The sequence below is a fragment of the Chenopodium album genome, chromosome 25, assembly GCF_948465745.1.
Source record: "Chenopodium album chromosome 25, dcCheAlbu1.1, whole genome shotgun sequence".
In the NCBI taxonomy this organism is placed as follows: domain Eukaryota; kingdom Viridiplantae; phylum Streptophyta; class Magnoliopsida; order Caryophyllales; family Amaranthaceae; genus Chenopodium; species Chenopodium album.
In genome coordinates, this window is record NC_137858.1 from 4,576,816 (window position 1) to 4,637,763 (window position 60,948).

Genomic DNA, 60,948 nt, shown 5'->3' on the forward strand with positions numbered 1-60,948 from the left:
GATGAAGAAATTAAATCAAAAACAAAATAATGAATGAATTTAAGAGAGAGAAAAATAGAGGAGAAAGAAGATAGAGGAAAGAGAAATCAGAAATTTAGAAAGTGTGAGGTAGGAGAAGAGAGGAGAGAGAAAATACCGAGAGATAATAATTTTGGTAGTAAATGTGATGACAAATTGTAATACATGTGGCATCTTATTATTAGTGGTGCACACAGTTTAACATGCACCATGATGCATGTTAAAATTTGCGAAAAAAGACTAACCCAGGCCCATGAAGAAATGAACACTAGGGTATACTAGCGCGTGTGCAATAAGCTCTTGGTCCTTTGCTAGTTTACTGGGTCTTTCTCTTCTGAGCGAGAAGTTTCAGCCATTTTTGTTTTCGATTCTCTCTCCTCATTTCTCTTTCTTTCTCTCTCTAAAGCTATGGCGTTGAACAATGGATTGCGATCCTGTGCATCAAAGCTCATGAATTCTTCTGGGTCAATCTTATCTAAGCCAGGTTAGTCGGCCTTACAAATCTAGGGTTCTTGTAATTTCCCCAATTTGAACCGAATAAATTATGAAATTATACGATTTTATTTAGATCTGTTTGATGTGTATTGCTCATTTTTTATGTGTTTCATACCCCTCTTCGTATTTTATCACTTAACTTTTGTTTCATCTGGAAATTTGATAACTTTTGTTTATATGAATGGATGGTTTTGATTTTTTTAGGATATTGAATTGTATCTGTTTGTGATGTATGGTAATTAGATGTTGGATTTCTGTGATTTTCTCTTGAAATTTTCAATTTTTAGAACTTGTAATTGAATGCAGCTTCATTTTGATCATGGCTTTATGCAGCTATATGATTTTTTTATTGATCATTAGAATGCAATCCTTTTTTTTTGTTATGATGGCGCATTCGTATTGAGAATCGGTATTACTGTATTACAGTACAATTTACAATGGAGATTATATAGGTTTATGGATAGGTGAACCAAGTGTTAATTAAGGGATTTGTTTATCTGATTTCTGGCTGGTGAGGGAGTTTAGGAATCAGATATGTGCATAACTTGGAGGTAGGTGAATGAGTTTTGAAGTGTGAATTGGAGTCTCTATTTACTGAGATTATCAGAGCTGAAAGCAAATGCGCTTTTATGGATGGTTAGACAAAGAATGGGAATGTAAAGTTGGTTGTATACTTGTATTTATCACGGAATAGGTTGTGGTAAAATATAGGGATTGTTCCGCCAAGGAATGATTTCGTAACACATATGTTTAGTAAATAAGCACTAGTTGATGGCTTACTTCTTGCAAGAGCGCAGTGCCTTTTTGTGTGGATTAGAATGATTGATTAAGTCTTAATTTCTTGATGTAGTGTATTATGTTGCTAATTAGGTTAGAACTATATCTGAGATACTACGTATTATAATAGGGTAAAGAAGTCTGAAGCTATTAATCTATGATTGTTTTTAAAGACGGCTAAACAAGGCTTAGGCAGTTTACGTGGCTGTTCCAATGTCCCATATATGGGGTTTAATGCAGTATTGTCTGTTTTAAAGGCTCTCTAGGTGCCACCAATAAGTCATACACTCATACCTAATGTTGGCTGAAACATGGTTGGAGCTGCTGTTAGGTTATTTGATGTTAAAACTGTTGGGGATGATTGTATGCCTTTAGATCTTGGATCAATTGGATGCAGTTGGAAGGAGGAAGTTTAGTGTCACTCATTTTTATCTTCTTGGGGTATTTCCCACTAGATCATTTTTATATGCAATACGCCTTAGTACGTGAATTATTCTGAATGCTGCAAAAGCGGATTTGTACTTATGAAGCCTGAAGCTGATGTTTTATGGGTTGGAGCTGTCTGGCTATCAGCTAAAGGCAGAAAGAGGTTTGGGTTTTGGGAGGGTAATTTCAAAGATCATTGCTTCCATGGGGTACATGGTGGTGGAGGGTTGTTCCCATGAACCTCGGTCTCTCTAGTATTATGTTATCAAGTGCAAGTATGGATTATGTCAAAAGGGTGGGATTGTGGAATTAAATTCGATGGAGTTGCTTTTTCTGAAGATAAACATTGTCAGTACTGTTTTGGGTTAATTCAGTTGGTTCTTTTTGGCTACATCCAGTTGTAGAGATACAAGGGTCTGTGTAAATATGGATTTTGTGTCTCTTTATGAGGATATCTTGTCCTCCGCTGTATCCTTCTGTTTGAGTTTTAATACGGAGTACAAAGTATGTTATATTTTTTCTTAATATTAAACAAAAAGCTTTGTACATGTGAACTACTGCTTCCCAAATGTGGAAGTGTACACCTCCTTCATTGGAGGATTGACCTGAAGTACTGAATGGTTATTAGTGGTGTTCCTTTGGTGGTTATGATATCAACATGTTTTCAAACTTATTTTCAATATTTCGTAACTTTTTTTCCTTATAAAACATAGGATTTGTGAGATTGTGTGAGATGGAGCTATCTTGCCTTTATGCAATAATTTTGGTACTTGAATTTTTTTTTTTTTTTTTTTTTTTTTTTTGTGGACTGTGATCAAGCTGGGTTGGCAAAAAAGCTACTAAACGCCACAAAGAGAGAGGGGAGGGGGTTATTAATTCCAGACACTCCTGATTTGCCTCCAATTGTGCAACCCTTGAACCGACATAGATGTCTGAGGATTTACTTTTTTTGTGTGCTAAATGAACAATAATGAAACCATGGGATATAATGGCATGAAAGTTGGATATTGTCTTATTTTTAGTCTTCCTATTGTAAATTTATTGTCTATTAGTTTCTTTTGTTCTCCTAATATTGTAATGTATGATGGTACAAGAAAGATCCAGTCTAAGTTAAGTGATTTTTGTGCTCACAGCAAGCAGAGAATTTCACTCGAGTGGGATGAAAATGATGGGAGGACATGGTCATGATGAGCCATTCTATCTTCATGCAAAACACATGTACAACTTGGACAGGATGAAGCACCAGAAGTTGAAGATGTCCCTTAGTGTATTGGCTGCCTTTAGCATCGGAGTCTTTGTCCCTGTTTATGCAGTTGTTTTCCAGCAAAAGAAGACTGCATCTTAACTTCATTTTAGTTCCTTTTTTTCCTATATTGTTGGAAGTTATACAGACTACCTGAGTTGGCCTTGTATTGTAAGATCATGATGGCTTTTTTCATATCACTTTCAGTTTTCTGCTTGGAATCCTACCTTTGCTAGAACTTGGAAAGGTACATTTGACAATAAATTTTTTGTAATGATTTCTGCCGAATCAGCTACTATATATCAGTGATTGTTATGGTTGTGGTTCAATGAAGTTCTGGTTGTAGCATTTGTAAGATGTCACGTTAGCCTTCTATATGCGTTTTGGCAAGTTTTTTTCAGTGTTGATGGCACATCAAAAAGATTGTAATGGATTTCAAGATGAGACGTAAATTGAGACAAATGAACCAACTTCCCAACACCTCGTTAGGGGTGTCTAATAACATGAAATATGGTGAGATAAATGTTCTGACTACTGTGAAACAGATTATAATGATATGTAATGGTTGACTATAATGGTATCTCGAAACAAATCCATTTTAAAGCAATCTATAATCATAACTGAATTTCTGCTTGGATTGAAAAGCGAATGCCAAGAACTGAATATTAAAGTTCAAGTTTGTATCAATACCATTCTGGTTACATTTTATGACGGGCGCATTTGTCTTCATATTCTAAGATTATGATGTGTAGACTGTTACTTTGTTAGGGGAAAAAAAAATAAAAAATCACAAAACAGAGTTTGGAAATTGATTTCAACATGGGGGAGTAACCATTTCATTATGAAATTTGGAGGAAGAGAAGTTATTTGTGAAACAAGAAGCCAGCAGACACTATTGTACACAACCAGACCTTGCAATCAGTCCTGAGAACGGCAAGAAAATTGCCAAAGAATGAACATCGCCAGAATTACGATAACAATTACTTAGCATCTCTAAGCCTTGTATTTTTTTTTCCCAACACTACCTCCTACTATTTGCTTAGGCTCAGCACGTCCAAGAGGATGATCGCTTAATCAATGGTTTCATTAGCTTGTCTTCTTCCAAGGAGATCATACCCAAGTGTGATGGATCTTCTAGCATCATTTTTGCCACGAGGTATCCGGCAATTGACCAAGTTTGGAATTTCCGAGCTTGTTTTCCAATATATCTTCCTTGTTTGCCATCATAGTATTCTGGCCAGCCGTCTTTGAGCAAACGGGACTCTGCCAGATCAATGGCTCGTCTTGCAATCTGTGGTCTACCAGTCTTGATGCATGCAGCCGTTAACAACCATAAAAGAACTGCAAGCAGCACAGAAGAAGAGATGGGAAAACAAAAGGAAAGAACACAAATTTTCAAACACAAGGTAGATATAAATGTGATGCAGGGTTGCTAATAATATACGGAGTACTTCGTACCAACTATACATAGAAATGACAAATAACAATATCAGTGAGAAACTTGAGCGATTACTAATTTACTACTGATAAGAAATTCTGAGCCTCAAAGAGGAGTCCTGAATCCCTTGCAGAGGCAGCAATGCAGTCAGGGACTGCTAGCCTGCTACTGAAGTACTACTTCAGATAGAATAGAAATTCAGCACACCCTAACTGAAAATGGACTGGTATTTTGACAACACTATAGAATAAAATCCCAAGCATTAGGCATAAATTCGAGTTTATGAAATCCCATTCAACAAGTCACGACTCACGACAGAGTGCTGGTTATTAGCAAATCACTAAAAGGTACAAAACAGAAATATTGAATATGTAGGCATGCCACACAGGCATAATTAAATTGCCAACCTATTCTTTTTTTTTTTCTTTTTTTTTTTTTTTGAAACCTCAAATCTAATCATTTGGTATGCCCTAGTTTATTCTTGTAAAGCAACCTCATGTAGTAGACTAGCAGGTCTTAAGGGATAATGCAATTCATCAATATATGAAGATTTTTTTTCTACATAACCATCAAGAAAAAAGCTAAAATAAACAAGTTAAAGGGCAAACCTGGCCAAGATCCTCCATTGTGGTAGCTCCATCTGGTGTTCTTGGGATCACATCCTGTGACAATCCGCCATTCATGACTTTCTATGGCAGGATAAGAGATTTTTAGAGGCATTTCTCCCACCAACTCTTCCCAGCGCTCTTCAATGAGATCCATAATAGCCATAGATTGCTCTGGAGTTGCAAGAGAACAAAGGATGGCTACACAATTGCCCAACGCAAACCATCGGAAATCCATCCTTGCTGGACTGACATTTCCAATAAAGTAACCACCACGTGTAGGCATGAAATCAAAAACCCAATCTGGAATTGAATCAGGAATGACATTAAACTTATTCACAGCTGTATGAGAATATTCTTCTGTTTTGTAGCGGTAGACATCATTTAGTTGACGGAAATCAAGCCAAAAATAGTTTCTCATGTGGAAACTCAATGCATGCAACCGCTTCACTATTCTTTCGATAAATTCCTTCCCTTCTCCATCATGTTTAAGCATAGCCAAAGCACATCTCAGTGACATGAAGAAGAGCGATTGAATTTCAATAGGATAGCCATAAATTCCCTGAAAGATGATCATGTCTCAGAATACGAATGTGGATATTAAGTCAAACAGCACAATTTCAAAAGATTGTTATATGGTGAACCAAAGATACAATGCTCAAGTCATATTAGCATGTAATTTGACGAGTAGCAACAACCCTTGTCATCGGTTTTCATATAAAACAGATGTATTGAAAACTACGTGTGATAAAAGGTCAAGTTCATGCACAGTCATTAAAGAAATGATGAATTTAGGTTTGGTCATGAAAAAGTTGATCATTGTGTTGGTAAACTTAGCTTGGATTACCTACCTCTGTTTGAATCAAATGAATGGGCAACCTTAGTGGCGATTTGATCAATAGATTTTATCAGGCAACAATCGTATATGGTGATGGAGCAGGTTAAACTATGACAGTAGGAATGAAATCAAGATGATACTTATGGTGGAGTTGTACATGTCAATATTATTAGCAGATCAAATTATACCAATTAAGAAATCAGCATAACTATAAAGATTCAACGACAAAAAAGAAATACGATTTTTTTGGGAGGATGATATTAAATACTGAAACTGGAATTTCCTGCATGCATATTACACATTTTATATGACAGTAGAACAGCCAAAGTCAATGCTCTTTTGAAGGACTTATATGATATCCACTTAGAGACCTTTTATGATGAATACCATATGAAAGAACCAGAAATTTACAGCAGTAAAGAGTTACAGTGATCATCTTACCATTCTCCGATCAATCATAGAGCAACCATCCGCGCAAAGTAGGGTAGGAAATGTGTCGAACCCCTCTGACAAACACAGAGTCATTATAAGCCTCATCCCCTTCTGACATTCCGGCGACTCTGCCAAAGACATATCTCCAGTAGACTTTGTATATGCACGCAACAGAATTATCCACCAGAAACCTGAGTCAACAGGAGCTACCCTTCCGATGGCACTCTCACCAAAGTCCGCAACAACAGTATCTGATTTCCGAACAGGATCATGGAGCACCTTGAAACTGGCTGGCATTGCCCCTTCCCCGAGCTTAAACCGGTCAACTCTCTTTTCCCAAGCCTGAAGTTGCAGGGTCTTTAACAGGAAATTCTTAACTATATCTGGCTCACCATTCATTAGAAAAGCTAGTGCACTAGGCACAAAATCCCTTACAAACACCTGCAAAACAAATCATTATCTCAGATCGATGGAATCAAAACAGTAACAGGTAATACGATAATAATTACAGCGATGTGAAATGAAGATACCTGATCATAATTCAAAACTTCCTCTGAAGCATGATCATAAGCAGCAATGGTTCCCACGGGCTGACCTCTAAAGTACACCAAAGATCGTCGAAGAGCTTCCCAAGCTTCAGCAACCATAGGATGTGGCTCAAAAGAGTTCCTAGTCGATGAAGCAGGGGTATCGAAACCAGACCTTGCTCCAGGAGAGTACATGTGATCAAAGTTCTCTACACTGCCTTTTTGTAAACCAACAGACAACTCACTCAACGATCTCTCATCGAATGATCTCTGCCTTTCAATATTGAGCCTCGGCTTATCAAGAAGCTTAGAGAGGTCAAAATCATCCATCTCGGAAATTGAGCAATGAGAGCTCACTTTCCTAAGCCCAACTCCCTCCATTTCTTCCGGTACCGATAATTCAAACAAACACACACCCCTTTAATAACAACCAAAAGTCCTACAAAAATCCAATTACTTGAAAATCAGAAAATAAGGCAATATATAGGGAAATCAAAGAAAAATCTTCAATAATAAAGACCTAAAATAAACCCTCCAAATTGGAAATACAAGATCTTCAAAGATTCCTTTATGTTAGCCCCCACTACCCCACATAAATATTATCCACAACCATGAGTCTATCAACACATGTATCATGTCTCTTCACATATATCTTTATTTTTTATAAAAATCAACCTAATCCATAAACATACCCCTAGCATTCACTATATATATAAGAACAACAAAATCCGAGGATGTCAACTAGCTTAGTTAGTACAGTAGTCCTCGAGACCTCAGATCAAATCCCGTCTACAACACTACCCTTTTAACTTCATAAACACCAACAAAAATAACCAAAACAATCAACATAACATAAACAATTGCCGGAAATTATATCGAGTATAACCTATATTTAACTCACAAATATCACATTATTACAATATAAAGCTCCTATAACACAGATTTTAAATAATACAATCAAATAAATTAGCTCATAAAAGCAGATCCATCACAAAATAAAATTAAATAAAAAAAAAAGCTGAAAATATGCACATTAAATCTAGCAGTAAAAAGTACACTAATAAAAGCCTTAAAATCAAAGCAATAATAATAAAAAAATAGTGAAGAAATAAGTGTTGGGAAGAGAAAAACATCAGATCTGAAAAGAAAAATGAGAGATCAGAGGAGAGAGAAAGTACCTGAGAATCGAAAAACTGAAATTTTCCGACGAAATCAACGGTGGACGGCCGCCGGAAAATGGAAATGGACGGCGGAGATGAGAGGGGGAAAAAAGGAGAAGGAAAGGAAAAAAAGAGCATTGTTAGGTGAAGCAGGGATATATAGTGATAATGGAACAGAAAACTAGGAGAGAGAAAATTTATTTTTAATTATTTTTTTTTTATTTTTTACAGTATTTTTTATTTTTTTATAATTGGGGGCAAAAAAATAAATGGGGACAAAAATATTTGTGAGTGAGTTAAAAAAAAGTGAAGGGAGTGACTGGGAAGAGGGGATAGCCGGTGAGAAATGTGAGAAATGGCGCACGAGGGAAATAAGGGGGGGAACTGGAAGAGTAGGTTGAGGAGACAAAACGACACAGTTTCAGAAGGGTTAATCCACTTGGTTTGGTTTTTGTTTCGGGTGGTTGGGTCCGTTGACAGCCTGACACCCTTAGCTGTTTTTGAGATTGTTTTTTTTAACCTGTAAATAATGATACTCCGTAGCTTGGACTTCTTTGTAATTTTGCATACTTTTTTTTTTTTTTTTTTTTTATGAATAAAAGTATGTTCAAATTTACTAAACTGAACTGATTAGAACTGAACTAAACTGAACTAAACTAATTGGAGTTGAATTAAACTGAACTGAACTGAACTGATTGGAGCTGAATTAAACTGTTTATGAGATAAGGAAAGTGTAACTAAATATACAGTAGATACATTGAATATAAAGTACACAGTATATGTTTTATTATTACTCCGTATTTTGTTGATTGTGTTTAATATTACTCCGTACTTTACAGGAGTTTAACTGAGTACTCCCTCCGTTTTTAAATACTTGCTCCATTTCTCCATACGCGGAGTTTTAGGAGAAATTGGAGAAAGTAATAAAATATGGAGGTAGTGGGGTAGTTGAGATATTAAAAAATTGTAAAAGCAAAAGTAGTGGAAAATAGGAGGAGAGAGGGTATTCTGTTGGATCCACCAAGTGTGAGAAATGAATTAAATATTGTAAAAGCTTTCCAAAAAAAGAAATGGAGCAAGTATTTAAAAACGACCAGAAAAGGAAAGTGGAGCAAGTATTTAAAGACGGATGGAGTATATTCTAAGAAGTACTTTCCTATATGTTATAAAGTATAATTCATATATGCAAGGTTGAATCTTTGATCTAGAAGTAGCTCATTTTGTTTATAGCATAAAAGAAATCTTGTTACATACATTTTCATGTTTAGCTTAAAAAAGATGCATAATACTCCATACTATAAAATATTTTAAAGATTCAAATATGTTGTTATCAACATATCATCAATCTTGAAAATAAAATCAATAAATTTATATAGGGATTGAAATGTACGGAATACTAACTTCAAGCAAGTAATGCGTGGGCTCGTTTGAAAATTTGATATCTCAAGTGAGTACCCACGCAAACAAATAGACAATAAAAGAAAAAAATGTTGTTAAATTGAACTCTACTAGCAATCAATGTCTATTTTATGTGAAGTATAATAATGCACGCCATGCAAATAAAGATTTTTTAAAATTGTTTACCTTTCCATATTATTTTGATTACTATATACGGAGTAGAGATATTAGAAAACCTATTTTTAGTATTACATGCATCACACACTTATTTGAGTTATTAGCCCTGAGCTGAGGTTCGAATCCAGACAAATGATAGTGTTTGAGGTTGTGCCCGTTGCAGTTATCAGATCAATTCTCTTTCCTCCCATTATCTAGTGTTAAGCAGGCTGGTTATAATCTAGCACATAATGTAACAAGATGAGATTTTAGGGGATGTGATGAATTTGTATCTCTTGGTCCTTTCCCTCAAAGTTTATTAATTTTGGCGGAAATCAATTTTCTTTAATCTAATAGATCCGCTGCTTGACTTAAAAAAAAAAAAAAAAAAAAAAAAAAAAAAAAAAAAAAAAAAAAAAAAAAAAATAGTGTTTAACTAGAACACTAAATTAAATACTAGCTAGATCAAGAAATCGCGAGTGAGTTGATATGTAGTAGAACCAGATAAAAGTGTATGGAGTGATAAAGAATAACAGTAATAAAATATCTATTTTTGGACTATGCACATAAAGTATGTGTTAGAACTTAGAAGATGTACAACAGTCCAAGTAAATGAGTAATACTCCTATTATGTGTGGCATTTATTTTTCATGATGGAATATAAGTAGCTAGTTTCGTTTTCAGAACGTAACCACAAATTGAACTATTGAAGAATCCCACTAAATATGAAGATTATGAATTTATGATCAACTTGGCTTGCAGACAAAATATATAGAATTTTGATGTGAACATTTTTTTTTATATATATATCCTTTTGACGAAGATGTGAGTATCTAAAATAGAAGATTATGCATGCTAAATGATGAATTAATATGCTTTAAAAATTAATAAGCTCAATAAGTTTATCAATGTGTCTTTTAGCATAATATTATATTGCATGTATGGTAGACATACAGGACTACATAAAATTGTTAATGGATAACATCGAACGATTTGACTTTTTATATTGATTAGTAAAAATCATTGTTGTTTTATATTTTGAGAAAATTATTTTAAAATTAATCAACCACTTTTCACATAATGATATTTATTTCTAACTAATAATAATAATAATAATAATAATAATAAACATCGGCATAATGCTGGAGATATTTTCGGTGATCACGCGGTGTCTTGTGCTGGTATTGTGGGTATTAAATATCGGCATAATGTTGTTCGGGATACCCTTGTTGATGTTTGCTATCGTTCTGGGATTTCAGCGAGAAAAGAGGTTGACATTGGGTTGGATGGAGGGAATGACGAGGCCCTCAGACCTGCGGATGTGTTACTTTATTCATGGGATCGTGGTCGCGATGTCTGTGTTGATTTGACAGGGTCTTCTCCTTTGACACAATCAGGGCTATCTGACTTTATTCCTGGACGGGTTGTGGCTGATGCTACTCATCGGAAGCGGGTTAAGTATGAAGCTCGATGTTGGGCGATTGGATATGGTTTCATTCCCTTCTCCTTTTCTTCGCTTGGAGAATTAGAGAAGGAGGTTGTTGCGTTACTGAAGCGGATTCAGAGGTTTTCGACGACGCAAGACATTGGGGCTCGTGCTGCAGCTCATATCTTCACTAGGGTAGGATTTGCTATAGCTAGAGGAGTGGGGGCCCAGATTGTATCTCGGCTTCCCACTAATTTATTGTAGGTTGTATGATTTTTGTTTTTGAGATATAATAATAATAATAATAATAATAACAATAATAATAGTAATATGACTAAACAAAGTACAATTAATTAATTAAATATATAGGAGTCAAAACATCACAACTTAAAAATAACGACCATTTTCATTAATTTAATTTGTTCTTAAGATGTACACATCTTTTTCAAGGTTGAAAGTAAAGGAAATAAAAATGGACGAAAAAGACCTATGAAAGATTGAAAGGTAATACCACTACAAGTATTAAGTTTAGATGAAATTTCAACGTATACATCAAAGGGAAATGCATGAAATCCTCGTTGAAGCAAGAGAATCAAACATTTGGTTTCCAATTAAGAATCCTTCCTTATTCCTTGGCCCCGCTAAACACCCTCCGTTTATAGTTGGATTGTTGGAGTCAATATTCTCACTCTTATCAAAACTTGACCTTGACTTATTAATACAAAATGTTTTAGACTTCTGCGTATATAATTTTGTAGCCACAAGGTTTGCATTTAGGTCTTTAGTACTTTTCCTCACACCAATAGGTATCATGAATACATGGAAAAAAATCGGTCATAATTTGTTATCGTTATAGTTAACGATTAATTTAACATATTATTCTCAACGTTATGTATAAAATATTAATATAGTGTTTGCTTAACCTGAATTTCACTTATTTTAGTATAATATTATCTTACTAATTACGAACTTATATTATCTTAAATATATAGTGTAATTTTGTTATAAATTTTTACCAAATATATCGTGTATTTTTTTTTTTTTATATATATATAAAATATGTTTACACCATGTAATTAATACCTTGAAATAGGGGAACAATTATTCCTTGAATTGTCATCTACCATAAAAGATAAACTGCATGAATATTTGGTTTTTGTTTGATTATTATAGAAAAAGACAATAAATGAAAAGTCTGTAAATGAGAGGTCCAAATGCAAGATTCCGTGCCAAAAATCAGCAGAAAAAGTCAGGATTATTGATAAATTAGATGTGAAAAGGGTCAACATTGGATTATTCATAATTTAATTTAAAGGCATAATGCGCCATGCATCGTGCGTTAACATTACATATTGTTGCACGGATCACTTCTCACGAGACCACCCCACTTGCTCGTAGACGTTAACATCTGAAAGGGATTTTTAATTCTGCTTCCTATTTTTGATGTTTTAAATTAAATTAAACTTGTAATTTAAAAGTACAATTGTTGCATAGTGTACGTTAATGGTACAATAATCCGTAGTTATTACTAGTTTACTACCTCCGTTTCATGTTTTTTGCAACTTTGGGCATTATTTGTGAGATATAAAATATTGCAAAGTTGCAAAAAACATGAAACGGAGGTAGTAAAAAAAAATGAACTTATAACTTTCACATAAATTAAGTACTCAATCCGTCTCATATTGTATTTATATCTTGATTTTATTTATTAAGATATTTATAATGTATTAGTAAAAATAATACAAATTAAATTTAATATTTGAATAATATAATACTCCACAATAAAATAGATGGTCAAAGTTATGAAAAAAAAATCGTGAATTGTTATGAATAAAGAGAGTGTATTAAATATAGTATGGTAGATTATTATAAAATACTCCGTAACAAAAGGCAAGCATGAGAGTTTTTTTTGTTTATTTTATCATACAGTTACATATACAGTCATAGTTACATTGTTGTTGCTGCAAATGTATTTTTAAATTTTAGTGGCGTACTATAATAATTTTAATAGCTAGCTTTGATAACGTAAAGCTTGTTCTTATAATTCCCACTACAAACAAAAGGTACTAGCTCTTTGTGATACTCCAAATCCAATTAATTATTTTAAATTTATTGTTTTTGTTTTTTCACAAACATACATCATTGAGTTAAGTTGAGTGTTATTAGATAGAAGATAGAGGTACTAAATTAAAACGACCGAGAGGTGGAGGTCTTATCCGGAGTATTGAAAATTTCGAACTCATGCTGTCATGCATGCTGAATTGCTGATTGCTTATTGCGATGTTGTTGTCTTCTCAACTATATAATTAATTATTCTAAACAAATCAGAAAATGTGAATGTATTATACATTAATTATTTAATTATCATACATAGTTAGATTCGAATTTCATTATTGCAGCTCATGCTATGCTAAAAATGCCAGATAATTATTTGTAACACTATTACTCCGATCCGTATTACTACACTATGGGCTTGTTTGGTAAATGGCTTTTCATTGGCTTTTTGATTGGCTTTTTCATTTGGTCAAACATCTAAAAATTGTGTTTGGTAAATGGCTTTTTTAGCCAGCTGAAAAGCTGGCTTTTAAGCCATAATGAAAAATCTACTTGGAGTAGCTTTTGGCTATCTAAGTTATAAATAACATACAACAGCCAATTTTACCAAACACGTTTTTAAACTAATAAAAAGTCAAACAGCCAATAAAAAAGCCAATACAAACAGCTAGTCAAACCAGCCAATCAAACCAGCCGACAGCCAACAGCCAGCAGCCAATTGCCAAACAAGGCCTATAACTTAGATAATGTACGAACAAGTATGTGAAATATTCCCTCCGTTTCAAATTGATGTTCCTGTTTACGAAAACGATACAAGTTTTGAACCATCTTTGAACGCAAATATCTTTAATATTACACTAATTATAAAGGTTAGATATTAATAATCTACTCATCAAGATGAATCAAACTAGATCCCACGTGACTATGTTTATTCTTATAGATTTTAAAAGATTCTCTCTTATTTTTAAAAAGTCAAAGATTCTAAGCAGAAACATCATTCTCGAACAGGGAGTATTTAAACTATGCCAAATGGTTGAAATCCGAATCCACGATTATCGAAGGGAATAATTTGTTATTTGTTTGTTACTCCATGCTACTCCGTATGTATCGAGATTCTCTGCAGTGTACTTCATTGTCCTAATTAAAAGTATTTAAAATCATATCGATGATATTTATTCAATTACTCTGTTAACTTACCTCATCGATCTCCACGTTTAGTTATATATGTAATAATTTACATATTTACATGTGTTAACCTTTGTCATCACAATTCACAAACTAATAAACTTTCTATTACACAGTAGGAAATTTGTTTGATTGCCTGGAAATAATTTAAAGTCAAACACAAGTTTGGAATTTAGTGCTAAATAGTTGGGCCATGGCCCATGGAGGCAATTATCAGTACACCATAGCCATACGGTCATACGTACGGTTCACGTGACACGTCAATTATTTTACAAAATATATATTATTAAAATATTTTTTCACAAAATGAATTCAAATGACATACGTAGTAAAATTTTCGGACAAAAGGAAATAGGTCCATTAATTATTTTGATACTTCCAGTCAAAAAAAAAATGTATCTTTTTTGGTTTGTAAAGAGTCGTAAATTCGAATGATGAGAATAGATTTCAGGATTTCATTGGATCGGGAGAAAAACTCTAACCACTTGAGCTGTCCTTCACTCTCAATTATTTTCATATTTAATTGCAATAAGTTGACAATTGGTGTATAATAGTATAATTTAATTTGTAGATAACGGTATTCCGGGAAATTAGTTGCGCAATTGATAACAAAAGTATCATGTGAATCACAATAACAAATAAAGATAGCTTTATAGCTTAGCTTGATTGATAAATTTAAATAGGTGACCTTGATTAAATTGTGGTAGGTCGGCTTAATTGAATAAGCTAAAAGAGCATGATTGTCGAAATAATTATGTTAATTATGTAATGAAAATGAAATCTCGACTGTAGCTGTTTAATCAAGCATGATTTTTGCTGTTAACTTACGCCAAAGTAAAGTCAATCTATTTTTGAATAAAAATATATTGTTTGTAAGGCATTGGAGCGTGTTCCGCACTTAAAGTTTTCGTGCTTCACCCTTCACTATCCTTTTTATAAACTGTCTGATTTTTACGTAAATTAGAATATATAATGGGATAATAAAATTATATTGTTTGTAAAGTGTGGGAAAATAATTATCAAGATCAGATGTTAATATCTGACTTCAAGTTCAAAATGCATGCCCGCACTAATCATGATCATGCAACTACTTGTGATCAATAATGTATGATAAGCTTAATTTTGATAATACTTTATAAGTATAGTGGAAGCTATGTTACTCAGATTATGGGAATACGCTTCCAAAACTCGACTATATATGGCATAGTTTTGGCACATCGTCCATTCCTATATATGAAATAATAAAGTCCGGAGTCTATTGTCCATTCCTATACACTTCGTATAAGATATTAGAATACTAAAGATCTAGCATGGTTTTTGAGGCACGAAAATGGAAATGAATGAAGTAATAACAATTATGAAGTACTTCGTTTTAAATAGATTGTGGAGGCACATGCCCCAACTTGCATGCTTAGGTTAAGACTTAAGAGTGGATCCACCAAAGAAACCACATTTGATATACTAGAGTTAAATTTAACTATTACTATTACCTTTATTATTTAAAGTAAGTTCTATTTTCATATACCTTTTCGGCTTTTTATAAAATTTTAAAGCATATACTTTTATCATAATCTAATAGTTTATATAGAAGTATATATTATTGCATTATGACTTTTGTATGGAAAAAACCATGCATGCAAAGTAATTAACAAATAAAGAGATGTCATTACTTAATTTAATATTTTGTTGATTGGATGAATTTCAATATAATGCACATTTTAACAGAATCAAAATAACGAAGTTGTTCGGAACATAAACTTGATAACTGAAATGGATGCCTTGGCTTACAATACATGTATGTATGTGTAGGTCTTTTAAGTTATTGTGCACTCATCACTTGAGCAATGTTATTGTTACCATTGCATATGATTATTGATTACATTAAAGGTAAAAAGAGAATTATGATCACATTCTATGTGACAAAATAAAATGAGCATATATGAGACATGCATACAATAGGACCATCTCATATTTCATACACAAGCTGCATATCATACAAGAAGTGTATGATGAGTACACGTTCAACAATATGTTCCGATATTTTTTACGTGCCATAGCCGGCCCATACACAATGGACTAATATAAATATGATCAACTAAAGATACATGCATGCTATATGGAATGTGATTATGTAAATTAGCTAGTTAGTTATTAATTAGATAGCATGCAGTACAAGATTTGATCAGTTCTCTAGCTAATTTAACGTAACGATATGATATACGAGTACGATGGATATTATGACCTTTTATTCAAGGCAGCTACGATACGGTTGAAGGTATACTCATCACAAGGAAGCACAATCTTCTCTTGGCTACCATATCCATACTCATCGGCGGAATTCTCTAACAACTGTTGAAAAATCGCGTTTCTTAAGAAGTATGTAGGCACGACATATCTTGTCATCTTGTTTCCTACGTACACCACAAAGTGGCCCTTTGGTGCCCTTAAACTAAATTCTGCCTCTACTCTTTTTGGCATAGTAAATAAATTTTGGATTTCTTAAACAAACTATATAAGAGAAACAAGACGGCTATATATTGTTTTGAGGAGTGTGCCTATATGATAAAACGTTGTCACGTATTATATATTTATATATACGTAGTATATGGCTAGTTAGATATATAGTGGTAAATTATATGAAAGATAAAAAGGCCGGTGCAGAAGGCAGGAGATGGAAGTAACGTGGAGATGTTCATGGCCATGCAAAAGTGCAGTGCATGAAGATTATTGAAGAGTGGTATATAAGTAATTAAGGAACTAGCTAGCTCAGATTTATTTAGAGATATAGATAGAGGATGTGGGTGATTCAATATTTATCCCAGGTTTCACATGTATAGTGGCAGGGCCAGGGCCCTTCCATACCTGTGAAATAAATCGATAACGACTTACCTTCCGTTGATTGACTTGTATTGTAACGTACGGTTAGGTATCTGATTTATTACTCACTCTGTCCCACTAAAATTGCCTTGATTTTTTTGTTATTTTTTTAAATGTCAAATTTATCTAAAATTTTCTAAGTATGAGGGACTATATCACATTAAAACTAGCTAATAAAGTAAATAAATTATAAATTATTAGAATAATATAATCATGGGCGGAGGGGGTACATATAGCTAGCTAGTACTAAGGTGTAGCGAAATTGGTGGAATTTAATTAGTTTTCACCAAACATATTGTGGGTATTTATGTTTCGAATAAGTATGTATGTACTTCTACTAGAAGATATGTACTCTGTTAGATTATAGGATTTAGAGTTGCTAGCTATAGTAAAGAGATAATTGACTACATATCTAGCTTCTTTCTATAATTGATAGAATTCAATGAATATGCATGTGTTTGATTGTATGGGCATGTATGCATGACTTTAACAAATTAAGAGCCGATAGTGATTAGTTGAAGTAAGTAGTTACTTCGTCGTATGATGTGGGTTTCAAAAGAAAAAAATTATGTTGTTATGAGAGTCGATTAATAGACTTAATCTTGCGTGTAATTTAATCGTCACTCAATATGCTCGGTCTTTTATATACATGGAATCTAATTGTTATAACGAATGTAAGAAAAATTAACAAATCAACAAACAAGAATACATAATCTTACACGCAATGATGTGTTAGCCACTACACGTCCATGATGGACAAGCGTAAGGAGAGTTTTATTGACAATATTAAATTATATTATAGAATAGTGAATAGGTTAAATATAGGGAGCTAAAATAGTACTCCCAAAACACATTTTAAAAAGGACAGAGATATAGCCCCAAAAAATCATGGCCCACATAATAGATACCATAAGTTCAAATGAAAATGACGTACTGATTCAAGACATATTCTAACACTAATCAAATTTTTAGTAAAAAACTCTACATATTCAGTTGTTTGTTTAGATTATTCCCATTAGGAGTATGTGCATGATCATGACTTAAACTCATGTTTGATTTATGACAAATCAATTAATAAAAATATGTGTGAACTCCTAATGCATAGTTTAATTTTAACCTCAGATCATGCACTACATCAAATCAAATACTACCATAAAAAACCAACTAAAGCAATTGAGTTATTTATGATTCATATCAACATAGAAAGGGGAGTTGGGACCTAATCTAGACGATATGATACATACTATAAGTACGTACTACTATGTCCTTTGAAGCCATTCCTCACCCATAATATAGGCATATATAGTTTACCACCCTAGACTATATAGAATATACCACCCTAGTAGAAGGTGAGAATTACGAGCGAGTAATATTTATGGTATCGAAGTGATATCATATTGGCATGTCTATTGGCATGGAGCAAATTAATCTACAAATTGCGCTATACATAGAGTAGGGGTTGAGCCTTTGTAGAGTATAGCCATCTCTTTTGTTGGAAAGCATGCCGATGGGCATGAGATGTGTATGGACATCACTTTCAAAATTGAGACATGCTCAACTAGCCAACCCACTTATCAGTGACCATTTCATCTATAAAATTTATTATAGGGCTTATTAGCACGGCACGAGCCATACACGATACAACTATTTTTTAGTCTATTCTAGACATAAACCACTTAAACATGAGGCACGCTGACACAATACATGAACTTACATGACACAGTCTGTACTCACCTTAGGTCGGAAGTAGCTACATCCGGGTCCAGCTAAAATGTCAAAAAAAAAAGGCTCCATAATCCATACCAATGTTTGGGCCGTAAGTTAAACGGGCATTTCGCAAACTATTCTGTTAATTACTACGTACAAATTATACTGACCAAAATAACCATTGAGTAAAAGAAAAAAAAAAAGAAAGAAAGAAAAAAAGTGAACTGCTATTTAACGCCCGCAAATTACTCAAAACGCCCGCAAAATTACAATGAAATTACCACTCTACCCTTGAACCACTCTACCCTAAACAATTCTCTTCAACTCACTTGAAACCAAAAAAACAAAAAACCACCACCAATTTCACCAACACCCAACCCCCTTACCACCACCACCACAAGCACCCAAAAACACCACCGGAGAACCGCCAAGATGCCGAGGACGAAGAACGTCGGACGGTCGAGGGAGGAAGACGGCGTGCCGGAGGAGCAGGTGATCGAAACGCCCAAAATAGGCGGTTTGACCATGGTCAAACCGCCCAAGATATCCGGTTATACCATGGTCAAACCGCCCAAAATAAACGGTTTGACCATGGTCAAACCGGATTCCCTGGGCGGTTTGACCATGGTCAAACCGGATACCCTGGGCGGTTTGACCATGGTCAAACCGGATTTCCTGGGCGGTTTGACCATGGTCAAACCGGATTCCCTGGGCGGTTTGACCATGGTCAAACCGGATTCCCTGGGCGGTTTGACCATGGTCAAAACGGTTTTTTTGGGCGGTTTTGTACATTGCCGGCGACAATAATTACAAAATTTACCTCACGAAGTGGGTCCGGCGGGGTGGACACCCTACTTTCCGCCTCCGACATGTAACCGGGTGGCGATGGTGGTGGTGGTGGTGGTACTGGCGGTAGTGTTGAAATGGATGGAAGATAAGAAATAGAGTTGAATAGGGTAAGAAATAGAGTCAAGGGTAATGTCGTAATTATTTTGTAATTTTGCGGGCGTTTTGAGTAATTTGTGGGCGTTAAATAACAACCCCCGAAAAAAACAGTAGCAGAGACAGAAGAAAACTTGAAAATTCAGCATTACAGAAAACACAAGCATTCTCTCTCTTCTCAAACTTCGAAAGTAAGAGAGGAGAGAGAGAGAAAACCTGGAGAATTTTTGTTCGTCATGCGATCGAAACCTGTATTAAACCCAATCACCATAACAATTATGCTATCAATTTCAATCTTCATCATTCTCTTATTTTCTGGATTCTTCCAATTTTCATCTTATGCTTCTCCTTCTCTTAATGACCCATCAATCAAATCAATTAAACCCGACCCATTTACCGAATTGTTGAGTGCGTTCAGAAAATGGGATTCTGAAGTGGGTTGCCCGAAATTTAGGGAAAAGTTTGAGAATTGGGGTTTTTCAAATGCTTCAAATTCGTTGCAATTTAGTGATTTGGAAGGAGGAATTGGGTGTGGAAAAGAGTTGAAATTGAAGCATGTGAATGTGTTGGTTAAAGGGTGGACTTGGATTCCTGATAATTTGGAGAATTTGTATGAATGTAAATGTGGGTTAAGCTGTTTTTGGACTAAATCTTCTGTTCTTGCTGATCCTCCTGATGCCCTTTTGTTTGAAACCACCACTCCTCCTTTGCAGGTATACATTTTTAAATTTAATTGTATAGTTTATTATGTTTATATTGTGATGATTCATGATTGTAATGATTCATGATTGTATACATCTTAATGTATAGTGTTGGAAATGTGTGTGGTTTTTGTGATTGGATGTTTATTATGAATGTAATTTGTTATGCATTTGGTGTTAAAGAGGGGATTATCAAGTGTTGTGACCGCAATTTAGGAGTGGGTGGAAGATCATTTTATGTCTTCAGATTGCGGGGCGGGCGAGAATGTTGTGTATATGGTTGCATCATAAGGTAGATTTGAATATTGAGATTTGGTATAGTGTGAGTAGTTAGGTAAACTATGATGTAGTGGTATTATAATGAAACCTTTAGGCTTGCTCCTTAATACTCTATATTTTTGGGGAATTAAAATAACCTGTGGTTGTCAAAGCTGGCTAATGAAGTTTATAAGTGATAAGAGGCAGTTCTATGGTAGTCAAGGGGTTGGTTTTTGATTACAAAGAGAACAAAATGACTGATAACATTGATAAGCATATGCGCTGTAACAGGACATAGACATTGAGCTTTTGTAGCAGTATCTATTCAGAGACTGTGAGATGCATGGGAAAATTGTAGATATGATTTTATTTGTGCTTTTGGGTGGTTATTTGATGAAGAAGAAAGCATACCTGATACAATGTTGTACTTAGTGTTTTGGTGTGTTGAACAGGTTAACTACTCTCTTAGTGCATGGATCTTTAGGGGAGAGGGACTTCAAAGTTGAACATATGTCATATGCTGTTTGAATGCTCATCATACAATAATTACCATTAATTTCGATTTCTGTTAGAGAAGAGACTTAAGGGTTAAGGCCTCTGTTATATACTTATATTGGTATTTTCGAATGGGCAATAGGTGTTCAGTTGTTCACTTGGGTGTGATTAAATTGAAATCTGTTTTTAGTGATGTTTTATTACCCAAACTTCTGAAGGTAATGTTGCTTTGTAAAGAATGGCATGTGAAAACACCACATCAGGCTAATGATTCCAAATTTTGCTTTTCTTTTCTAGGAATTAGGTTACAATTTGACTTTGAGATAGGTTTATTTAACACTTATAAGGTGCGTCCCATATCTTACTGTGCTTATCTCCTGTTCTCCTCGTTAGAAATGGGCATATATTTGGGAATCAACTTGCTGAATGTTAAATTGTTCAGGTGATAGCAGATGTTAGATGTGGCCTGCAATATTGTGCATCTAGCTTGTGTCACCCTGGGAATGATATAAACCCTTCATTTTTGAACTTCTTTATTTTAAACCTTATTAGTGAAAAATGAGCTATTGTGCGGAAAATTAACCTTGGCAATGTGCACAAGTCAGGCTGAGTAGTGAATACATGACAGTTGTGCAGTTGGTGGGCTCAATCACTTAGGAATTTTTTACTGCAACCATTATGTTTTGTTGGGTGTTAAGTAAACTATACTAGTATGTTCTTCGGGGAAATAATTGGAGGAATATGGAGTTTATGGGAGATTTTTCATTGAATGATTGCTCCTTATCTATGAATCTATCCAGTTGTGCAGCAGTGCAGTAGTGGGCTCAATCACTTGGGATTTTTTTTATTGCATAGAACAATTAGCTTTTAATCAATAATCAAAGCCAATTCCACTTATGGGATTAAGGCTTTGATTGATTGAAGGGGAATGTTGGGTTTCGAAGGTACAGTAAGCACAAGTTGTGACAGGAATTAGATCTTGGGCTTTTATGTATAACCAATTAAGAGGGCATTAGATATCTAGGAAGGAGGATTGTTTCTTTAGTTTGATATGTACTCGAATTGGGTTATCTGAAGATGCTGCTGATTTGCTGAAAGATATCTAGGAAGGAAGATTGTTTCTTTAGTTTGATATGTGCTTGTATTGGGTTATCTTAAGATGCCGGCATGCTGCTGAGTACATATCTTTATTCAGTATAGTACTTTTAGTTTTGGCATTATACATATGTTATTATGCTCAAATCTGTGTTATTATGCTCTGGGGGTTCCAGGCTGGACAAATGTGCGGTGTTAGAAAGTCATCATTATACGGCCACCATAACATGCGCTTCTGTTTACAATTGTAGATGAGAATTAGAAGTTGGAAATTTAATGATGCTATCATATTGCTGAATGGCCAATAGTATTCAATAGGTATAGTTGTGATGAAATATGTATTTTTTTTATAAACATTGTAGTTCATCATTTGTTAGCTTGCTGTGTATATTCTGAGTTTGCTGACAAATGAGTCACTTGATGTTAAATCGATATCGATGTTGTGTGTTCACAGCATGAATCATCTAGCGTTTGTCATCCCAGGATCAAATGTTTAATGTACTTATTATTATGAAATTAATTTGCTAAGATCAAAGCAGTACTAGGATTTTAAAGGTGTCCTTGATTCCTCGAGCAATGTGATTCATCAGCTTGTATCATTTAAGAGTAGATGTATTCTAGCCTTTATGTGTGTGCCTTGGGAGAGTTTGATATTAAACGGTCATAATTCCCTTGTTTCTAGTGAAATAATGCGTGTGATATATGTAGCTCCCAAATTAAACACCCTCCAAGTGGTTTTACTTTCAGCCATGAGCAATGTGATACCATATCTCTGTTCTCTATCAACTAGATGCTATAAAGATTTGCTCATTTCTTCAGAGACGCATTGGTGACCCACTACGCATCTACATGGATCTTGAGGCTGGTAGGAGACGGTCAGGACGTGAGGATATATTTATTAGCTATCATGCCGACGATGATGTGCAAGCAACATATGCTGGAGGCCTTTTTCACAATAATCGTAATTACCAAGTGTCTCCTTGGAAAAAGAATGTAAGTCTTTTATTTTATTTTTTTTAGCAAATCTAAGGCCACTATATTTGCCCCCCACCCCCTGCCCTTAATCTCTGTATTGCTTGCTTTTATGCTTTACCTGATGCTGAGTCTCTGATTCCAGGATACTCTTGTATACTGGTCATCATCTCGTTGCCTTCCTGATAGAAATGACCGTGCCAAGAGACTTCTTGCCTTATTACCTCATCATTCTTTTGGGAAGTGCTTAAACAATGTTGGTGGCCTGGACAAGGCACTTTCTATGTATCCAGAATGTATGAAGGACCTTACCTCTGCTCCGAAATGGTGGGATCATTTACATTGTGCCATGTCTCACTACAAGTTCGTCCTTGCTATTGAGAACACTATGACCGAGAGCTATGTCACTGAGAAACTATATTATGCTCTTGATGCTGGATCTGTTCCGATCTATTTTGGGGCACCAAATGTATGGGACTTTGTGCCCCCACATTCGATAATAGATGGTAGTAAGTTTAGTTCATTAGAAGAACTAGCGTCTTACATCAAGACACTTGCTAACGACCCTGTTGCTTATGCGGAATATCATGCTTGGAGAAGATGCGGTGTGCTTGGTAACTATGGAAAGACTCGTGCAACGAGCATTGATACGTTACCCTGCCGCTTATGTGAGGCCGTTAGTAGACAGGGTGGAAGGAGTGCCAAAGCTTAGTGATTTGCTGATCATCTCCAATGGTGGGGAGACATCTGCTGATTTTTTTCCTTTAAATTTTGGAATTTAGAATTTGCTGTAAATGTATGTCCATTTGTTAGGTGTTAAAGGGAATACGAATAGGTTGTATGATTTTGAGAAATACTATATTGATTGTAATGAGAATGAAAGTCACTAGATCAAGACTTTTGTTTTTTTTTTTTTTTTTTTTGGAGTTTTGGAGTAATGGCCTTTGTTTGGTCGCCTAAGACCTGTGGGTTGATTAGATTTGCCTTATTTATAAGTTGTAACTATCTTGAAACAAACACCTCTTTTTTTTTTTTTTTCCTTCGGTCTAGAGTTGTAGAGCATATATACTCAAAATTGCCGCAAACCTAGCTATTTACTTAAAATTTAGGAGTGACACACTAAAATGAAATTGCCTACTAACATAACTTAACTTGATTTTTTTTTTTTTTTTTCTTTTTCAAATTGCAGGTAAATCAATGTAGTATTTCAATAGACATTCATGCTTCAATGATTTATTATATACACTTTCTCGGTGAGATAAAGAGTTAGAGTAGTTGGCTAACTCTTAGAGTTTAAGGTATGAAGGCAGAGGTTAAATTTCACTAAATTTATAGTAGGAGGGATTTTTCTAAAGTGCTCTCTTTTGGTACCCAACAAATGACGGCATTACACTCAATATCTATTAAGGATGGATCGGGTCCAAAAAAATTCTCAAACAATGTTATATGTAAAACAATGCACTAATCTTCGCCCCCGCCCGGTTCCAGGAGATCCTGGGATCGATTTTCACCCCGCCCTTGTGGCTCTCTAAACACCAAAAAAACTAATCTTCATTATACATAATCAAACGGTCTACTGGTGAAAGCCTTACCTATTTAGACAAAGGTATTGAAAACACACAAAGCCATAAATGGAGAAAGAATGATGAGAGTACTGGCGCCAAGTGTAAACCGGTTTATAAGCTACCCAAAATATTCATTCTCTCTCCTTCATCAACCTCTTCTTCTTCCTCTGAAATCCCCAATTCTATTAAACCCTCCTAAAACCCTACGTTGCAGAGCAACCATGGCGTCGGAACCCCACTTAACAATCGAAGTCAAAGACCAAATTCATCTGACTGAGAAGGAGTCTCTCATTTTTAAACGCCTTAAAGATGTTCTTCATCACTTCAATCTTGACACCCAGCTCCGTGTTGCTGGTGGTTGGGTCCGAGATAAGGTCTAATTTTTATTTATATTTGATAGATTAACAGTTATTTTGCTCGAAATTTGATGGGTTTTTTTGGTAAATATTAATGGGTATTTACATTTTTGAAGAGTTGATTTTTATACTTTTTTGTGTTATACTTGTGAAATTGAATTAAACATGTTAATTATATGCTTTGTTTTACTTATAATGGTTGAGAACTCTTGGAAAATGTCTGGAGAACTGTTCAATTTGTGTATGGTTGATTGAATTGATTTTGTTTGAGGGTTGTAACGTTTATTGGGGTGGGTGGACAAATCTTAATTGCCTTTGGTTGGTGTTAATGGGACTGAATTTGCCTCCTATATATTGAGAACAAAGGACAAGGCTCAAAAGGGTTGTTTTGATTTGAGTCATTGAGTGTATGCTCATTGTGGAGGGATTTTAAGTTAGATTGAGCCATATATGGGATGCTTTGTAGGCATGATGATCATCTGAAAGTAAGCCTGTTAAGCTTTGATGAAATTAGGGCAAGCAAGTCTAATTCATTTGCTTGGTGAACTTTCTTAATTGTAGTGACTGCCACATTGCGCTGTTGTACTCTCTCGATCCTACTTTAGTTTTCTTTTGTGTATAAGGGTTAAATTTGGTGAATCTGGATGATTCTTGAGCTGCATATTGTTGCAGGAGGGAAAAGGGAATTGGGTCATTAAAAAACGGGTGAAGGCCAAAGTAGGATATAACATATGTGGAGTGTAGTTGTTTATCCAAGTCAAAGACCAAATTCATCTGACTGAGAAGGAGTCTCTCATTTTTAAACGCCTTAAAGATGTTCTTCATCACTTCAATCTTGACACCCAGCTCCGTGTTGCTGGTGGTTGGGTCCGAGATAAGGTCTAATTTTTATTTATATTTGATAGATTAACAGTTATTTTGCTCGAAATTTGATGGGTTTTTTTGGTAAATATTAATGGGTATTTACATTTTTGAAGAGTTGATTTTTATACTTTTTTGTGTTATACTTGTGAAATTGAATTAAACATGTTAATTATATGCTTTGTTTTACTTATAATGGTTGAGAACTCTTGGAAAATGTCTGGAGAACTGTTCAATTTGTGTATGGTTGATTGAATTGATTTTGTTTGAGGGTTGTAACGTTTATTGGGGTGGGTGGACAAATCTTAATTGCCTTTGGTTGGTGTTAATGGGACTGAATTTGCCTCCTATATATTGAGAACAAAGGACAAGGCTCAAAAGGGTTGTTTTGATTTGAGTCATTGAGTGTATGCTCATTGTGGAGGGATTTTAAGTTAGATTGAGCCATATATGGGATGCTTTGTAGGCATGATGATCATCTGAAAGTAAGCCTGTTAAGCTTTGATGAAATTAGGGCAAGCAAGTCTAATTCATTTGCTTGGTGAACTTTCTTAATTGTAGTGACTGCCACATTGCGCTGTTGTACTCTCTCGATCCTACTTTAGTTTTCTTTTGTGTATAAGGGTTAAATTTGGTGAATCTGGATGATTCTTGAGCTGCATATTGTTGCAGGAGGGAAAAGGGAATTGGGTCATTAAAAAACGGGTGAAGGCCAAAGTAGGATATAACATATGTGGAGTGTAGTTGTTTATCCTGTCTCTAATTCTCTATATTGTTCACTTGCATTGATTCTCATCTAATTCTTTTATTTACGCAGCTTCTAGGAAAAGATTGTTATGACATTGATGTTGCTATAGATAACATGTTGGGTAGAGAATTTTGTGAAAAGATCAATGAGTACCTATTGAAGACAGGAGAAGATGTTCAGGGAATTGGCGTGATTCAATGGTATGTGCATATACACTCATTTGATATCTTTTTTCCGTATCAGTTCTCTCTCGCCCCCCCCCCCCCCCCCCAAATACAACCAAAAATAGTCACCACATATTAGCGTATAGCTTTCCCTAATACCTCATGCATTTTTCTCTGTTGCTTCAATTTTACTCCTTTCATGGGAATTTCTCTTTAGTAAATGGACTTTGAAAATGATGAATGCTAAGTGATACCGATATAGTATATACATACCATGTCCAAACCTTTTCTTTTTTGCCTTTCTCTTTCTGAAAGGTATGCAAGATGCACAATCTTTACCAAGCTTTGTCAAATAATTTCAATTATTTCTCAACAGCTACCTTCACTCTTAGCCTCTTAGGTAGAAATTTTATTGTCAGGATTTGCAATGTTTGTATGAATCAATAGATAAGCAATCCATGCTTACTTACGTTATAAGGTAGGTGTGCAGCAGTAGTGGTTTTGAGAAGAGATTATAATCCTTATAACTTAAAAAGTGATGGTTTCAAATTAGGAGATATATGTATGGAGCAAGTTAATACTATTTAAGGTTCTGAGAATATAAGCTAATCCTCCTTTGATGAGTAAGCCAAATACCTGGAACAGGTTTCTGCTTGTAAATTAATACGAGGTTCCAAGTATATTGAATTTGCCACCATCTTGTAATGCAGTTGCTGAAATTACCTCTTATTTGTGAATTTGTGATACATGGTCAATAGCTCAAAATACTCGCTGTATATTCACTGCTACATGTGTGTGTATGTGAATTGATGAAGATCTTTTCTTTGCAGCAACCCTGATCAATCCAAACACTTGGAAACTGCAAGGATGCGCCTTCTTGATCTTTGGATTGATTTTGTAAATTTAAGGGCTGAAGATTACTGTGAAAATAGCCGCATCCCTACCATGGTAAATAAAAATCTTTATACTACTTATTGAGACTATATATTCCTGGTCATTCAACTCTGTGCTCAGCTCATAGGGAACTCACACGTGTGAGATTGTGAGGGGTTATATTGAGTTTTCATATATGTACGATCATTTGAATTATTCTAATTTGTAAAAGAGAGGAAGTGAACACATATGTCTAGGTGTTGTTTCTTCCTTTGGATGAAACCTTACTTGGACCTGTATGTCGTTTTAGATCTCCTTTTCATGATTTATCCAAAGCTTTTTCATTTTTTGAATTCTAATGAAATTGTCGTAGAAAGGTCAAGTTCTGTTCCATCCCTTCCCAAGTCCCAGCCTCCACTGAACATTATCCTATAGAGAGCTACATTAATGACACAATGCTATTTTTACTGGAAGGCCGAGGTGGACATGGGCTAGCCATAACTGGGAAGGTGCATTATGGCCCTCACTGTAGCCGGTCTGAGGCAGGCCATGGTCCAGTTCAGTAGCTAATGACTCGAAACCCAGGTTTAGGTTCTGGGCCTTCTCATTTTATCATTAATATTCAAAATAGTATTGATGGAAAATGTTAGTTTAATGAACCATCCCAATTGGTACAACAATAAATGTGGACCTGCAGCTTTTGGCAAGCCAGTTCGTAGCTTAGGTTTGGCCAGTTATGGACGGCTGATGGAGTTGTTTCTGATTGACTTTGGTTTAAATTACAGAGATTTGGCACCCCGGAAGAGGATGCGTATAGGAGGGATTTGACTATAAACAGGTAATTCATATTTTGCTTCAGTTTTCTTAATTCAAGTTAAATTATGGAAGAAAAATGAACCGTTACTTTGGTCAAAATGTTGAATCTTCATTTCCTCTCACCGAGTATGCTTTGGTGTCCGTTCTCTTGGGCTTTCTAAGACATTGAGAATATTTTGTTAGAGAAGAGTATATCTATCCAATTTAAAAAAAATTATAATTGCATGTTGCTTCATTTTAACCTTCGACATTTTGTAGGATGTGATCATGTGAATTGTTATCAGAACTGTTCACAACTTCACATAATTTACGTTGAAATGCAATTTTACTTTTTATCATTACAAGGGGGATTTTTATTGTTGTAATAGCTTGTAAATTTCTACTCAGTAAATATTGCATATATTCTCTGAAGAATTTGATCTTGGTTGATGTCTGCAAACATGCCTCTTAAATCCTTTAATCTTGTGTGCTAAGTCTACAAAAAGGATTTGATCTTTTAAATTTCTTTGTATTTACATTGACATTGTTTTATGTGACAGCTTGTTCTACAATATCAATACTGATTCTGTGGAAGATTTTACTGGAAGAGGTTTGTTTGGATGTATATATTGTGGGGTTCACATATTTTAAGGAAGATTATACTCTCTTTTAACCATCTATCTATCTGATTCTTTGTTTGCTGCATCTTATCTGATGGCAGGCATTACAGATCTGAAGTCAGGAAAAATAGTCACTCCATTGCCCCCAAAGGAGACATTTTTGGATGACCCATTACGTGTTCTTCGAGCTATCCGCTTTGGTATGTATCTCTGACCAGATTGCTTTTTTCTAATGTTAATGCTCTTTTATCTCGTCTTTGCATGTAATCATTTTTAATTGTTTTGATCATCTTTTAGGTGCAAGGTTTTGTTTTGTGCTAGATGAGGGACTAAAGGAAGCTGCAGCTTCTGATGAAGTGAGAGATGCCATCAAAGAGAAGATAAGCAGGGAAAGGATTGGTCATGAAGTACGTTTAATTATTCTTCTTGATGCAGTCATAACTCCTCAGTCCTTCCCTTAAGCGATCGAATGGTCCTTTGACCTTCTGCTGCTCGTTTCACCTGTTCTGATCAACTTATTCTTGTTTTCATATATTTTTGGCGTTTTGCAGGTAGATCTCATGATTGGAGGAAATGAACCTGTTAAAGCAGTGACCTATATCCGTGATTTGCAATTATTTTGGATTGTTTTTAATATTCCTTCTAATGTTGAGCCTTCACCACCAGAAGAATGTGATAGGTTTGATCCATTCTCTACTTCACTAACCTCATCCTAAGTTAATTTATCAGCGTTAGAAGCATTTAGCTCCTATTTATCAGAACACATAATATGGCTGAGCTACTGTAATCAATATTGTTTGTTACTTAAAAAAGTCGTTATTGGCAACATCTTTATTAATATATCTTGAAAGCCCTTTGCTAGCGCAGTTGTCTCCCTTTAGAATCCTTATCCATGGATGTTCATAAATTCTCAAGTATTTATTTTCTTCAATGATAAACATGAAATTATTAAGTTGAATAAAGGGTATAGATTATTTTAATTTTGGAACCAGGGTATACATTATTGGCGTGCACTAGAAATCAAAATAAAATGATTAATTGACATGAATGAATGTTTTTATTTATTTATTAAATTTTATTATTATTATTATTATTATTATTATTATTATTATTATTATTATTATTATTATTATTATTATTATTATTATTATTATTGTTATTGTTATTGGCCAAAGCTTTGTTGTTGTTGTATGCTCACCATCTCTTTGCCTACAGGTTCTGTCTTGCTTTTATGGATACAGCACTGAGACTTATTCAGTCACTGGAATCTCTTAACTTAAATGTCAGTATACATTTATCACCTCTCTTTAAATCCTCTGTTTTTGATTATTAATGTTTCCTTTTGTATTATATTAGTATAGATATCATTTTGGCCTATCCCGTGATCAAGTTAATTATGTAAAAGTGCATCTCATGCAGTTAATAATATACAATATAATGATTTGCAAGGAATGTTGGAGCTTGACTTTCTAGTTAAAGTATTAGGAGGGACATTTAAAGATTTAATTAGTCATGTCAATGAAAACACAGCACAGTCATCTATATCCTGAATCTTGATTTCCCATACTGGCAAGTTTTGGCCTCACCAGAAGCGCGCTCTCTCTCAGGGCGCATGAAAACATCTCCAAAAGCTATCTTACCATAGACCTCACATACAATGTTGAGAAAGAGATTCAATCAGACCAAAGTACCAAAATTTTTATTTTATCATATATCATATAATGTGTTCATTTCCATTACTATTGTCAAATCACATCACTATTATGGTTACATCACATCACATCACTATTTTACCCATATTACATCACTTATATAGCATAATCATATTTTTATGACATCACATCATTAAAAATTTATTTTCATAATATGGCATCATTAAAAATTTATTTTCATAATATGACATCATTATAGTTATGTCACATCATTTCAATATACTTATATGACATCATTATAAATATATGACATCATTATAAATATATGACATCACATTATTACACTTATATAACATCACTATAGTCAAGTCACATAACATCACTATATTTCATGAATTTCAAAATAGAGTCAAAGTTCATTCTTGGTACTTTATAGACATCTTTATCGGTGTCTTATGGTTTCAAACCTCCTTGTATGACCCCAGTAGTCATCCAACACATTCAGTTCATTTTTCGAAAAAATGTCAAAAATTAATCCGAAATAGTAGCCTTCGGACAATTTTCCACTTATTTTGACTCGGAAATAAAAATTGTCGAGATGCTTACCATGGACCCTAATACACCCCGGAGTCTATTTGGGTGGGTGCAACCATCCAATATGCCTTTAAATGGTCAATTTACCTCTCCGCAACTTGCACCGATTTCGTGAACTCAAGCCTACCATGGATAGTTATGACAACATATAAGGGTCATATATGGTTCCCCTAGGGTCTCAAGACTTTTCGCCACCGGGCCCCGTAACCTAAAAAATTCCTAAAATAGCGTGGGTAATAGCCTTCAATTTTGGAATTTTTGACCTTTTTTTGCCCGTAAATAAAAATTGCCGAGATGTTAACCATGGTCCCTAATACCCTCCGGGAGTCCAATTGGGTGGGTGGAACCATCCAATTTGCCTTAAACGGTCAATTTACCCGTTTTTATACTTGCACCGATTTCGTGAACTCAAGCCTACCACGGACATTTTTGACAACATATATATGGTTCCAAACGACATTATATGACCTTGTGATGTATCCCCTAGGATCTCAAGACTTTTCGCCACCGGGCCCTGTAACCTCAAAAATTCCTCAAAAAGCGTGGATAATAGCCTTCAATTTTGGAATTTTTGACCTTTTTTCGCCCGTAAATAAAAATTGCCGAGATGTTAACCATGGTCCCTAATACCCTCCGGGAGTCCAATAAAAATGGGTGGGTGGAACCATCCAATTTGCCTTAAAACGGTCAATTTACCCGTGTTCGTACACGCCTCTTGTGTTGTTTAAGGCCTTAACCATACCAAACAATTTTCCGGAAGCTGATCTTGAAGAACAGTTTATTTTTTGTAAGTAACTTGTAACAATATACATATATTTGAAGGCTGCATGCATTTCTTGTGTGTTGCTAGGATGATGGTGATTTTGGTTTAAATTGTTATGTCTTTATAATTTCAGGATGAACAGAGGCGATTGTGCTTATATTCTGCTTTGTTTCTTCCACTAAGGAGCATGGTTTACAGAGATAATAAGAAGAAAAAGGTAGCCTTTAGTTAATTAGCATCCCTGCCCCCTTTGTTCAGTTCTATGCTGTTCTCAAGAGATGATGAAAGATTTTCTACCTGTTGAAAGACTCTTTTGTTTTCATACTCAATGCTTGTTTTTTTCACTTTCTTAGATGTTAATGTTCAATTTATGATTTCACCCTTAGTATTACATGTTAGTACTATTTTTTTTCCTGTAAATTATGCTTAACTGAAAAGTAATTATTTGGATAGGCGGAGATTTGGTTATACTGGCCTATGATAATATATCATCAGAAATTATGATGTAAAGATATATTTCATGCTTATAATTTGGGCGGTGTTGTCAACTGTCAAGTAATCAAAGCTGATGTATGTTCATCTTCATGCCTTTAGTTTACTGATTTTTTTTTTTTCCCCCTGGTTTTGCAGGTCCCTGTTGTTGATTACATTTTTCGAAATTCTCTTAAACTTAAATCTAAGGATGCTGAAACAGTAAGTTCTGATTCCTTGGGGCTCATGATATTGTTAAGGCTTTGTTTCTTTGCTTTCTGGGTGGCCTCAGTACACAATCGGCCCCATGATATGATAATTTTCTTCCCTTATTAGGTTATAAGTGTACACCGTGCAGCCGAGAAATTTATACCATTAATTTCTTGTATTACATCTGAAAAGAATGTGCAACATGCTGAAGCTCACTGTGGGAAAATCCTTATTGATGTGCCGGAGACACTGAAATTACGGATATTAGCAGGTCTTATTTTTTCCTCTTCATTATGTTTTTTTTTCCCCCCAAAATCCAAGAGTTACGCCTGGTTGTATCTGTTTTCGTTAGTATAATATTAGGAGCTGGGTAGGTAGGGGGATGTTTGCCTTTATTCCTGATGAAGGTGGTAAATAACCTGAATAAGGCTGTTGGGTAGTCGGTTCTGGTCTTTCTGTGACAGTTGAGACTTGTTGCAAAATCGATTACATGGACATAAATCATTTAAATGTATTATATGTTCTGGTCTCCCAGGCTTGCTCCTCCGAGAAATCAAAGACTTTTGGCCTGTTGCATTGCTTGTATCCACGTTAATATATCCTAATGGTGATTTATGTGAGTCATTAGCTGAGGACTTGAAGTTGGAGAAGAATAGAGTTTTGTTTAAGCAAGTGAAGGATGCTATTTTGAAACTAGGTAAGAATCTTACTAATTTCTGTCTTAGTTCCTAAATTTCATTGAAATTTTATCGTTGTGATTGCTAGCTGTTTGCAACAAACTCATTGCTATGAACTTTTTATTTCAACCCATAGATTTGCCTCTTGACTATCTGCATCTCTGGATTTTTGCAATCCTACTATTTTTTTTTTACAAAGAAGTAAATTTATACGACTTATGTGCAATAATATGGTGCCTAATATGTTTTTATTTTGCAGATCTGGATAACATTTGGGAGGCAAAGCCATTAGTCAACGGAAAGGACATTATGAGTATCTTAAACCTCAAAGCTGGACCAAATGTGAAAGAATGGGTAAGACATTTATCTCCCAGTAGAATACTGATTTTTTTGAGATACTTAGTCCTAATTTATTTTCCTTTGTTATCTCCAGCAACAAAAGGTTATTGAATGGCAACTTGCGCATCCTACTGGAACTGCAGATGAATGCCAAGAATGGCTTAGGGAAGCAGGTGCAAAACGTGCAAGGATGGACGATAATGTCTAAGCAATCGTTTTTCTGTATTTTTGAGACATAGTTGTCTTATTTAAGAGTAAGTATGCTTCGCAATCTTGAAGTACTAACGCTCAGAATGATGTAGGATAAATTGCTAGACTGGTGGAGCCTTGCTATCAGACATATCAGTCTTTCACTGTCAACGATCATGCAGAGTTGGTCCGTTGAAGTTACATACAGTAGTGTTTAAAGAGTTTTTCTTTTCCCTCTTTTTTTTGACGGGGTGGCTTCAATAAATGGATTTTGTGATTAACACAAAGATATGCCAAATTTGTATGGATCTTTGTCAATTGTCATGTATGTACAGTGCTTTTAATCTTAAATTGATCTATAGCTATCCTAACGATTTTTACGCTATGTGGTAATGAATTAATGGAAATGTTACAGGAAAAAAAAGTTCTTTTTCTTTATTTGGCTTTTTTATTTATTTATTTATTTTTTCCTTTCCTTATGAATTATGAGTGATTTATTTCAATGAAAATTGAAAATTATGTCCTGCACTCAAGACCATGATTTGTATCAATATATTATGATTATGGATTTATGGAGATTTTATTTAGAGATTATAATAAATATATACTAATCTATTAATCCGACAGTTAGTTGAACACATTTCCAAAATATGAACATTAAGTTTGATTACTATGAACATATATTTCAAAAATGTGAGCAATTATTGCAAAATTACGGACACATAAAATATATACTACCTCTGTTTCTGAAAGTTCAATTCACTCGGAATACAATGATTAGAGGTTGGCTACTGTTATAAGTTAACCTATACTTGTATTAAGCCTTTGATGCATAAATTGCTGCATTCAATCAAGTACTCTCTGGTGTCATAAGTATTGAGAATTTGAGACAGAGTTATTTTATGATGATGCGGTGTTATAAAACTTTGATTAGTTTGCAATTTTCATCTCTATTATGACCAAGTTATGCATTTCAAACCAAATCTTTCACCATTCCCTTTCAATTTACTACACAAAACACATCTCTCTGTTTTTCTACTGCACACAAAAATTCATCCCAGAAAACCCAAAACCTTTCATTCTCAAACAATGCATTGCACTTCTGCAATCATCTGCTTCTTCCAATCACAAACTCAAACAAATTCATGCTTTTTCTATCAAACATGGTGTTCCATTAAACAACCCTCTTCTTGCCAAACACCTAATCTTCTTCTCTGTTTCTCTTTCAAAATCCATGGATTATGCCCAGAAAATCTTCTCCCAGATTCAAACTCCTAATATTTTCACCTGGAATACCATGATTAGAGGCTATGCTTTCAGTGAAAACCCTAAACCAGCCATTGATTTGTATACCCAGATGAGAGCAGTTCATCTTGTTGAGCCTGATACACATACTTACCCTTTTCTATTGAAGGCAATTTCTAAGTTATTGGATGTTAAGTTGGGGGAAAAGATGCATTGTGTTGTAATTAAAACTGGGTTTGAATCTTTGGTTTTTGTGCAAAATGGGTTGGTGCATTTGTATGCTACTTGTGAATACCCTGATAGTGCATACAAGGTGTTTGATAAAATGCCTGTTAGAAATCTTGTGACTTGGAATTCTGTGATTAATGGGTTTGCTTTGAATGGGAAGCCTCATGAAGTTCTGGATTTCTTTAGGCAGATGAGCTTGAAGGGTATTGAGCCTGATGGATTTACAATGGTGAGCTTGTTATGTGCTTGCGCTGAGCTCGGTGCATTGGCATTGGGGAGGAGAGTACATGTTTACATGTTAAAGGTTGGCTTGAATGAGAATTTGCACGCAGTAAACGCGCTTTTGGATTTTTAAGCAAAATGTGGGAGAATTAGGGAAGCAGAAATGGTTTTCGATGAGATGAGAGAAAGAAGTGTGGTATCTTGGACGTCTTTGATTGTTGGGTTAGCTGTGAATGGGTTTGGAAGTGAAGCAATTCGGCTTTTCGAGGAGATGGAAGTGCAAGAATTGGCACCAACTGATATCACCTTAGTTGGAGTCTTGTATGCTTGTAGTCACTGTGGAATGGTGGATAAAGGATTTGATTATTTCAATCAGATGAAAGATAGGTATGGAATTACGCCGAGGATTGAGCATTATGGTTGTATGGTTGATCTACTTGGTAGAGCAGGAAAGATGAAAGAAGCATATGAATTCATTAAAGACATGCCAATGCAACCAAATGCTGTTATTTGGAGGACATTATTAGGTGCATGCTCACTGCATGGGCATCTAGCTCTTGCACAAACTGCAAGGTCTAAACTTATAGAATTAGACCCAAAGCATTGTGGTGATTATGTGCTTCTCTCGAATCTTTATGCATCCGAGCAACGTTGGACTGATGTCCAGCAACTGAGGGCCAAAATGGTAGAGGAAGGAGTCAGGAAAACACCAGGATTCAGCCTTGTCGAGTTGAGAAATCGTGTTCACGAGTTTGTTATGGGAGATCGATCTCATCCTCAGGACAAAGAAATATACGCGATGTTAAGAGAGATCACAAAAGTTCTAAGATTGGAGGGCTATGTGCCTCACACAGTGAATGTGCTAGCTGACATTGAAGAGGAAGAAAAAGAGACTGCCTTGACATATCACAGTGAAAAGATTGCTATTGCCTTTATGCTCATTATTACTTTGCCAGGAACTCCAATAACAGTAATCAAGAACCTAAGGGTGTGTGCTGATTGCCACCTTGCTATTAAGCTCATATCCAAGATTTTCGACCGTGAAATTGTTGTTAGGGATCGAAGTAGATTTCATCATTTCAAACATGGATCTTGTTCCTGTAGAGAATATTGGTGATCATTTGTTAGACGTGAAATTTTCAATATTAAAAATATTGTGGATTTGTTGTACTTTTTTTTTTTTTTTTGCCCTGTAGATGTGTCAATATTCAATGTGGAATTATTCAATTGTAAACTTAGATCAAATAGGTTAACTGGTTAAGGTCATCTATTGACAATTCTTTTTTTTTTTTTAATTTTTTGAAAGAACATCTATTGACAATTCTTGTGACAAAGTTCTAAATTTTGTTATTACTTTGCTATAGATGGTAAAACTTGAGGTTTTTTTTAACCGTCTAAGTTAAGAAAATAAGGTCTATCTTTATAAAATCCTCCGATGTGACCAGGATTCGATGCTCATCCCACCCTTCTTGTGATAGGAGGGGCACCTCCGTATCTTACCGTATATGGAATTAAAAAAAAAAAAAAAATCTTTATATAATCGCGAGACATTAAAAAAAATACTTTAAAAAAAAAAAAAAAATAAATTTATTCCAGAGGATGATAATAAAAAATCCACAAACCTGATTTACCTGAGTAAAGGAAAAGAAAACAAAACAGGAATCCGCGAACTTAAAACTCCAGAGAAACAATCATAAACACAGACAGAAACAGTTCCAACAGAAGAAGCCATGCGAATACGATCAGTAGCAGTTGAACTTCTCCTCTTCACGATCATCACTTTCTTTCTCCTCTTCCCGATCTTCGGCGAAGAACAGCAATTCGACATTGATGGAAAAGTGATTGATTTGGATGATTCAAACTTTGATTCTGCGATTTCATCCTTCGATTATGTCTTCGTCGATTTCTACGCCCCTTGGTGTGGTCACTGCAAGCGTCTCTCTCCTGAGGTCCTCTTTCTCTCTCCTCTTCTTTTTCTGCTCTTTTAGATCTTCTTATTGCACTCTATTGTTTCCTTCATTTAGTTTTAATTGATTTTTTTTAGTGTGTTCTTATATAATTAGGGTTTTCTGTTTGACATGTAGTATAATTTTGTGGATAATTGGCGAAATTTACATACTTTTTATTATTGTGTTTTTCTTTTACTAAAACTGATGCAAAATGGCGATTATAAATGTCTGATTAGAGTGTTGTTGTGATCTATGAGGAGGAGAGGTTCTGTCTGTTTAAAATAATCTTTATCTATCTTCAAATTTGTGCATCAGTAGTGTGTTTCGATGCGATACGATTTGTTGCTTGAATTGTTTATGCTACTAATTGTTATGTATTAGCAATGTCTAATGTTTTCCGTTTCCCTTTACTTGTGTTTGGTAGAGTTTTGTGCTGATGTCGTTAATTCGAATTGTGCAACTGTAGGAAGTGACATGATTCTACTTATGCTTGAGAAAGTTATCCTACTATTCCGAAGTAATTGTGATGTATAATGATTTAGGATGCCTAGATCAAATTTGTCACCTTTCCTTAGAATGTGAACTAACCAGTTAGACAAAGTAGTAATTTTAAATGATTGGACTTTCCAAGATGCTCTTATTCTAGTTAAGTGATAGAGACCGGAGAATGTAGGAATGGTTTAAAACTTTAAATTTTATCACGGATTTTATATTAGAATTATGTCATATCCTTGATCATGGGAGATAAATCAATAAGGGAACTTGTATATCTATATGGAGGGGATAAATGGATTATCTAGAACATATGCACTTCTAATACCAATCGATAAATTCGATTTGAATGAGAATCATTTTAAACTTCAGGAAGAGTATTCTGCAGGCAAACTCTCTATGTTTGCATTATAACACTAGATGAGTAGATGCACCTTTCTTCAGTTCTTCTGTTTGTCCACCCCCAGCTTGCCCCAAATAACAAATACTCGTAAAACTAAAATTTGATTCTTAACTTGTGATAATAATGCTAACATATTCAATTTTGTCGCGTATTTGTACCCAATTATTACTATTATGTAAACAGGAAATGATCACTTAAACCAAAGATATTTATGTTTCTGAATTTTAAGTGCAGTTGGATGCAACTGCTGCTGCCCTTGCTGGACTGGAGAAGCCCATTGTGATTGCTAAAATTGATGCTGACAAGTACAGACGTGTTGGTGATAAATATGAGATTGAGTATGTAATTGGTCCTTTTTAGATAAACACCTTATGGAAAATTTTGACAGCCAAAAATTTAGTAGGGTTTATTGTACAGTTTACAACTTTACAATATGCAATTGCAAATTGTATAATACGGTTCTATCTAAAAAAATATGTATAATACTATGCTCTGGATCTGACAGTGAATATTTCTTGGCATAAGTTACTCCAGATATCTTGCATTATTAAATTTTTTTTATGTGATTTATTTGGTTAGTAATAATTTGCTTTACATTGTTATTCAGTGGCTTTCCAACTCTGAAGCTCTTCATGCATGGTGTTCCTGTTGATTATAATGGACCGAGGAAGGCTGATTTACTTGTCCGTTTTTTAAAGAAATTTGTTGCTCCTGACGTAACTATTCTTGATTCAGACACTGCTATTAGTAACTTTGTTGAAGAAGCTGGCCCTCATTTTCCCATCTATGTTGGCTTTGGAATGGATGAGTCTGTCATATCCAAGTTTGCCATCAAATACAAGAAACAGGCATGGTTTTCAGTGGCAAAGGACTTTTCAGATAGTGTTATGGAATCGTATGATTTTGACAAAGTACCAGCTTTAGTGTCTCTCCATCCAACTTATGATGAGAAAAACATATTCTACGGGCCTTTTGATGGTAGGTTCTTATTCTTTTATATATTTCGGCAATATCCCTTACTTAAAATAAGACCATGGAAACAGGAGCAATTTACACATCATTGATTTTTCTGAGAGGTTGCCTGTTCTGTGATTCTGGTTGAGCATCTTTCATATCCATTTCCCATAGTGTGCACTGTGCAGTGTTTAGGAGTTGGGACTAGGCTAGATAAGAAAATTAAGAATGTGAAAGAAATTAATCTGTAGGTGAAGGTTCTGTAGTAGCATCAGGTCCCTTTGTCTTACTTTTACAATTTGCATATTGGAAAAAATTCTTTAGTTGCTATGTGCATATGTGGAGTTTTGGAACTTACAGATGTGGACTTAAATGTGTACGCTTCAAAAAGAAAAAAAAAATGCTTAGTTGACTGGTTTATCATGTGCAGATCAATTCTTGGAGGAGTTCATCAAGCAAAATGTATTGCCCTTGTGTTTGCCTATAAATTCTGACTCATTGAAGTTGTTGAGAGATGAAGATAGGAAAATTGTTTTGACATTTGTGGAGGATGAGAATGATGATAAAACGAAACAGCTGGTCAAGTTATTGAAGGCTGCTGCTTCTGCTAATCGTGATTATTTATTTGCTTATGCTGGTCTTCAGCAATTTCCGGACTTTGTTGAGACATTTAAAATCAGTAAAAACACAAAACTGCCTAAAATGGTTGTTTGGGATGGAAACGAGGAGTATTTTAATGTAAGCCAACGTAAAATCTCCCTTATCTGCATCTAGTCCTTGCAAAGATCATGCTTCTCAATTTACCCAAAAAAAAAAAAAAAAAAAAAAAAAAAAAAAAAAAAAAGAAGAAGATTATGCTTCTTAAAATATAACAGCAATAATGGCCAATATAAACACTATTTATGGCATGGCTGCAGGCCTTCGTAGCTACATTTACTTAGTTTGAAGGACAAGTAGTGAGACTGTTATTATTCTTGTTAATATAGATTTAGAATTATGGTGGTGTTAGAGTGCAGAAATGCTAACGCCTAATCCTTTTTTTGTCCAGGTTATTGATTCAGATAGTATCGGTGAAGACGATCAGGGTTCCGCCATTACACACTTCCTCGAAGGATACAAAGAAGGAAGGACAGTATCAAAAAAGATTAGTGGCCCATCATTCATGCAGTTCCTGAATTCCATGATTGGCCTCAAATTAGTTTTCCTTATTGTTTTCCTGGTAGCTGTCATGATGATAATACAAACCCTTGGCAAAGAAGACGAAGATAGTGTTAATGCACAGCCTTTGAGACCTGATAGCAGTGAAGCACAAAGATCGGGTGACAAGGAAGACTAGGAAATATATGACTATATGTAACTTCAAGATCATCTCCTCAATCGTGATTGGACTTAAAGTTGGAGCAGGATTGCTTAAAGGGAGACAAGATGAGTCGCTAACAGCTTCACCTAGTGGTTCCTCGAGCTTTTGCCTTTGGTATTAGAATCTGCCATCACGTTTGGCGTCAAATTATGAGGTCACCCCATTGTTGCTGCTAACTTATTATGCTTTGTAAGCCGATTTCTTAGGGTTTCTTTTTTCTTGGTTTTATTTCCTTTGCTCATTTTGTATGAAGTACCATTAATGGTCTTGCTTGCTTTTTTTTCAAAAAAAAAAATTACAATGTGAAATGAAAGTAAAGAAAAATGAAATGGGATTTTGATCTATCCAATGTTTAGATTTGTTGTACGACTACTTAATAAAAGAAATAAAGGTAAACCTATTATGTAAATTGTTCAATAAAGCGGCCGCTTTATAATTGTATTCTACTATGGAGTAATCTACTAGCAAAATTGATCACATTTTTACCAGCAAAGTTGTGATTTCGAACCAGGTTTGTGTGGGTTGGGACTAGGGGAGGGAGTTCAATCTACAACCCATAAACTAAGTAGATCGGTTTAGAGTGTGTCGTTCTTGGGCCAAATCCAAATATTGTGTTGTGCTTAGGCTGAATCGAATCGAACTAGTGATCATACGTAGATTAGTAGATAAGATTATCAAATACTCCATATGTTACCATTTAAATTCTACATTCAATTACATTGTCAAGATCAGATTAAATTAGATTAGAAATAAAAATCAAATATTACTCCGAAGATCATATCAAATTAGATTAGAAAATACTACTTCGAAGATGATAAGGTCTTGTGAACTATTGTAAGCTTAATTAGAAGCAATTAACTTATATAGGGTAATTAGAGGAGGTGGATCCCATAAAGAAAAGTGGTCCAAGTTCAAGAGACATTTAGTTAACCAAATACATCTACACAAAATCATTTATTTGTACAGATAACGTGGATGAGGTTTAAGGACCGAGCAGAATAATCTAGTACTCAATTATTTCATTTTTTATCTTATTTTGGGATAAACTTATTAATTGTTATCTCTGTTTTCAATTGGCATCTTGGCATATTCATTATCCAATAATTATTGTAATTTGTACAAAATAATCCAATTTTCCCTCTAAAATAATAATAATAAGAAACCAAAAAAAAAAAAAAACGAAGCACATTGTTTTGTTTGTCTAGTGTCCTCTGTTTTCTTCCCTGTCTAAATCTCCAAAATCTGCAAAACAATCTAAAAAAATCTGGCAACTCCCTTTTCAATTTGCAGATGGAAGCTGATGTTTCCATCCTTAGAAACCCTAATTTCCCTTCTTCCTAATTAGAGAATCTGCGGTTTAATTAGGTCAAAATTAGAGCTTTCCTTTTCTGGGTTTATTTGCAAGCTAATTCCTTTTAAGTTGACAATCCTGTTTTTTTTCTTATTTCTTGGAACCTGAGACTTGTGAGTCAACCGTGTTAAGCTAAACCCTCAAAAAAAATTCCTCAACTTTTCTGGGTTTCTTGCAAAAAAAATAGTTACAAGATCAGATTTGGGTATTTTCTAATAAATAATTGATATGGGTCTGAAGATTTCGAGAGGATTCTTGTTTAGTTGTATATATTTGATCATGATGCTGAGTTTCTCTTCTGCTTCTGTTGTTCTGATTGGAACAAATTTCACAGTCAAATTTGATGATATTGAAGCTAATTTTGGTGAGTTTCAAATCTTAATCCTTGCATTCTAGTTCAAAATCAACATTTTTTTTTATATATAAATTTTTTGGGTTTAATGATTTATGTTCAGGAATTTTAGTTTGATTTGAAATTATGCTATTTGGGTAAATTCTGATATCATGAATTTATGATTGGTAATTTCAGCACCACCTTTGGGGCTTAACGGTATGTGTGGAAGATTGTACATGGCAGAGCCAATTAATGGTTGTTCACCATTGAAGAATAGTGTTGAGCTTGATGGAAATTGTTCATCTCCAATTGCATTGATTGTTAGAGGTGGATGTAGCTTCGAGAATAAGATTAGAAGGGCACAGAAAGCAGGTTTTGAAGCTGTAATTATCTATGATAATGAGGATGGTGGTGGTTTGGTTGCAAGTAATTCTCTTTTTCATTTTGTCTAATTTAATTGAATCAGTTTTTGTTGTGTGTGTTGTATGAATTACTTGCTCGAATCGAACTTGAAAACAATGAATTGGTGTTTTGTTGAATTTTGCTTCTGCTTTTGTAGTTGATTTGTTTGATTTTTAATTTTTTATGGCATAATTGAGTTTAGGAGGCTGAATCGAAACCTAAAACATTGTTGATAGTTGGAATTGAATTGTTGGAGTATTTGCTTATCTGAAACTAGGTAGAGAAAAATTACAGAAGTTGCATTTGTCTTCCGGATGTATCTGTTCTTTGTTGTAATTTCCCTATGGAATTGTAGATCAAGAGTCTAAGAAAGTTTTGGAAATTATTGACTGGGATTTTCACTTTTATGATTTAACCATATATTTATGTTATGTATCTGTCTGTATATTTTATGAATAAGTTATGTGATAGAAGATATTCTTGGGATATAATTTAGGGATGTATAAATATACTTATGTATGTGAATATTCACATTAATTTAGGTTTCCTAACATAATTCGGACTACTGTTGTAACCCTAACTTTGTAACCCTATGTATTAATGATCGATTGTATACATTCCTCAAGGGAGTTTACACAATCTAACATTATGTTGCAACATTTTAAGGAGTTGTTTTCTGGCAATGCAGTGGCAGGAAATTCTGCTGGTATAAATATCCATGCTGTATTTGTTTCGAAAGCAACTGGACATAAGTTGAGGGCCTATGCTGGCCCTGATGTGGAAGTGTGGATGTTTTCTAGCTATGAAAGTTCTGCGTGGTCGATAATGGCAATTTCTTTCATTTCTCTTCTGGCAATGTCTGCAGTGCTGGCTACTTGTTTCTTTGTTAGAAGGCACCGTGTTAGACGAGAAAGGCCTCAAGGCCGGGTTCGAGAATTTCATGGGATGAGTAGCCGTTTAGTTAAAGCTATGCCGAGCTTAGTATTCACATCTGTAACGGAGGAGAATTGCACAGCATCAACATGCGCTATCTGCCTTGAGGACTACAGAGTTGGTGACAAGCTCCGGATTCTGCCATGTCGCCACAGTAAGTTATGCCTTAAGAGATGTTCCTTTGTATTTGTCTTTGCTTGTGAGTATTTGCTTTAAAGGCACTATTGCACCCTTGTTTTACTTCTTATGGCAATTCTGTTTGGTGTTCCGCAACATCAGTAGAAGCTAATTTGAGTATTTACCACCACATCGATGCACAAGAAGCGAGAATCTCGATGCACTTATAATTAGTATTCTGTTTAACTTTAGAAACATAACTACCTGGTACCCTACAATTCCTTTGTCAGTTATAATCTACTTTTTAAAAAATGGGTTGGTAGTGGAAGCTGTTTTTGCCTAATCTGGTTCTTGTTATCCTATTAGGAATTCTCTCGAACGGTTATTCTGATTATTTTTGTATCAATCACCAGTTCTGACTTATCTGAGAGGTGATGGAATGGGAACTTGTGTCCCTTGCTCATCATATTGAAAATTTTGATGGGTTCGATGGTGGTGACACCAAGATTCATGATAGGTCTTGTAAATAATAAAAAAAATTAAATCAAGCTGATTATGCTGATTTTCTGACTTGAGTTTGTTCTAAGGCTTCTACCAGATTCATATGATAGATTAATAATACGATAATTTTACTTATTTGCTTGATGTGCTTTCAAGTATAAATGGTAGTTTTTTTGGTGGCCATGGAGGATCTAACTAGTGATCTTGTGAATTTTGCAGAATTTCACACATTTTGTGTTGATGCTTGGCTCACTTCATGGAGAACATTTTGCCCAGTATGCAAACGAGATGCAAGGACTAGCACTGGTGAACCTCCGGCATCAGAATCTACACCATTGCTCTCATCCAATCCATCATCTGCTGCTTCTTCACCGTTTTCTTCATTCAGTTCATCATCTGTACGTTCCTCTGCTATACAAATAGCTTCACCAAGTCCAAGATCTCGTGCAATATCTCAATATCCTTCTGTTTCAAGTAGTCCTCAAATACCCCGTCCTCTAAACTCATATCATAATCAACATTCTCCGTCAATGAGTTTGAGTCGAAGCTCATTAGATCTTAGGAATATGTCCTCCCAAAGGTCGTATGCCTCTCAGTTCTATTCTCCATCAGGTTCTCTGGGCTATCCTTCTGTATCACCTCTCAATACTAGATACGTGTCTCCATATGTTCCAAGTCCTAGTAATGCTTCATCAAGTTATCTTGGATCTTCTTCTATGAGATACCCGACTCCATTGCATTACAGTGAATCTGCAGCAAGTTTTTCGCCATATAGTTCTGCACAATCCCTTCCTGGATGTTGATTAATGAGTGGTACGTGCAAGTAGTGTACTAGTATGTGAATTCTGCCATGTAACTGTCATTTTAGATACTGACATTGTGCAGATCTTTCTGACCTCTAACTTATACCTGTTTGGTCCTTGCCATGGTGCAGAATTCTGTGTATATCATAGAGTAGGGTAGTGTTGAGTTTTGCTCCCATTTTTATCCTTTTAGTCCCTCCGCTTGATAATGAGTTATCTTGTGTTGGTTTCCAGAGTTGAGGCTCCAATGTTTGCATAAACTATTATACAAATTACCATTAGTGAATGAAGATTATTATTTTGGTCACGTCTTTGTTGAATAAGCACATAGATTAAAGTGATTGTATATGCTCAGCTCCGATCAGCTTACTGTTTATTTTTATTTGTTATTTTTTATGGTTCATGTTAGTCTTGTTCTGTAAACAACAGCTGTCTTGCAGTGTAAATGGAAATAATAAGGTACTGGATTTGGTGTACTTTATTGTATTCCAGTCTTTCCACCCAAGTTGGCAATAGTAGATAACCTACATTACAGGTTAGATTGCTTCTATTCAGATTCAAGTTAAGCATTTGATTGCTTTTATAATCGTATTTTGGCAATTAGGAGCTAGCAATCTGGGTTATATGGGCCATGTACTCGTGTTCCTGTGTGTGAGTTTTATATCTGAATTGATCATCATCAGCATCACAGTATGTACATATGAAATAGACTTAGAAATTAGTCGACATAATTGCATATGCGATGGTTTGCATGAATGATGATGCTTGGTGTCTGAGCTGATGAGGTCCAAGCAGTCTTTGCTTTGTTTTCTGTAGACATTCCAAGTGAATGCCAAGTAGGGTCTGATATTCTCATGGCTGTGATTTGTAGCCGTAGAATGCTCGATTCACGAGCTGCTCTGTTGTCTTATGCTGCGTTTCTTTGTTACTGACCCCTGAAGTGGGTGGTCTAGCTGCATTTTAGTGTCACATTCTTTACTTGCTGGCTTTTAGGTCCCCAAGAAACTTCTGCATATATTTTCGAACAACTTGGGTCTAAAGGGGAAAAAGACATAATTGGCTTCCTTCCCTTTGGATTGAACACCATTGAGATTATTTTGTCGGAGAATGGTTTTTTACGAGTAAATTACTACTAGTAGTAGATTTCGTATGTCTCTCTTTTGGGTAATTTACGTTTTCCCCAATTTTTGACTGAATGAGAGACTATTTGGTAGCACAAGATACATTTCTTCAGTGTGTATCTAGACCTTAAGCTTTAAAGTTTTTATAATTTTCCATTGATACAAATTTTTTTATTCTCTTCATGTTCGTTTCTCAATGCATATTTTCAACCATTATAATCTTCAAGACTAAAATAAGTCGATATTTTGAATATACATCGTTCAAAGGGGATTGCATGAAATCTGTGAATGAGAGTGAGGGATAGCTCAAGTGGTTAGAGCTCTCCTCCCGGTCCCAGGTGATCATGGGATCGATTTTCATCACCAACTGCCCTTGTGGCTCTCTAAACACCATAAATAAATACGTGAATCGGTTTGTTATTAAGTTTAGCGAGCTCAGATGATTATCTTATCATGAAAAGATTTTGCATAAGCCAGTTATAAATTACCCATAGCAAATGCTTAGAATTGGAAATGCGTGATAGTTTAGCCTCTTGAATTGAGGCTATGTTTTTGGGCCTGGATGATGCTATTGGACCTCGTTCATTAAAGTTTGATACTTGAGCTTTGTTTTATTTGGGCACATTTAGATGAGCAGACTTGAACACGACCTTCATTATTTGGGCTCGTCCAATTTTGCTATTCATTCAAGTACAGCTATGGAGGTCACTAACTAGTCCAATCGATTAATCACTCTAATTATACAATTGTAGACGAAATTTGATTACATGTCTTTACATTAGCCCTGCATGGCTACGGGCCGCACGCTTATACATATTGCTCAATGATTAGTTGTATTAATTACATTACACATCTAGATACATAGTCTATCACTTTCTTTGATTTTACTTTGATGATATTTATAAAGATATGAACTTTTACGGGAGTTTTACTTGTAATGTATTTTTGATAATATATAAATTTAAGATTCCACTATATAAATAGAAAGCAAAAGCTTGAATGATGGAAGCATGGTTGGTAGGTGATTGATGGTGAGGATGGACGTGAAACATTCATGCGTGTATAATTTTCGTATTTAGTTGCGTATATATTACTTTATGCCTTTTTCTTAATAAGGTGACTATGACTTATACAACCATCATGTATTTATATATATATATATATATGCATGTTTATATGTATAATACTATGTTTCTTATTCGATTTTTATAGGTACGATGTTATATATATTTTTGTTGTATCCTACTCCATATTAACTAGGACTAGGAGCTCTGCAAATATGAAATTATACATATTGTTTCTTTGCAACTTTTTATGTAGATAAGATCATAAGAGGACAAGTTTGTTGTAGGCTGCTATATTTGTTTATACCATAAAATTTATATTTATATAATCAACAAAGTAAGTTGATCAAATGAATTCAAATTTGTCCCTTTCAACTACACAACTCAACCTAGAGGCAGAATATATATGATACAGATTTATGTATAATAAAATATTAACTTAACAACGATATTGATATATGACCAAATATTCAATTTAGCTTGCATGCTCGTGTCTAAATCATAGAAAAGTTTGATCAAATACAAGTCTAATTGGGTCAAAAAATCTAAATCATACATGATTATTTGAAATACTTTGCCTGAAATTATTTTATGTGAAATTGTATGAAAAATCTTATTTTTTCTTTCTAAACTTAGTTGAAATTATTTTATTTGAACGAACTGATATTTCATCTGAAATTAGTCAATTAAGTTAGATTAAGATAAAACAAATATGTCCAAATCTACCATTGTATTTCTTCTCATCGGATCAATGTGGCCAACAATATATATTAGGGTCTTAGTTGATAACATGATCAATTAATTTAAATTGAAGACTGAAAAAAAATTTAGTCATATAAGTTGGCATACCAAATACTAGTATATCTAAACTAAATCTAAGGTGGCACCAAAAAGAAATACATACCATATGAAGTATATATATTGTAATGGAATATAATATTAGATTTAGATTAATTAAACCAAGATACCACTAATTAAAATGACATGGAGCAAGCGTTTGACTTTGAGCCCTAATTTGTCCCCCTAGTCATCTGTACCAAAAAAATATACTTGTATATACATATTGGTAAGAATATATATAGAATCTAAATATTTTTAATATCTAATAATCGGCAATTATATACATATTAATTTGGACTTGACCTAATGACAAAGATGACTAAAGTTTCTATACAATAGGTCACAAGTTCTATGGCACGATCAAAGTGGAAAAACTATATGTGTTAATACTTAATTGTTACCCTTAGCTTGGTTGTTGACTTGATGAACACAGTTAACAGTAACATATAATCACTCGAGTAGGTATGTAATTTAGATCACAATTAAAGATAAAACGTACGTATGTAAAGATATTAATTGAAAGAATCTCCAATATTAGGTCCATGATATATGACGTTGACTAGTTGTACTGCATGTTTTATGAAGCAGTAAATTAATGCTGTCTTCAATATAATATGTTAGTCTTAAGCAACTACTTACAGTGCACGGTACGCTGATCTGAATCTTTAATTATATACTTTGCTTTACTAATAAAGTTGTTTTGGATTTAAATTTGGGAGAAGATAAATTTGCTGAATTGAACCCTTTTATTATATGTTACCGAGCCTAACATACCCTTTGGTTTAGTTGTGTTGTATGTGTTAGTTAGTAGGAGACAATAAAGTTCATTGTTGTAAATGTTGAAATGATCATGTATGAAGTCGTGTCGTGATTTTAATCCCATGGGATGAACATTTTTGGCAAAAATGACCGATTCTGAAGAGATTGCTCGGGTCAAATAACGAACCCTCATTCAAATCCAATATGTAGTTTAACTAGTCGATTGTTTGACTAAGTAATGGAATTAACCTAATGGCACTATCCCAACCGTTGGGCTTTATTTGTAATTATTGAACGAAAAAAGTTAATTAAGACCAAATAAAAATATATTAATCCATCTAATTGAACTGATAGAATAAAAAGATCTTACAAAATGTTGTCCAATACAAAATAAAGAAATATATAGAGTTTTGAAAGATGGACATCAACGAAATTATGGAAAACAGGAAAATATTATTTGTGAAACGGATGGAGTAATATTTCAAGTTCGGCATTTATTTGTAGGTCTACTGTATGTGTACTGTATTTGTATAAAATGAAACAATTATTGCTTGATGATTAATTTTTTCTTTGGTAGGTAGATAGTCACATTATAATAATTTGTGGCTGCAGGAAAATAGGTAATGAGTTTTTCTTCTACGAATACTTGCATTTTATAACTATATATCTTAATTTCAGTGACAGGTAATAGTTCCCTTTCGATCACAACACCAATAATATGATTAGAAGTTTAATGCACTAGTAGTACTCCCTCCGTCCCAAAAATAACGACCCATTTGGTCAAAACTTTGTCCCAAAAAGAATGACCCATTTGCATTAAAATACCCACTAATTTGCAATAATATTTGTGCAAAATTAGCCTCCCCATATAAAAATTTGATTTTCCATGTTATTTTATTACTTTCTCTTTCTATTTTTTTTACAAACCCCATGTAAATTTATCTTTCCAATATAAATTTACTTCTTTTTACTTAACTTCCTTAATACCCGCGTAATCAACCCAAATGGGTCGTTCTTTTTGGGACGAAGGGAGTAGAATTTAATTAATTAATAGCTACTTAGGACAAAATAAAAGTCTTTATATAGTGATAAAGAATGAAAGTCTACACACAATAAAAGTCCTAATTTGTTATTTAGTAATGATTGTGATTTAATCGTGCCCAAAATTGGAGATAATTAATATAGAAATCATAAGTTATTTATACATCAGTTATCAGTATATAATTGAACAAAATATATAATTATATAAGTGCTGCCTTTTGCATTAAGCAAAATAGAGGAGTGATTTTGAAAAGAAAAAAAAAATGCAATTAAAAAAAATATATTTTCAACTCATCAATCAATAAAATGAAATTGATATAAAAGAAGGAACAAAAGAGTAGTAACTAGTCAATTTGGTACAAGCAATTTAGGCCTACAATCATCAACAGTCTATTTTCGTGAACTTGACAAACACTTTATTCCATATAAAGTTTTTTCTTTTTTTTTTTTTCCCCTAAGAAAAAATTGATGAAATTTGACAATTCAGCATGGATAAATTAATTACTGCTAATAATTTAATTAGAGTCCATGAAGAAAAAAATTCTCTAAAATAAATAAAATTCAAACTTAATAAAGTCCCTTGATATAATTTAGCATGCATCGTCTATGAATTATACATTTGTTAACTTTTTAGCCTTTTTTTTTTTATTTTTTTAATCAAAATTTTACGGTTTGTTTGAATAGCAAAGTGGAAGAGAAAGGAAAGGGAGGGAATCAGGGAAGAAGAAGGAAGGGGGAGGAATGGGAGGGGAGGGAAAAGGCAAGGTTGCATTTTCCCTCCGAATCTTTCCAATATTGGAAGGATTTAGTTTATTAAAGAGGGACGGAAAATGAATCCTTCTATTTCCCTTCCCTTCCCTTGCCTTCTCTTCCCTCCCATCAAAAGATATCCAAAGAAAAGAGGATGAATCCTTTCTTTTCTCTTCTCTTCCTTTTCCTGCAATTCTTTCAATCCAAACAATGTATTAATTTTCATTTTCGTTTTAGTTTGTCTCATTTGTTATCCCTTTCATTTAAGTTTAAGGAGTACATTCTTGACTTAGGTCTACTCATAAAAAAAATATATTACCTCCTTATCTTGCTATGCTCCCAATTCTTACAAGGAGTATTAATGTTTTTGTCTTGTTTTTTTTGGGAGATATTTTTGCATGCTTTACCTACTACTACTAGAGTACTAGCTCAACTTAATATTTATTGACCCTTGTTGAGAAATAAATTGACAAAGACCTTTTTTCACATCACGAGGTGAGGAATGTTTAGTGGGCCTCATATATATACTGTATAGGTCCATGTCGACCATATTCAGTTTAATACTTCTACTATCCGTTTCAGAATAATTAACACGCTCTCTTGAATACGTAGTAAAAGTTAGCGGATAAAATAATAAGTTAAGGTTATAAAATGAGTTGTATAAGGGTTAGTTTATAATATTACGAAAGAGGATATGTGAGTGTAAGAAAAGTTAGTGGATTATGCAAGTAATCTATGTACTCCGTATGTATGGTAAAAATTCCGTATAATTTAGTACTGATAATCTCTTGCCATTTATGATATATACCAATTATCATGAAACGACTAAAAAAAGAAAGTGTTTCATGAGCAGTTATTTCGAAAAAGGGGGGAGAGGGTAAGTCATAACTTTCATAAGGTTATCCATGCCTTTGCTAACTAAAAAGCTACTATAGTGTCGTATGTATTGATTGTACTTTGTATAATACTGTATACATGTACGTACAGATGTACTTCCTAGTTATTTAGCTGATTAAACTAGTTCTCATTCACAATTTGTAAAATTTTCATAATACTTTTGTTTTTTTGAGAACTAAGCCGGCTATAGTTAATTACTCTTTACTGAACCTCCACTTATATGCACTCTTTAACTCTTTAATAAAAAATAATAAAATAAATAAATAAATAAAAAAAGCTCGTTTTTGCTTGTTAGTGCAATTGTCATGAATCACAATAGTTATTACTTGTACTATTTGCTAGAGTGCTATAGTCGACTGACGACTTGTAGAGCAATGGCCTAGTTAGATTTTTTTAAGCATGAAATTTTGAACGTAATACACATACGTATATCTTTTAGGCGATAAATCATATAGTTAAGCTCTGCTTCACAAATACTATCACGGAGTACATTTATTTAAAAACCAAGAGTACGTAACATATGTAGACATACCTGTAATACGGTACATATAAGTATGTATAAAGTTTAATTAACATCGTTATAAAATCCAGTATGGAGTACAATATATTTTGTATATCTTATCGATCTTGATGCAATGCTTGCATTGTTGTTTGCAAGTGAAAGGTGTACCCTTATTTAACACAAAAAAAAAAAATCATATTTAACATATTTTGTGGGGAAGAATGATTAAAAAAACACACGCTGGCTTTAGTAACTTTCATAATCATTTTAAGAAGCCGAATTTGGGAGCCACTTTGGCTCGAAACAAGGAATTTGTGATCCATTATTGGGCTACAACTTTAATGAACAATGTGGCTCATTGTACTATATTTCCCTTGTGTTACAAGATTGTTCATTTCTAATCATTACATTGAATCATAGTCAATAGTCTTTTTTTCCTTTTTTTTTTTTTTTTGGGCAGATAATTTTTACACTATTGTTTATACAAATGTATTATATAAAGGTGAAAATAATCCATTCTTTCCATAATGGCTTGTCTATCTTCCTCGATTAGTCCTAAGTTTGACCTATATAATTCATATTCTTACATTTTAAATTAATAGTTATCACAAAATTCAAAAGTTTGAAACATAAGTACTATATTAGGCTTAATTAATCAAGTAATTTTTGTATAGACTATCATTACCTTTGCCTCAAGATATATGGTAACCCATAATTAAAGTGGTGAATGATGAAAAGTTTTCTTAGGCCTTGAATTAGAGATGCGCACCTCCTCTCCACTACTAATGGCTTTAATAGTCTACCTCAAGACTTTACTAGTACTACAATAACATTTTTATTTGAACTGTACTGTGTGTACCGTGTAACGGATTACGTACTATATAATTCGTACAATCATTTTTCCCGTGACAAGTGATTGTAAGCAAAATACGCAAACTATATTATGTAAGAGAAAAAATGTACCCTTTGCTTAATTTAACCTGTACCGTATTTTATGTATGTGTCTCGTATGAAAATATCAAAATACTAGTATAAAATCACGAGTGTGTGTAATTAATTATGTATATACAAACACCCTTGCATTTTGGATAAGAATCATAAAATAGAGGCCAAATATGTAGTGACATACTGGCATGGGGGTATTATATGCTACATCACTTAGCTTAATTGGCCTAAACAATTGCCTAGCATGGGGGTTAAGAGTTGTCACAAGCTTTCTGTAGCTCGTGCATTAGAAGACAATGCTACATATTAAAACTGATTTGATAGATGAATAGACGAATTTCGAAGTTATTAGCTCATACATATACATTAAAAAAATTGAAGGTATATCTGTATTGTACGTGTTTGAATTTGATCAGCACAACTTTGACAATTAATTTCGGCACAAGTTGCTTAACTTGATTGCATTGATGATTGTTTAATTTGCATAGGAGCTAGGTTCCTCATAATCAATATAATGGAAGTAAGGAAACTCATAGCCATGTATGGTTATTTAACGCCTAGGCGGCTCTAGCTAGCAATTAAGCATGCTTCATGAAAAAACCATGATATAGCCAAAGAAAACATGTATACATAAATTTATCATAATAATGATCTAGAAAACTACAAGTTAACAGCTATTGTACGTGATAACGTGATGTAGAATAATAGATAGTGGTCCAAAAAAAAAATGAGTAGCACATTATCAAAGGAACAAGTATATATCTATGCTTCATGCACGAAATTATGATAATATTGAAGGAATAAAATATCATGATGTGCAATAATTTATTATATGGTACAGCTTGTGAATTAAATTGTGATCATATTCATATATAATGTCGAAGAATATTAATGTTAAATTATTGGCCACGACTAAGACAAAATATGAAAAGATATGTCTGCTTGCTCAATTGTTGTTGCTTGGAGACGTAATTAACTCATTTGTTTACTCTTTATCACGGCTGCTTCTCGGAGCTGAGGTACTACTTATTTTTGTACATATTAGGTACGAAGTATATACTAGTCGATTTTATTGTATGCTATGTGTTCGTGAAATTCTTTAAAAATGTATGATACAATAACTTACAAAATACTCGTATATTGTAAAGAGTAAATTAAAGAGAATTACCAGCATTTTAGGTAATTGAAACTTTAAACAACAAAATTTCAAGTACGAATAAAAATATAGTCAGGTTATCAAGTATATATGGACTACGACAATATGGTATTATACAACTACTTGGTATGTACATAACTAAAGATGTTTTCTACTTTGAGTAATTGGCTCTTTGATAACATATACCAACGATAAAATACAATATGTCGAGTAGTAAGAACAAATAAATATTGAGAAAATAATATACTAGTATTTTGTATATGGAGTACTATGTACAATTATACACACCTTTATACTGAAAAAGTCAACCTTGAAGGTTTTTTATTAATAAAAAAAGGAGGAGAAAGAGCAATTGGTCTATTTTCTTGGTGGTGTTATGAAAGAGTGGTCCAAGACGTTATTATTTAGATCTCTCATGGAAGGTCACCAAACCTTTGGGTTATGTCCCCCTAAACATCAAATTATGGGTACAAAATATCCCTTTACTTAGATACTTGGCAATTGGCATTTGTATTTTAATACTTTAATACTTGCCCAAAAGCCCTACACCAATCGTGATTAACATATAATTTGAAGTACATAAAAACAACCTGTACTTATTAACGAATTTTCTCCCCTAGTAAGGAGAGACACAAAGAAACTACTTCGTATAAAGGTTACTGACTATTCCGACGACTAAGATAAATGACACGCATGACTAAGGGCCTGTTTATATTTACTGAACTGAGCTGAACTGAACTGAACTGAACTGATTGGAGCCGAACTGAACTGAACTGAACTGATTGGAACTGAACTGAACTGAACTGAGCTGAAATGAATATTTTATGTGAGAGGAAAATTAAGAGCTGAACTGAACTGAACTGATTGGAACTGAACTGAACTGAACTGATTGAAGCTGAACTGAACTGAAATTAAGTAAATATGAACAAGCCCTAAATGTTACTCCGTATGTAGAAAAATGTTTGCTGGATTTTTCCGTTTCCAAATAAATATTGTGTGAGTTGGATTTAGAATAAAATTCATATTGAATTAATATTCAATAATTAGTCTTCTTTTGCCTACATTATTGTTTTAAGTAGGTTCCTTCTCAAGAAATTAGGTAAGAGTTATATCCGACAAAATTAATTATGCAAAAATTGATTAATTAGTAGTGCTGGAGACTACTTCACTCCGATTGAACATGGTACGGCATGAACATGGTGAAGCAATCGTTTAAAAAACCTCTATTCCGAGTAACTTAAGGTTTAAACATGGTATTGTATTAATTACCAACAATGGTCAATTTAATAATCACAATAATATGTAATCTATCCCATTCAATTGTTTCAACTATACACCATTTTACTACTACTTTAAGTATTATACTCCGTATTATTATTTTTGTCTTACAATAGGTGTAAACTTGCATAATTTTTTAATTCCTTTTTTAAAAATACTCCGTATTATGCATGATCACAATGTAAAACGCCAAAAGTCTAAAATTGAAGCAAAAAAAATGATCCAAATAAGTAACAAAGAGTCATAGACACTAGTTGCTTTCTACTTGAACATTGAACATATAACATTACTATCATTGAATCAAGAAATCAACAATAATCATTAATTAAAGGTAAGAAATTTACAAAATCTAAACACATTGGATAGTGATACTCTAACTTTGTTTAATATATACAATACCATTTTCAAACTTGAATTCTCAATTTTCCACACATCTCAATATAAAAAAAGAGATTAAAAAACCTTACAATTAAGCAAAACCATGCAACTTTAACAATAACCTAGGGTAACAAAATAGTAATAATAATATAGTAGTAAAATTACCTTTTTGCCCCTAAGATGAAAATTATTTCCCAAAACTAATTTAATTTTACCCTGACCGTTTTTTAACCAAACCGTAAGAAATTCTCCTAGGCTGTTCTCTTGGAAGAAAAACCAAAGACTCAGCAACAGAGCAAGTATTTTTACATGAAAAATTCACAAATCCAAATCTATGACTTAAACTCTTAGCAGGTTCTTTCCAAATGCTCCGAAACACGTCTTTATCGTCGTCGTTGTTGTCGTTGTCGTCGTCTTTCGAGCACTCGACTAGGGCAGCAAAGAAAGGATCTTTCCTACTAATAATGTGATGTTTCTTGTAGCTTGATTTAGTAGTGCCTGAAACAGGGGCAGCTGCAGGAGGCAGGGGAAGATAATTCGATTTCCTAGAAGAATCGAGTCGTTTGATGATTTGGTGTTTAGGGATTCCTGGGATCGATTCCCATGAAAATGGGATTCTTTGAGGAGGTGTTGGAGGTGGAGAATCATCTTCTTCATGGGAGAAAGATCTAAAAGAAGAAGATGAATTTGAGGAAATTGAAGGAGAAGAAGAAAGTGAAGGAGTTCTTCTTGAAGAAGATGACCATTTTGAAGTTGTAAAAATGGTGGTTTTTGTGTTTATTATGACATTTTTGTTGGGTGTTCTTGGTTCTAAGATTGAGCTCATTCTTTTTAGTAGAAATAATATTTTTAATTTTTGTGGATTTTTGAAGAAGGAGAAATGAAATGTGGTTGTTTGATGTGGGTTTTAAATGGGATGCTCTGTTTTTGTTGTTGGAAGTGGGGTTTTTGGAAGTAAAATGATATAAATAGGAGATCAAATAAGAGCCTAATTTGCACTCAACTATGGGTCCATTGTGTTGGCAAGAAAATTATTTGTATATGAAGTTAATGGGCCCATTCTACTCTTCTTTTTGTCATTTGTGTGGTTTTTGTCTAGTTACAAAAAAGATTTGCCTTAATTGTTTGAGCAGTATTTACATATTTTTACTGTTTAGAAATAATTGCAACATTTCTTTATTAATGGATTTTACTATATTACTTTAACTATTGATGTATACAATTTATAGTACATGTAAAGTATTGATAAAATTGTGAAAATGGATATTTGTTTGCTATTTATAGTTTATACAATATCAAAGTTTAAAAAAAAAAAAGCAAGTAAATATGGTGAAAGGTTGTATATTATCCCTTATTCTCATGATATATTTACATAGTTGTTTGCTATTTACATATTTTTACTGTTTAGAGATAATTGTAACATTTATGTACTTATGGATTTTAGTGTATTACCCTGATTATTGATATCTTTAATTACGGTATAAGTAAAGTATTGATAGGTTTAAAAAAATTGATATTTGTTTGTTATCTAATCCTATACAACATCAAAGTTTTAAGTACCTAGATAAATATTGGTGAAACCCTGAAAGGTTGTATGTTATCCCTTGGCCTCATGAAATATAATCAAATTTTAATGACTGAAAGCTCATATTGAGAGTGTATTGAGTATGAAAAACTATAATGACATTTGAATTTTACCACTTAGGAAAATTTTCTATTGAAATAGTATTGAACTAGTATGGATAATGTATTTTGCATACGAGATTTAAATAAGTTTCTTTTCTGATGACTGATGAGTCTATGACCTCCTAATCAGGGGCGGAGCCAAGGAGGGGCTGGTGGGGGCCTTGGCCTCTCCCTTGGCTCAAGATATTAATTAAATTTGCTCTTAATTGTCATTAATTTTGGTGTAGAGGAATTGGTTTTTTCCATGTTATAGTATGCAAGATGTCAAGAGATCAAATCCTATAACTAACAAAATCTACGAGTGTCTAGCTAGATGTTACTAAAATCTCTCAATATAATCTATAATATAAATAATTTGTAAGAAAGGATGTGGAGTTGGCTTGATGGTAGCACTCCCATCGAGGTTACGGGATCGATCCTTGCCCCCAGCATATGCTGGAATTTCCCCCGCCCCCCGTTGTACCCGCCCTTGTGGCTCATATGAATCAAAAAAAAAAAAAAACTTTTGTAAGAGTTATCTTTTCAGTTCCCGCACTTTCTTCTTAAACATTTTATTGTACCCAAGAGTTTAAGTGCTCAATTAGTTATTATATGGTACTGTATATATAATTATTAAAAAAAATGTGATATAGTGGTCAAATATCTCAATTTTAGTCAAGGAATTAGAGGTTCAAACCTCAACCCTAAATTTTTTGTCCAAGATCCATCACTAGTTTTTTTATACATAGATCATATTTTCCCTTCATGGACATCGAACAACGTGATTAGTACTTGTATATGAAGTGAATGATGTTAACATCATTTAGGTTAGATGGTTATGTTAGCAATATATTTACACTGACACTAGTACTACGTACCATGAATGTTGACGTGAATAAAGAAGTATAGCTACCACAATTAAGACGTGAAAATTGATTGGGAAAAAATATGTTAAGAAAGAAAGAGACCTTTTTGGGCAAATTCAGATGGATATTCATATTGGCGGTGTGCGATCATAATGGGGAACATCAGAATATTTAGTTTTTATTCACATTTATTTTAGTTGAAGGGTGAATTTTACTCTTTCTTTTCTTCTCAATTATTAAAGTCATACACTCATACTACATACACTTGTTTCTTCCTAAACAAATGCCTTTTTTTTTATCCCTTCTCCCCGTGATACCAAAACTTTTATTTATTCTAAAAGTGTATATAAAATACACCTTTTATTATTACATTATTGTGGTTGAGAGATCTAACTTTTTAATGCGAAATATTTATCAAAACAAAAAAGAGTACAATCCTTAGATTGGGCTCAGCTCGTATAATAAAAAGCTAAAAATAACATTAATTACATCAAGATAAGTGTAACAAAGTTCTCTTTATACAACCCTTAAGCCTTTGGCTAAATGAGTTGCATACATCAATATTCATATATATAAAAAATTCTCGGCATAAATCAAACATGCAACATTTACTAATATCTTATTGTTACATAAAGGTAAATAATTACTCGTATGAGTCGTATATGAATGATTAATACTTTGTACCCGTAAGTGTTACCAAAAAAAAGAGAGTGTAGAAAGGGCTTGGTTCCCTTTTGTGGGTAGACAAAGTATGGGAATTGTAGATATCAATCAGCCGCGTTAAAACATTTATGGAAGATTTGATGCGAAGCTTCATATAAACCTCACAAACACCATTTCATTTCACCAATTCAAGTACATTTCTCTATTTCAACATTACATTTTAAGATTTGATGGTCTTCTTTTGTTTTCATAATTCTATCCGTCGGTGATAATGTCTTTTCTCTAAAAAGTTTGGCTTTAAAAAGGAAAATGGACAATTTTTTTTTTTTTTTTTTTTTTTTTTTTAATCAACACCAAGAAAAAAAAAAAAAAAAAAATGTCTTTGCTATTATGTTACATAGTATAAGTTACATTTTCGTTGCTCATACCAAGTACGGAGTAAAATTTAACTTCCCTCACTTTGAACGTAAGGTTTGAAGATAATGTGACAAATAATTCAATTATGACTCAAATATTCCATAAAATCTAAATACGGAGATATGCTGAATGAGCAATCTTATTATTAAGCTAGTTGTTATACTCTTGACTTTCACATAAATAATAGATCGAGATGAGAAAAGGTTATAATATACTAGTATGATAAATATATTCCAATAATCCAAAATATATGTACAAGTATATTTCTTGAACAAATAATTAATTAGGGTGAACAAAAAACATTGAAGAATAGGTGAATTAGACAGGTAGAAAAAGATTGATAATCACGTGCAGCAAAACTCGTGAATTTAAAGATAGATGATCTGAGATGATGAATTGAAGCAGCCTAGCCTTTTCCTCCATATTTACAACTGCATGTGAAGCTGCGGTGGGACCGTTACTGTATTCTTGTACATCAGAATAATACTTCATCAAATTCATATTAGAATCAACACTATCTTCTTATCAGCTTATCAACTTCTCGTTCAATATGGAACTAACTATTATGTTCCCCAAATAATAATAAGAAATTGTGATATGAAATTATGCCTTTTTTTTTTTTTTTTTTTTTTTTTTGGCTTGTGTAAAGAGAGTTGTAATAGCAGTGATGTAAAAGGGATTTGATCTCATGTCTTAGGTATCGCTCCTTTATGACTTTAACCAACTAAACTTGTTGTCATATTTATAGGAATCAAATATTTGATAATAATATGCGTAAATTTCCAAATAAAATCTTAAATTTTATCCATTATATTTCCAAATTTACATAATGGTAAATTGACAATTTGACATCATATAAACTAATGCATCACCTGGAAAAAAAAATAGTGTTATTGCGAATTGGGCCACGTAATTAAAACATTAAACTTGATGTTTCCAAGCAAGTGTGGGCTGAAATAATATTGTTGGACCTCATTCATCAAATTGAATATGGCCCATTGATATTTTAAGCTAAATAATTTTGTTGGACCTCCACATCCATCTAATTGATTATGGCCCATTGATGTTAGCAGCCTTTTTTGAACTGATTAGACCACATCCACTCGACAAGTTCGCACCATCAATTCATCAAAGTTCACTTTCTTTGAGTTTATTTGTTCAATGACGTATTCATCTGTTATATTACTACAAGAGAAATATTGCTTGGAA

General features: G+C 33.9%; 6 protein-coding genes and 1 pseudogene across 6 annotated transcripts; 6 read left to right on the forward strand and 1 right to left on the reverse strand.

Moving 5' to 3' along the window:
* Positions 1 to 330: 330 nt before the first annotated feature.
* Positions 331 to 3,288, forward strand: LOC145614472 (uncharacterized). The gene is made up of 2 exons (XM_081669528.1): positions 331 to 502; positions 2,850 to 3,288. Exons 1-2 carry the CDS (start codon positions 427 to 429, stop codon positions 3,059 to 3,061), a joined length of 288 nt encoding a protein of 95 aa, XP_081525654.1. The 5' UTR covers positions 331 to 426; the 3' UTR covers positions 3,062 to 3,288.
* Positions 3,289 to 3,771: 483 nt separating this feature from the next.
* LOC145613171 (putative alkaline/neutral invertase D) lies at positions 3,772 to 8,113 on the reverse strand. Its single transcript, XM_081668234.1, has 5 exons — positions 7,978 to 8,113; positions 6,803 to 7,238; positions 6,282 to 6,713; positions 5,006 to 5,564; positions 3,772 to 4,300 (listed from the first exon to the last, which is right to left on the reverse strand). Exons 2-5 carry the CDS (start codon positions 7,178 to 7,180, stop codon positions 4,005 to 4,007), a joined length of 1,665 nt encoding a protein of 554 aa, XP_081524360.1. The 5' UTR covers positions 7,181 to 7,238; positions 7,978 to 8,113; the 3' UTR covers positions 3,772 to 4,004.
* An 11,701-nt stretch (positions 8,114 to 19,814) lies between these two features.
* LOC145614614 (alpha-(1,4)-fucosyltransferase-like) lies at positions 19,815 to 24,121 on the forward strand. Its single transcript, XM_081669677.1, has 3 exons — positions 19,815 to 20,418; positions 23,074 to 23,247; positions 23,372 to 24,121. The coding sequence occupies exons 1-3, from the start codon at positions 19,942 to 19,944 to the stop codon at positions 23,936 to 23,938; spliced, it is 1,218 nt and encodes a 405-aa protein (XP_081525803.1). The 5' UTR covers positions 19,815 to 19,941; the 3' UTR covers positions 23,939 to 24,121.
* Positions 24,122 to 25,012: 891 nt separating this feature from the next.
* LOC145613046 (tRNA nucleotidyltransferase cca2-like) lies at positions 25,013 to 34,541 on the forward strand. Its single transcript, XM_081668111.1, has 17 exons — positions 25,013 to 25,165; positions 25,892 to 26,026; positions 26,826 to 26,956; positions 27,751 to 27,868; positions 28,579 to 28,631; positions 29,149 to 29,198; positions 29,310 to 29,408; positions 29,506 to 29,615; positions 29,760 to 29,887; positions 30,424 to 30,490; positions 32,351 to 32,434; positions 32,848 to 32,910; positions 33,025 to 33,169; positions 33,434 to 33,595; positions 33,835 to 33,929; positions 34,009 to 34,087; positions 34,217 to 34,541. Exons 1-17 carry the CDS (start codon positions 25,013 to 25,015, stop codon positions 34,219 to 34,221), a joined length of 1,677 nt encoding a protein of 558 aa, XP_081524237.1. The 3' UTR covers positions 34,222 to 34,541.
* A 453-nt stretch (positions 34,542 to 34,994) lies between these two features.
* Positions 34,995 to 37,329, forward strand: LOC145614698 (pentatricopeptide repeat-containing protein At4g21065 pseudogene; annotated as a pseudogene).
* Positions 37,330 to 37,508: 179 nt separating this feature from the next.
* LOC145614699 (protein disulfide isomerase-like 5-2) lies at positions 37,509 to 41,356 on the forward strand. The gene is made up of 5 exons (XM_081669772.1): positions 37,509 to 37,747; positions 38,877 to 38,980; positions 39,250 to 39,620; positions 40,027 to 40,334; positions 40,645 to 41,356. The coding sequence occupies exons 1-5, from the start codon at positions 37,529 to 37,531 to the stop codon at positions 40,930 to 40,932; spliced, it is 1,290 nt and encodes a 429-aa protein (XP_081525898.1). The 5' UTR covers positions 37,509 to 37,528; the 3' UTR covers positions 40,933 to 41,356.
* A 602-nt stretch (positions 41,357 to 41,958) lies between these two features.
* Positions 41,959 to 45,704, forward strand: LOC145615225 (receptor homology region, transmembrane domain- and RING domain-containing protein 2-like). Its single transcript, XM_081670292.1, has 4 exons — positions 41,959 to 42,671; positions 42,837 to 43,067; positions 43,732 to 44,130; positions 44,814 to 45,704. Exons 1-4 carry the CDS (start codon positions 42,536 to 42,538, stop codon positions 45,395 to 45,397), a joined length of 1,350 nt encoding a protein of 449 aa, XP_081526418.1. The 5' UTR covers positions 41,959 to 42,535; the 3' UTR covers positions 45,398 to 45,704.
* The last annotated feature ends 15,244 nt before the right edge of the window (positions 45,705 to 60,948 follow it).

Coding starts and splice junctions, on each gene's coding strand:
- LOC145614472 (XM_081669528.1), top strand. CDS start 427: ATGGCGTTGAACAATGGATTGCGATCCTGTGCATCAAAGCTCATGAAT. Junction 503..2,849: donor GTCAATCTTATCTAAGCCAG/GTTAGTCGGCCT, acceptor TTGTGCTCACAG/CAAGCAGAGAATTTCACTCG.
- LOC145613171 (XM_081668234.1), bottom strand. CDS start 7,180: ATGGAGGGAGTTGGGCTTAGGAAAGTGAGCTCTCATTGCTCAATTTCC. Junction 6,714..6,802: donor AAGTTTTGAATTATGATCAG/GTATCTTCATTT, acceptor TTTGTTTTGCAG/GTGTTTGTAAGGGATTTTGT. Junction 4,301..5,005: donor CAATGGAGGATCTTGGCCAG/GTTTGCCCTTTA, acceptor TGCTGCTTGCAG/TTCTTTTATGGTTGTTAACG.
- LOC145614614 (XM_081669677.1), top strand. CDS start 19,942: ATGCGATCGAAACCTGTATTAAACCCAATCACCATAACAATTATGCTA. Junction 20,419..23,073: donor CCACCACTCCTCCTTTGCAG/GTATACATTTTT, acceptor TCATTTCTTCAG/AGACGCATTGGTGACCCACT. Junction 23,248..23,371: donor TGTCTCCTTGGAAAAAGAAT/GTAAGTCTTTTA, acceptor CTCTGATTCCAG/GATACTCTTGTATACTGGTC.
- LOC145613046 (XM_081668111.1), top strand. CDS start 25,013: ATGGCGTCGGAACCCCACTTAACAATCGAAGTCAAAGACCAAATTCAT. Junction 29,199..29,309: donor GGAAGATTTTACTGGAAGAG/GTTTGTTTGGAT, acceptor ATCTGATGGCAG/GCATTACAGATCTGAAGTCA. Junction 29,616..29,759: donor GGGAAAGGATTGGTCATGAA/GTACGTTTAATT, acceptor GGCGTTTTGCAG/GTAGATCTCATGATTGGAGG.
- LOC145614699 (XM_081669772.1), top strand. CDS start 37,529: ATGCGAATACGATCAGTAGCAGTTGAACTTCTCCTCTTCACGATCATC. Junction 39,621..40,026: donor ATTCTACGGGCCTTTTGATG/GTAGGTTCTTAT, acceptor TATCATGTGCAG/ATCAATTCTTGGAGGAGTTC. Junction 40,335..40,644: donor GAAACGAGGAGTATTTTAAT/GTAAGCCAACGT, acceptor TTTTTTGTCCAG/GTTATTGATTCAGATAGTAT.
- LOC145615225 (XM_081670292.1), top strand. CDS start 42,536: ATGGGTCTGAAGATTTCGAGAGGATTCTTGTTTAGTTGTATATATTTG. Junction 42,672..42,836: donor TGATATTGAAGCTAATTTTG/GTGAGTTTCAAA, acceptor TGGTAATTTCAG/CACCACCTTTGGGGCTTAAC. Junction 44,131..44,813: donor GATTCTGCCATGTCGCCACA/GTAAGTTATGCC, acceptor TGAATTTTGCAG/AATTTCACACATTTTGTGTT.